Below are 72,089 nucleotides of genomic sequence, written 5' to 3'. Positions count from 1 at the left end.
TATGGATAGTCAACGTCTTTATTGCAATGAGTGCGACGTTTTGGTGTATGTACTGACACCGTTATCATCACTTGCTTGATAACGGTGTTAGTACCTACACCGGAATGGCGCACTCATTGCAATGAAGACGTTGACTATCCATAGAACTTGGGTTTCCTTCAGCAACCAAGCAAATTAACAAAATCTTCAAAATGAAGACGTAACACAATTAATATTTTCGTTTCTTAAGGTCTTCTGAAGAACATAAAGCAATTCCTCGCAGGAGAAAACAGTAATCAGAAAGAATCACCAAGCCACGACAGATCTACTCACAGACAGTACTTCGAATGAGTGGACATTTGATGATGATTAGTGTTCCATTTGTCCAGAATGTGAATTAAAAAAAAATAAGGTTTGGCAATATTATAAGATGTTAGCATCATCACAACATGATCAGTTGAAAGTTGGAAATAAAGCCATTCAGCCTTCTCCATTTGTCTATAATCGTGGCGTCCTACTCCAATCTGACCTCCCCGTGAAGAAACAGATTTCGGATGTATACAGAAACTATTACTTCCATCTCCATAATATTGGGCAGATCAGATCAGATCTCCTGACACAGGATGCTGCGGTTGCCCTGGTGAGAACACTGATTCTCTCACGACTTGATTATTGCAACAGCTTGTTGGTTGCAGCTTCAGAAGATTGCTCCATCTAAAAGCTTCAACGAATCCAGAACACAGCTGCCCGCAGAGTTACTCTCAAACCTAAACATTGCCGCATCACTCCCATTCTGATGTCTCTTCATTGGTTGGCTATTGGACTGCAATAATGCCTTATTGATTGTTAGCGCTATGAGTATACCTGGTGTGGGAGTTTGGCGCTATAATAAATGGATACATTGCTATATTTTACACTTTATTATCATTATTAGTATGTTGACTAATGCCTGATGAAACCAGGCCAGGGGTCACATGATTTATGACCATAGCAGGGTTTGCAATGTCAATCAATTCAGATGTTGCAGATAGCTGATTTCATTCATGACACGCGGGAAATATATGATGTTAACGAATATTACAGTTTGAATGCAGAGTAGGAAGTAAAGCCATCAATAACGGTTTGCTAATATTTGTCAAAATTAACATCAATGGTACCGTGATAAGGAGAGCAAGTACGATGATGAGAACAAAATACAGGCAAGTGTACTATTGTATTGAATGGAGAACAGCATTAGACAACGCATTTTAAGAAGTCAATGTTATGGTGTAAAACTGAACGGATATATAACATGTAGGGATGTTATTGATAAGCGGAACAGCTGATGCTTTAAAGAAATAACTTAAATAGCGGAGGAATGGTCAAGCTTGATACTAAAGGTTTTGTTTTCCACCGCAGGTATCCTGTGCATGCTAACTTCATTCCCATATTACAAGTATCTTGATCTCATTCGCCAACAAGCCTCCATTCTGTTCCTCTTTGAAGTGACATTTAGTTATAAACCAGCAGCTCATGCCTATCACGTTTCAGTTAACTACGATTATACTGAAGGGACCTTAAAGTTTACTCATGCTTATTGTTAATCTGTCCTCTTGATGAATATATTAAACAGCTGAGACATTACACGAACAGCTTAAATAGCGTATGAATGGGTAAAACGGGCAGTTTTCCGCCTCAAATATCCTCCCTTACACACAGTAAACTACAGTCATATCGAACTAGAAGGGACCTGAAAGTTTAATTCCCCGGAACCGTTGCTAGTTATTCTTACATAAAGTAACCTACCCAACCACATCATTAACCAGTGTGTATGTTTGCTCAATAAAACTAAAGTTTATCTGATCATAAAGAATTGTATGGATTTCGTCTTATTTCTATTCTTGAATTCCCAGAAAATTCTTTATGTTCGTCATCTAAAATGCGAATCAAGCAACGGGCGTTTTCCTTGTTAAGAAAGCACAGTAGAAACAAAGATACATTTTGCTTTAAGAAACGAAACATTCATGCACATGTTTGTCAGTCCATTTCGCGGTTTGAGAGATAAAACATGACAAGAGAGATTGAAGTATGTTCATTTGTAGCGACACTCAGTGTCTTAAATGGCGGTAAAAAGTTCAGATGTGAGTAACCGTTATTTCTGTCTACCTTTTACTTATTAATGTCTGAACTGAGCTGTCAATCGGTGAACCTGAAGTTATGTTATCAAACGCAATGGATATATTCAGGCGTAGGATGTCCAACCGAAAATGAAATTCAATATTATTTTTAGAAAATTATTACAAATATGTTATATTCCGTTGCATACTAACACGACTAAAGACACGGTGACAGACATGTACAAGACCCTACAGACGATTGTAGGACACCGTGACACACAACCAGTGCTGTGACATTTCCACTGTTTCTGTGCAACAAGTTTAAACATTACACTATCAGTTACATAAACCACAACCCGCTTAACAAAACAGTGCGTGACGTTTCCCCCCAACTCCTGTGCAGAACTGGTATAATGCGAAATGTAATCCACAATGTGAATCCTATCTTGCCACTGACGGCAATCCTGTCCCACTGCCTCTGATTGAATCTAGCATGTCCAGCACAATGAACACAATGTTGTGAATGGGATATCATGATCATCGATCTACCCGCTCTAATAGATTCTAATAACGACTCACAAAGGATAAATAGGGCATTCTGTTAGCGCTCTTAATAATTGTGGAACTCAGGTTTAACCGAATCGGGGTTATCAGTGTTATCAATACTTGTAGAAATGAGGTGTATCTTTCACTGTGTGTCTGTGTTGTTGATACTTGTAGAAATGCGGTGTATCTTTCATCGTGTGTGTGTTGTTTATACTTGTAGAACTTGGTCGACGATGGCTGTGTGTATATCTGTATTGCCTTGTTTGCCTTTGTGTTAGCGAAGATTGTAAGATATTATCATAGTTCTAAAATACGTATATGGCTGAAATATTGCCGATGTGACGTTAAATATTAACTCACTCACTCACTCTAAAATACGTCATATTTTCCTCAATCTTATATAAATAATTGTGACTTTATGAAATAGGACTAAACAGTACATTTTGTATTTTTATTCAAAACGAGAATACTAAGCGCTGTCTCAGTTAGTGTTGATCTTCGTTGTCCAAGTTGTAAGATAATTAGCATTATGTGTTAAGCTTTAAGACTATATGCATGGTCCGCCCAAGTCTATAATCTGTCAGTATCGATATACGCTCGTCTTCATTCCCAAGTTTTCTTGACAAACCTTATGTACTAACTGTTAAGACGACATGTCCGGAGAGAGAAGTAAACATTACTCTATGATAACACGCTCTCCGAGAAAACTGTTAGATAATTTTGGTCATTTCTGCACTCTCAAGTCTTTCAAAGCTACGAGGTGAACTTAAGATTTAGATAGTCAGCAGTGTAGATTAGAGGCATTTTTAAGTATTGTTTAAAGAAGTGACCATTGAACGCGCGACCATATCACGAACTCTGAGAGCATCGGTGGTATATATAACGGCCTTTATTCAGGGTATTTCACTTACGAAATGCACCGAATAAAGACAGGCCACTAATCGATGCTTCTCTTGGTTATTTGAAGGTAAGCCATGTTCAATTCATTCATTGTATGTTCTTAAATTATGTTCATATTTTCTCTGTTTTCTATTACGTTCCATACTGTTAGTTTATGCCAATATCATCATTTAAACTATGCAGTACTGAATAAGTACAACAAGGAATATCTGTATCATAGTTGTGTCAGACAATCTTACATCAAAATAGTTTACAGTATAATGTAGTAACGTTAAGACATAATGTAGGTTCAGTATATCACAATTACATATGATCGGGCTCGTTGAAGTAAAGCAATTCTTGCGCACGTGTTGTGTATTTTATTGCGTTTTGCAATGAAAGTGAATGTCAGTGAATGTATTTCTAAATAATTATTACATGTGTTTTACTCAAATGTTCCATGCTACCTTTCATCAACCAATGTTTAAACAATGTACATATTATGTGAGGTTACAATACGGTACACGCAAAACTACTGAGCGCACATAAACCTTGTTGTTTCATTCTGTTGCTCACATATTGTTACGTTCTCAGTACTGTAAAGCTTCAAGTGTGTATACTGTATGTATACTTATTCAATAACATGCCGTTCGGCATATGATCTTTAGTAATTCACGACAGATTAGATACTCAGATGTGGTCATATGATTCAACTAGCAGACTGAACATTTATATTTTTTGTTTATTCTTATTATTCTGCTTAGGTTGTATTCTGTTGGGATGTAGCAAACTATATAACGCCTATCATTTACGACTTCCATAGAAGATTATTTTAGCAATTGATAGCACATGTACCACGTGTCGTACAGAACAGTTACCTCATCATTCTCTACGCATATTTCTCAGCTGCGCTACGCCATGTGTATTATGTTTCTAATATAATATGAAGTGTCCTCACTTCCGTGTAATCTTAGCAATTGTGGTGTTTATTGTAAGGTATATTGTCAGTAAGGTTTATGTAATTATTAATTCACATGTTTTTCATAGTTTGTATTAATTGTCCAAGTTTGAAATAATGCTGATGTTTTATAGAATTGCACTCATGAAATGCACCGAATAAAGACTGGCCACTAATCGATGCTTCTCTTGGTTATTTGAAGGTGTTGCGGTCCAAAGCTAATTCCCCGACAACAAATTCTAGGTATTATAATTATCCTAGACCAAATATAAACCCTAAAGAGGTTACTATATGGTCAAGGTTATTATAATATGGTCGGCGATGGCTGTGTGTATATCTGTATTGCCTTGTTTGCCTTTGAGTTAGCGAAGATTGTAAGATATGGTCGGTGATGGCCGTGTGTATATCTGTATTGCCTTGTTTGCCTTTGTGTTAGCGAAGATTGTAAGATATGGTCGGCGATGGCTGTGTGTATATGTGCATTGCCTTGTTTGCCTTTGTGTTAGCGAAGATTGTTAGATATGGTCGGCGATGGCTGTGTGTATATCTGTTTTGCCTTGTTTGCATTTGTGTTAGCGAAGATTGTAAGATATGGTGGGCGATGGCTGTGTGTATATCTGTATTGCCTTGTTTGCATTTGTGTTAGTGAAGATTGTAAGATATGGTGGGCGATGGCTGTGTGTATATCTGTTTTGCCTTGTTTGCATTTGTGTTAGCGAAGATTGTAAGATATGGTCGGCGATGGCTGTGTGTATATCTGTTTTGCCTTGTTTGCATTTGTGTTAGCGAAGATTGTAAGATATGGTGGGCGATGGTTGTGTGTATATCTGTATTGCCTTGTTTGCATTTGTGTTAGTGAAGATTGTAAGATATGGTGGGCGATGGCTGTGTGTATATCTGTTTTGCCTTGTTTGCATTTGTGTTAGCCAAGATTGTAAGATATGGTCGGCGATGGCTGTGTGTATATCTGTTTTGCCTTGTTTGCATTTGTGTTAGCGAAGATTGTAAGATATGGTCGGCGATGGCTGTGTGTATATCTGTTTTGCCTTGTTTGCATTTGTGTTAGCCAAGATTGTAAGATATGGTCGGCGATGGCTGTGTGTATATCTGTTTTGCCTTGTTTGCATTTGTGTTAGCGAAGATTGTAAGATATGGTGGGCGATGGCTGTGTGTATATCTGTTTTGCCTTGTTTGCATTTGTGTTAGCCAAGATTGTAAGATATGGTGGGCGATGGCTGTGTGTATATCTGTTTTGCCTTGTTTGCATTTGTGTTAGCGAAGATTGTGAGATATGGTCGGCGATGGCTGTGTGTATATCTGTTTTGCCTTGTTTGCATTTGTGTTAGCGAAGATTGTAAGATATGGTGGGCGATGGCCGTGTGTATATCTGTATTGCCTTGTTTGCCTTTGTGTTAGCGAAGATTGTAAGATATGGTGGGCGATGGCTGTGTGTATATCTGTATTGCCTTGTTTGCCTTTGTGTTAGCCAAGATTGTAAGATATGGTCGGCGATGGCTGTGTGTATATCTGTTTTGCCTTGTTTGCATTTGTGTTAGCGAAGATTGTAAGATATGGTGGGCGATGGCTGTGTGTATATCTGTATTGCCTTGTTTGCCTTTGTGTTAGCCAAGATTGTAAGATATGGTCGGCGAATCTTCACAATGAAAGGTAACAATGTATATCACTGTCTCGCCCCAGGTCGTTCCGTAACTTTCAACTGACAGTCAGTTCTCTCTACAATGCTTCTTTTACTTGATGTCATGATAGAGTTTTCTGCGAAACTTATCACTTTGATATTCTTTCTTCACTATTCAACTACAGCTCCAGAAAACACGCGACCAAAACAACATGCCAATTTGCGAATAAACATTGAAGTGAATTTCTGCTTTGTTTCCTATGAAATGTTCGCTACTCGACTTCAGACCGCCTCCGTGCTGCTGTAGTGGTTAGAGCGTCCGCCCAGAGAGCGGAAGATCCCGGATTCGATCCCTGACCGTCATACCAAAAGACGTTAAAATTTTGTACTTGTTGGTCCCTGCCTGGCGCTCGGCATTATTGGGTACAACAAGGACTGGTCGGCTCGGAGTCAGTATAATGTGTCTGAGTAGGGTATTCATGCTTCACTGCGGCATGGTATCTCAGTGGGCTAGCACTATAAAACCAGCTTAAGTCTGGGCTAGTACAAGAAGCCGCAGATACACATACACACACATGAACGTCGTCATATGAGCGAAATATTCCCAAGCACGACGTTAAACCCAATTTCACCATACCTCACCTCACTACTCGACTTCAAATCATTATTACAGCCTGAACTATACCTTACAGCACTAAGTGACAAGATATTGCATTCGTTTAAAGTAAATCTACTGAGACCAAGGATGTACTAATGAAAACATTGCTGTATGCACAAGTTGTAATTTAGGAGTTCTAGAAGATGAGTGCCATATAATATTTGTATGTGGAAGGTATGCGGATCTCCGAACAAAATAATTACATAGTATCAATTACAAAAGTAGGTCTGTTCTGAATGCAAAAAATATCAAAGCCATAATTTCTCTCGCAATTTTAATGAAACATGTGCTTTCCTTATCTATGTCATCACAATCAATTGTAATTTGGACCACATGGCCAACATACCTAATACATGAATTAAATTGTTCACTACTGGGGAAACTATTCAACCGTTAACGTTATATAGAACGTTAAGACAACGTACAATTCGTTAGCATCAAAAACTTTAACCTTGGGGCGACGTAAAAATGCCGCATCACAATGGGAGTTCACAGAACAACCTTGTAACAACAAAATCATAACGTTGTGACAACGCCAATGGGAGTCCACATATTACCGTTATAGGTCAATGTATGTCCCCATGGCCCACAGTGTGGTGATCTACCTTCAGTCGTTGGCGACTTATAGTCTGTTTATATATTGCATTGTCTTCGTAGCTAAATAGTTTTAGGTTAGCATGCTAGTTTTAAACACCATCTGTGATACTCTTGCTATTTCACAGTCCTTTGTTGACTGGTTATTTGATTACTTATATGTCGTCACTATATGGCTGATATATTGCCGAGGTGACGTTAAATTATAACTCACTCACCTACCTACTCTTTCTGTAATATCTGTGTTGTACGTTTTGGATCATGAGTTGTATAAACCATATTCTACCATGACTTCAGTAAACACTGGATTGTGATTGGTTAATTAAAGTCATTCAGAGGTATATAATCACGTTATACAGGTCTCTGTTTTCCGTGCGCAATCATACATGGTTTACGGTAATGCACTATTTTTGTCTGCCCACTAACATGGCGGACACCAAACACCCTACCGATGCATCGATAAATTACGGCGATTTTACTGTCGGAAATTACACATATGTCTTTAAAGATGGATTTAGCGATGACGGGCTCGACTCACTACTTGCGTAAATCACAGCAATAGGTGTTTATACATACAAAAGTACTTCGAAAGCATGGAAACAAATATTCAGTCGAACAAGATCAAAACATCGTCTGCTTTCCGAATAAAAACTCAGCAAAAACAAATTTGTTTACGTTGATTCTGTTATGTCAGAATAGATCCAGCAATAGACTGCTACAAAATTTCCGTGTTAAATTTATTATCAGCTTTCGTCAACGATATCGCTACTGATCTTGATCCGGTAACGGAGGATGCATTAACATCGAACGCCGAAGAAATTTTAATGCCTTCCGTTTAATGCCACATAAATAAACAGTTGGGTTATCAATTCAAACAAAATGATATTTTGAAATTTGTACTGTTTCAAATTTAGCGGTAGTAAAACACAATTAGATCTACAGAATCTGCAAACCGTTCTGTTTAGCCCAACATATTTTTTTTCTAAATGTAAAATATCGTTGAAAAAGTTATTTAGCTTAGTCATGATCCCTCTTATCCATTACACTGCTTGATCTAAAGTAGTCTATTAAAGTATAATTAATTACCTTACCGTGTTTATGCCAGAGGCACACCCTCGTGTCCTGATCCATCCTTTCGGAAATATCACCACAAATCTGGCTCTTTGTCAACAGACTCGCGAACATGCCAGCGAATCCGATTCAATTTGAATTCACTACACTTTGAAGCCACTAGGTCACAAAACACTTTCCAAAATGTAGAAAATAATATCCGTAGAATCGAATTTGAGCACAAAGTACACACATGAGTGTGTAAGAGTCACCACAGCTGTCGCACGCAGACGTAGAGGTGCGTGAAATCGTCAAGTTGACAGGGCGCAAAATTCAACAGTATCTAAATTCGGTACAACACAGACTTCTCGTTACAGCAAAAGCGCCCCTACTCTTAAATTTTGTACCAGTACCAGTAATTAGATATCAAAGACTATCTCAGTCATACAATCAGGTTAACCTTGCGCAAACTGTCAGAGGCTCTCCTGTCGCATCTTTCCAAATTTGCACGTAAATGTAAACAATGACTTCGAGAAAAGGTCAAGGCCACGAGGTTGCTACCACTTTTCCGGCGGGGAAAGGGTCTACGGTGGAATTTTCAAATGTGAACCAAGCTTTTTAAACTTATTTGATATATGTTTTCCAACTTATCAGTTAATGATTGGTGATTGGTTCATTGAAAAAACAAAACGTGATTTGTTATTACTGAATCTGGAGTTTGTTAGTCATTGACGGTTTGCCACCAAACACCCCGTTTCGGGCGATGCCACTTGAGATTGGAATGCGAGGCCGCTTCACGTAATGACTCGTAACCAAAGAAAGAGCTCCACCTGAAACTGTTCATAAAATTGTCCTGGTAGAATGGAGATAAACCTACTGTGTTGGAAAATCAGAGGTATATAACGAAATTATAATAGCTCTAAATTGTTCATTTAAAACCTCACGCTACGCGTTCTGTTTTAAATTAAATTTAAAGCTATTATAATTCCGTTATATACCTCTGATTTTCCCACACAGTAGGTTTATCTCTAAACATCATCATCGTGCGACTTGTTAAAGTATGAGTGAGTGAGTGAGTTTAGTTTTACGCCGCACTTTACGCCCAGCTATATGGTGGAGATCTATAAATAATCGAGTCTGGACCAGACAATCCAGTGATTAAAAGCATGCGCATCGATCTACGCAATTAGGAACCGATGACATGTGTCAACCAAGTCAGTGAGCCTGACCACCCGATCCCGTTTGTCGCCTCTTACGACAAGTATGGGTTACTGAAGATCTATGTTTTAACCCGTATCCTCACGGGTCTATTAAAGTATGAAGACCACGTGCATAGATTGGATACGATGACGGTCATTAAGGATGCTGTAAAGTCCCTTTGTCTTCTCTTCCGAATGTGTTACTTGCAGTGTGTGTGCATATGTGAGTCTTTCTATCATCGTGCGTTTTAATTCGTTTCTATGCTACAGCATGAACACCACGTGCGCATATCGTATAGTATCTGGTATATTATCTGGTATATCATATGGTATATCATCTGGTATATTATCTGGTATATTATCGGGTATATCATCTGGTATATCATCTGGTATATCATCTGGTATATTATCTGGCATATCATCTGGTATATCATCTGGTATATTATCTGGTATATCATCTGGTATATTATCTGGTATATCATCTGGTATATCATCAGGTATATCATCTGGTATATCATCTGGCATATCATCTGGCATATCATCTGGTATATCATCTGGTATATCATATGGTATATCATCTGGTATATCATCTGGTATATAATCAGGTATATCATCTGGTATAGCATCTGGTATATCATCTGGTATATCATCAGGTATATCATCTGGTAATAATCTGGTATATCATCAGGTATATCATCTGGTATATCATCTGGTATATCATCTGGTATAGCATCTGGTATAGCATCTGGTATATCATCTGGTATATCATCTGGTATATCAACTGGTATATCATCTGGTATAGCATCTGGTATAGCATCTGGTATATCATCAGGTATATCGTCTGGTATATCATCTGGTATATCATCTGGTATATCATCTGGTTTATCATATGGTATATCATCTGGTATATCATCTGGTATATCATCTGGTATATCATCTGGTATATCATCTGGTATATCATCAGGTATATCACCTGGTATATCATCAGGTATAGCATCTGGTAAAGCATCTGGTATAGCATCTGGTATAGCATCTGGTATATCATCTGGTATATCATCTGGTATATCATCTGGTATGTCATTTGCTTTGCTCCTTTGTCTTCTCTCTCGCCAGTGTTACTAATAGTGTGTGTACAAAATAAACACTGCACCAGTGAATATTGAAAATGTGCCTATCTCTGAACGTTAACGTGAGCATTCCACACATTATATAGCCTTGATTAGAATTGGTTAGAATTGATCTTCAGCAAGCCACGTTGTGGTATGAGCCGGATACCGTGATCCGGTGGTAAGGTATGGTTGACACATGTCATCGTATCTATATTGCTTAGACCGATGTTTTTTGTGTCACATACTGGATTATTTGGTCCAAGCAAGATTATTAATAAACTGACATCAGGTAGCGTGACAAGTATTGAGATCAAGCAGCCAACACAACGCAGGCTTCATACGGCAGACATACTCTAACCTGTAACGTGCCATAATGACACGTCCTGATCTGTTGATAACGACAGCATTGGTATCCATCTACCCTCTCTATTACAGCAAAATACCTTTTACCCTCACCAAGTGCGACTCCTAAATAGTTAAGACCCTCTTACACAATACTGCACAGTATTATTGTAGCCCAGAGTCCTTCTCTGTGCCTGTCGACATGTATCTTGCAGTTGATGTAGACTTTCAACTGCATCTCATCTGTTCCTGGCCTACCGCTTGCCGTGCTCACTCAAACAAGACATTCATTTGACAAAAGAATCTCGGAACTCATAACAAGATCCTTCGTTTGTTCTTCTGTTACCACCAAGCCATGCAGAAAAAATATACATAGATAACTACTCCATTAGTTCACGAGCGACAGAAGACGTGAGTTGACGACATACAAACCCGACACTTGGGAATCAAATGTAAGTACCTTTTTCCTTTTGTGAAAAAAATCAGTGAGTGAGCGAGTTTAATAAGGAATGCGTTACTGAATTTATTAACGTTCTACTGTAGACTGATACAAGAATGAAATTACGCAGGCAACGAGCAACATTTGCTTCTGGACCACAAACATATAGAACATCTTGAGTCACTGGCGTTCATTTTAAGAAAAATAAATATTTCATGTCTCGATTAAACAAACGATAAATGGATTGATTTAGTGTCCCGGCAGAAACTGTGGGTTCTCTTGTGGACAGAGCTCAGTTCATAAATTAGTCGAAGTTAGCAATGTTTGGTGCGGTGAATGCTTGGATGGGTGACCATGTGTGGCAGCCTGACTCCTGAGAGTCTTGGATGGGTGACCATGTGTGGCAGCTTGACTCCTGAGAGTCTTGGACGGGTGACCATGTGTGGCAGCCTGACTCCTGAGAGTCTTGGATGGGTGACCGTGTGTGGCAGCTTGACTCCTGAGAGTCTTGGATGGGTGACCATGTGTGGCAGCTTGACTCCTGAGAGTCTTGGATGGGTGACCATGTGTGGCAGCTTGACTCCTGAGAGTCCTTGGATGGGTGACCGTGTGTGGCAGCTTGACTCCTGTCTAGGACTTCAGTCCAGCCCCACAACGAAGCTCATGTGATACATGTGGCCTCACCTAAGGCAAGTGAGTTTGTTCACAAGTGCCTCTGTTAACCAAGCAGATAATGGGAACCCGGTGAAATAAGTCCTTCTAGCGGCTAACAGACTGCTTTGGTTATCCGGGGTAATAATGATCAGATTGTCCGATGTGAGCGGGATATCTAGCCCGGAAATGCCGTTATATAAAAACAGAAATTCTCATTTTTCTGTCATATGTGTTCGTAGTCAGGTAAATGCTATTTAACTTTACCAACTGTGTGAAAAGACCACATACATCATACATATGAAACATTGGACCTACAGGCATTTTAGGACACATTCACTTTCCAGCATGCATACACTGTGGGTTCGGCTGGTGTACTGCAGAAGGGAAACATTGTACACGAGCCAGTATCACATTACAGTGATATGTTTGTCATGGTCAGTGTGTACTGTGGTATTGTTACCCACAGGCTTTAGCAGCCAAGCAAGGTTTTAAATATGGCCTAACGGGAAATTTTGAAATGTTTCAGCAATCCATGAGTTCAAAGGACATGTACAGACTCTCCGTGCATTCCACCGTGGAGGCTGTAGGTATGTACGAAATCCATCCGTGGAATATTTTTAACAGTAAAAGTAGTATTTGTTGTGATATAACTTGTAGTGGTAGTAATGTCAGTAGTTGTGGTAGTATTGCAGTGAGTGAGTGAGTTATGTACAGCAACCATGAACATCTCTAATAAATAAATGTTGACTAGAGATGGAGAATGAGTGAGTTAAAAGCAATATTTCAGCCATATCGTGACTAAAACAGTAAATACTTTGTAGTTTTATTTCATAAACTGTGTCGCCAAAGGACAGTAAAACAACTAGTATATCACAGTTAGAGATTTAAAACTATCATGCAACATAACATTGTATACTATTTAGGACATTACAACAAAACTATGGGCTATATGGCGCCAGCAACTGAAGGTAGAGCTGCATACTAGGGACCATCGGGACTGACAGTGCCTTTGTTACCTGCCTGGACTCTAGCTGGATTTACACCATCCCTTAGTCCACTCGCGATTGTAGTCAAATCTAGCCATAATTTAAAATTACAAAAATACTACGTTTGAAAAACAAACTGTAAGCATAAATTTACATTGAATGTTTTTGGACTGTCGTACCCTCACAGGAGGAGGTGGAGAGACCTACCTCCACGGTCATCCCTGATAATTACAAGTTGACTGCAGATGGAGAGACCTGCCTCCATAGTCATCCCTGATAATTACAAGTTGACTGGAGATGGAGAGACCTGCCTCCATGGTCATCCCTGATAATTACAAGTTGACTGGAGATGGAGAGACCCTCCTCCATGGTCATCCCTGATAAATACAAGTTGACTGGAGATGGAGAGACCTGCCTCCATAGTCATCCCTGATAATTACAAGTTGACTGGAGATGGAAAGACCTGCCTCCATGGTCATCCCTGATAATTACAAGTTGACTGGAGATGGAGAGGCCTGCCTCAATAGTCATCCCTGATAATTACAAGTTGACTGGAGATGGAGAGACCTTCCTCCATGGTCATCACTGATAATTACAAGTTGACTGAATATGCAGAGACCTGCCTCCATGGTCATCCCTGATAAATACAAGTCGACTGGAGATGGAGAGGCCTGCCTCCATGGTCATCCCTGATAATTACAAGTTGACTGGAGATGGAGAGACCTGCCTCCATGGTCATCCCTGATAAATACAAGTTGACTGGAGATGGAGAGACCTGCCTCCATGGTCATCCCTGATAATTACAAGTTGACTGGAGATGGAGAGACCTGCCTCCATTGTCATCCCTGATAAATACAAGTTGACTGGAGATTGACAGACCTGCCTCTATGGTCATCCCTGATGAATATAAATTGACTGGAGATGGAGAGACCTTCCTCCATGGTCATCCCTGATAAATGCAAGTTGACTGGAGATGGAGAGTCCAGCCTCTATGGTCATCCCTGATAAATACAAGTTGACTGGAGATGGAGAGACCTGCCTCCATGGTCATCCCTGATAATTACAAGTTGACTGGAGATGGAGAGACCTGCCTCCATAGTCATCCCTGATAAAAAAAAGTTGACTGGAGATGGAAGACCTACCTCCATGGTCTTCCCTGATAATTACAAGTTGACTGGAGATGAAGAGACCTTCCTCCATGGTCATCCCTGATAAATACAAGTTGACTGGAGAAGGAGAGACCTTCCTCGATGGTCATTCCTGATAAATACAAGTTGACTGGAAATGGAGAGGCCTTCCTCTATGGTCATCCCTGATAAATACAAGTTGACAGGAGATGGAGAGACCTTTCTCCATGGTCATCCCTGATAATTACAAGGTGACTGGAGATGGAGAGACCTGCCTCCATGTTCATCCCTGATAAATACAAGTTGACTGGAGATGGAGAGACCTTCCTCCATGGTCATCCCTGATAAATACAAGTTGACAGGAGATGGAGAAACCTTCCTCTATGGTCATCCCTGATAAATACAAGTTGACTGGAGATGGAGAGACCTTCCTCCATGGTCATCCCTGATAAATACAAGTTGACTGGAGATGCAGAGACCTGCCTCCATTGTCATCCCTGATAAATACAAGTTGACTGCAGATTGACAGACCTGCCTCTATGGTCATCCCTGATGAATACAAGTTGACTGGAGATGGGGAGACCTACCTCCATGGTCATCCCTGATAAATACAAGTTGACTGGAAATGGAGAAGCCTTCCTCTATGGTCATCCCTGATAAATACAAGTTGACTGGAGATGGATAGACCTGCCTCCATGGTCATCCCTGATAAATACAAGTTGACTGGAGATGGAGAGACCTTCCTCCATGGTCATCCCTGATAAATACAAGTTGACAGGAGATGGAGAAACCTTCCTCTATGGTCATCCCTGATAAATACAAGTTGACTGGAGATGGAGAGACCTTCCTCCATGGTCATCCCTAATCAATACAAGTTGACTGGAGATGCAGAGACCTGCCTCCATTGTCATCCCTGATAAATACAAGTTGACTGGAGATTGACAGACCTGCCTCTATGGTCATCCCTGATGAATACAAGTTGACTGGAGATGGAGAGACCTACCTCCATGGTCATCCCTGATAAATACAAGTTGACCGGAGATGGAGACACCTGCTTCCATAGTTATCCGTGATGAATACAAGTTGACTGGAGATGGAGAGACCTTCCTCCATGGTCATCCCTGATAAATGCAAGTTGACTGGAGATGGAGAGTCCAGCCTCTATGGTCATCCCTGATAAATACAAGTTGACTGGAGATTGAGAGACCTGCCTCCATGGTCATCCCTGATAAATACAAGTTGACTGGAGATGGAGAGGCCTGCCTCCATAATCATCCCTGATAAAAAAAAGTTGACTGGAGATGGAAGACCTACCTCCATGGTCATCCCTGATAAATACAAGTTGACTGGAGATGGAGAGACCTTCCACCATGGTCATCCCTGATTAATACAAGTTGACTGGAGATGCAGAGATCTTCCTGTAATTTGACAGATGAGAAGACAACCCTAACCGCATATTGATCTATATGCCCAGAACGCTGATCTTCTGTCGAGATCACCCCACTGGTTCGCTGATAGAACTTTTAAGACTGTTCCACAACTGTACTATCAGTTATTCACCATTCACTGCCTGACAGCTGATGCTATTATAATTCATCTAATATTTTCAACACAGTGTGTTTATCTCCATTCTACCATAACGTTTACAAACACATTTTCAAATGCGTTTGCACGACAACCAAAACATGATAACGAGATTCGAACATATATACGAATTGTCTAAATGACGACGCCGTCAAAAGATATCGAAATGAATCGCTGGAAAACACCTCTGCTTTTCTCTTTTTTAAGAGTGTATACAAATAACTTTTTTAATCTAGAGCACCATATTCCTGTTGAACTTCTCTCTTTCAACCAAACTGAAGCAACATATTTTCACACATAGAGTGTCAGTGTTCAGCAGCTACAAAGAGTACGTGTCACATTAACTCGGTCATAATTCTAATGTTTCTAGCACTGGGCGTTGAAAGTAGCGATTTGTCATCGTAGTAGACGCTATATCCTTGAAAATGGAGATAAAGCGTCGGTAATTTGAAATAATTACAACAGTCAAACGCCAAACGTTTCCCTCTCACGTAACATGGATGCTCTTAGGCATATTGCAGACAGAAATTGAAACATCATCGGAATGATCCGGTTTTCGAACCAAGGGACAAAACAAGGGGAGACCGTTGGCTACCAGATAAGTTCGTATATGTCGGTTCGAAAACTTAAAATTCGGTGTCAGAGTCCAACCTACTACCACAGGTTTGCATTTAGAGTATAAAAGCAAATGTAAATCTATTTTGAATCTTACCCCTTTCAGAAAGTAAACAGGTGTGTTTAAGCAGTCACTTGTCTGTGACGTGAAGCATGACTAGCGTTCGTTTCTTCATACATAATTTTCCTATTGGCTGTTGATGAAATGGACACACAGTGCATAAACCTCACTGCGCGGGGATTCTTCAATCAACGTCAGTTGTGTGAGGTGAATATAGCATTTCCTATACGTCCTTTATTGTTCTGTGTCTTATTGTACTATGTCCTATTATTCTATGTTCTATTGTACCATGTCCTATTTCCTATTGTCTAATGTCCTTTGTCCTATTGTTCTGTGTCCTATTGTTCTAAGTCCTATTGTTCTGTGTCCTGTTGTACCATACCCTATTGTTCTGTGTCCTATTGTACCATGTCCTATGTCCTATTGTTATGTGTCCTATTGTTCTGTCTCCTATTGTACTATGTCCTATTGTTCTATGTCCTACTGTTCTGTGTCCTATTGTACTATGTCCTTTTGTTCTGTGTCCTATTGTAATATGTCCTATTGTTCTATGTGTAAAGGCTGGATATTTTGTCCTAGTCTTTTGCACAAGTAACCCAATATCCTGCCCTTTACCAGTTATCTTATAGGGTTCTGGGGCTCAAGGCACTGGTGCCATGGTTTCCATAGCAACAGTTTTTTTAGCCAATCCCCAGGGGCTATGTTGTCACATGACAGGGGCAAGAGGGAGCGTGGGACCCCCAAGCCTGAAATCTTCCTCTTTCTGCCTGCACTGTCGAGGTGACAACAAGCCAACTTGTTTTAGGTAAGAACCCCAGTTTGCTTCCATATGGCAACTGGGTCTTCTGTACTAAATTCAATGCATAGTTTTGTTGTTAGCAGGATAAGTAATTATCTGCAGCTTTTAAATTAATGTATTATTTAATTTGATAAATCATAAATTAAAACAATTGTTGGGTCACTGTAATCAATTATTCTTGCTGTGCCAAACTGGCGAATGGTCACTCATCTGTGACTGTCCAAACGTGCACTCGATGGCAAGAATAAATGACATGTACTCATTGTAATATATTTTCATCTAAAAATTCATTTTAGTAAAGTGCTTTGTGTGTTTAGCATTAATTTGCTTATTTGACCTGCCAGTCAAAATTGTCTCTAGTTCATTGCTAAATTCAAAATTCCATTTATTTACAACTTGTTGCTGTTAACAACAGAACTCTTTTGCCATTTTAATCTAACTTAAAAAGTGGCTGTATCACTGTCCCGGTTTCCAAACCATGTGCTCAGATAGAGTATCACGGTATCAGCTGGAACCAATTAGTGGCGGTCATGCTTACTGACCAGTGCTGACCTCTCCACTGAGCAGCGCACAGCCTGGGCTGTCTTCGGATCTCCTCGGCATTCTCCGGCTCCCGTCCGGCTCCATTACAAAATGGCTGCACCGGATGTAAACAAAACTAGGGTCCGTCGTCTGCTTCATGGTTATCTTAACATAGCATTGACTACCGGTACCATGCAACTATATCAATCATATTTTAGTATGTTTCCCCACTTGATGTGAAAGTGAAGTCACAGTTTATTCAATAATAATATAATGTATTATATCATATGGCCAATAATATACCTACAAATTGTAGTAATATAAATCATGTAATATCCGTTTATTACATATTATCAATGTATTTTACTACAATTAGGTGTTCATTCTGGGTAGCCCCAAGTGGTGTACCTACTGGGTGTATTGACGTTCTGTTGGAGCTAGCCTCATATTGACTAGTATGATCATCCAACAGGCAGTCATACCCCATTTCCTTTAGCCACATGTGTCGTACAAGTCAGGTGTCCTGTCGTGGCTATTGTTTATATCAATCAAACCGGTTTTCATATATTCCAAATGTGTTGGGTATAAATATTGCCCCACTTTGTGTATATATATGTATTTTTATATTTCCCATTGGCCCTTAAAGTTAATGTGACTTTCACCTCACCTCGGGTGGGGCTCTATGTAAATCCTCTGATAGGAGGGGTGTGACGATTCTTTTGGGTTATGTAATTAAAGGTATTTATGTAAATACTCTTTGGGGTTGTGTGCTCATATATGCACATATACTTTTGTACCAATATTGTATTTATTTGTCCTTTAATAATATTGTTGCCCCTATTAAGTATTGTCGTCACATCCTACATATCAGTCGGATTATTGTTGATTTTCATTATTGTATCTTTAAAATGGCTCTTTCTGCCTGCACTGTCGAGGTGACAACAAGCCAACTTGTTTTTTTAGGTTTCACCTGGACTGTACAGTCGGAACTTGCACCTCTGTAAACCAAGACCCTTTTATTTCAATACATATTCTTTTTGTGTTGTGTCATCTTTGACTGGAGCACTTCGTGCAATAGACACACTTGCCCATCCCTTTTACCGTGAGACGTAATTGTTACGCAACCATAGCAATTACCCAAGTCTTACATATGTACTATTGCTCCATGTGCTATTTCTCTTTGTCCTATTGTTCTCTGTCCTTATGTCATCATGAAGAGTGATAGTCTGATGACGTTCTCACGTAACGGTGAGGTCAGGCCAGGTCACACGGGGGTCAAACTGACCATCAAATCAAAGATGCAATAATATATTATGTGACTCAATGTCCGTGTCAGTTGAAGACCTGCTTGTATAGCTTCATGCATAGTGGCCCACATACATATTAACGAGCAGAAAAAAATGCGTCAAAAACTTCATTCTGTAGACTCGATTCTATTATCGAAAAAGCCAAAATACATTGTTCCTAGCCGCAAATACCTTGCCTCGTTTGTATGGAATTATCTCCCTTAGGTTCAAGGATGGCTTGGTCACGTGACCTTTGCCATGGCGTTTAAAAACAACAGAAATCGTATTATGAAGAAGTATTACATCCGTAGCTAGACTTGTGAAACTGACGGGACTGCATCGGGCCTCTGTTTACCGAAATTTGAAGAAATTTGACGCAGGGTTAGGGACAGAACGACAGGCTGGATCTGGACGTCTTGGGTCGAATGACAGACGACGTATCTCGCGGCGGTGTACCCAACTGGTCTGCAAAGCAGCTTGCTGTGAAGGCGTCAAGTCAAGGAACCCCTAAGGTATCAGATTGGACAATCAGAAGATCTTTAAAGCAATATGAATATGTCAAGCGAGTGCCGAAGAAAGTTCCATTGATGACAACAACACGTATGGAGGAAAGGCTCGAGTGGTGCAGGGAAATGCAGGGTACAGACTTTTCAAATGTGATTTTTACGGACGAATCAAAGTTTCAGTCTTACACTATCACAAGAAAGAGGCGGTCAAAAGGTGGACGTAGCTGGAAAATCGTTCCGAAGTTCTCACCCAGTATCATGGTTTGGGGTGGTATAGGCAAACGCGGGGTAACGCCGCTGCTAACTAGTACAGGAAGGATGGATTCACGGAAGTAGTGTCAACTTATACAACAAGGCATAGTAGAATCCCATATAGGACAGAGTGGAATACCTTTCACACTTTTACAGGACAATGCACCTGTACACAAGTCAAGATACACCTGTAACTGGTTTGAAACGATTCACGTGACCTTACAGAAATTCACAGTGGCATCACCAAACCTGAACCCAGTTGAAAATGTGGGCAGATTATGAAGGACAAATTAGAAAAGTTGGAATCGAAGAGTGCCGTTGAGTGGTCTAATCTCACCAGTCACCTACCCCAAGACTACATAGACAATTTGATTGACAGCATTGGACGCCGTATTCAGCAGTGCATCGATAGAAATGGTGGACTAAAAGACTATTGACTTGCGTAAATGTAAACTTCAGTATCCAGAGTGGATGTATGAAAAATATAACTGAGGAGCTGCCGTCTAACATCGTTAATTGTGGCCTATGTGTTCACTGCGTAACCAGTGGCCATGGCATTACATCTACACGTATGACTTCAGCAAGCGGTCGTAAGAGGAAGCCATTAAGTCTCTTACACATATGTATCCGTGAAGTTCCAGGCTTATATTGATCTCCAGCAGCCAATGCTTGTCGTATAAGGCGACCCAGCAGCCCATGCTTGTCGTATGAGGCGACTAACTGGATCAGGTGGTAAGGCTCGCTGACTTGGTTGACACATGTCATCGTCTCAGTAAAGTGCGTAGATCGATGCTCATGATGTTGATTACTGGATTATGTGATCCAAACAAATATTTACAGACGTGTGTCGTATATATTGAATATTGCTGAGTGTGGCGTTAAAGAACAAGCAAACAACATCATCAAGTTACCTGTGAACTGGGAAAAAAATCAGTACAAAGGACACTATAGCGGTAGTCCGCTAGGTTTCCAAGCAACTCACGTGCAAAACACAATCTATAAAAGTTCCAACATTTATTCTTCATTTAAAATACAAAGTTGTCGCAAACCTTGTCCGTACACATTCTCTTCACAACTTTGTGAACACCATGGTTCCTCACATCGCATGAATGTCCATCGAAGAAGACATCGCAAAGTTCAACATGACATGTGCTTTCAGCCATGATCTGGTTTCGCAAGGGGGACCAAAACAAAAGGGAGGCAACCCTCTGCCAATGCCAACCCAAATACCACTAAAAACTTCTGACCTACACGATAACCGCTACACTCCCCCACAAATTAGCATAAACTAATTTTAATAGGAAACTATCTATAACTTGCAACTAATGATACACACATATAATTGCAATATCCTTAATTTCCATTCATGCCATCGCAATTTACATATTCATAGCAAGTTAACTCATCCTCGCAATTTAAATGTTACCAAGTAAATTAATTCTTAACACACATTCAAACTTTAAAGTAAACATAGATTTCACTAAAACATGACATTTCAATAAAACAAACGGTTTTGAATAAAATCTTATCCAACCTTAAAATGTTCAAAACATCATTTCAATTTCAGATATTTCACACTTCAATACTTGCAAAGTTCACAAACATATCCACTCAGATCAGTTCAAGAAGTTAGCTCAGTCAGCATAAACAGTTCAAATCATTCTTCATGTTCAAGGAGAAGTATCAGTTTCTGGACAGGCCGTTCCAGAAAGGTAGTGGAAGATTGCCGTCTTCCCTTTGAGTCTAATCCTTGATCTGCGATCTGAAGTTTTACTTTCCGAACATGTCCGTCCTTACTCGGAAAGGTCTCAACAACTCTACCAAGTTGCCACTGATTTCTTGGTACATTGTCATTCTTGAGGATCATAACATCGCCAACACGTACATCTCTGAAATGTTGGGTCCATTTCTGTCGTGTCTGCATGTTTTGAAGAAATTCCTTCTTCCATCTAGACCAAAACTCATTGGCATAGTACTGCACTTTACGCCACTGCTTGCACGCATACAAATCTGCCTTCTGAAAATGTCCGGGAGGGGGGGCAGTACAATCTGACTTTTCATAGTCAGCAAGTGATTTGCTGTCAGAGGCTCTAATGATGTTGGATCATTAAGAGTATCAGTTGATAGCGGCCGACTGTTCACAATCGCCATAGCCTCCAGCATCAATGTTCTCAGGGATTCATCATTCAGCTGGGCCTTCACTTGGTCCATTAGGGAATTGAGCACTGAACGCACTGAGCGTATCTGTCTTTCCCAGACACCACCCATGTGGCTGGCTCCAGGTACATTCATGTTGAATTTCACTAAGTCACAATTACATTTCAAAAAGGTAGTTTCTTAACATCTCAGTCTCAAAAGAGTCCTTTAGTTCATTCATGGCACCAACAAAGTTTGTGCCTCTATCACACCGCAATTCTCGCACTGGTCCCCTAACTGCCTGGAACCGCCTCAGAGCATTTATGAAAGAATCTGTGGAGAGTGATGAAGCAACTTCAACATGTATAGCACGACAGGCTAAACAAGTAAAGAGTATGCCATAGCGTTTCTGAGTCTTCCGACCTTCTTTCACCAGGAAGGGTCCGAAGCAGTCTACACCACAATATGTGAATGGTGGGGACGCATTCACTCGTTCAGATGGTAAATCTGCCATCCTTTGTTGCTGTACTTGACTTCGGAGTTTCCTACACTTCACACATTTGTATATGTAAGATGAAACTGCAGAGCTACAGCCTACAATCCAATAGCCACTTGATAGTATTTCATTTGTAGTCATCCCGCGTCCTTGATGACACGTTTTCTCATGGCAATGACGAATAATAAGGTTGCTAACATGTTGTCCCTTTGCAAGTATCACTGGATGTTTCTCATTGCAGGTGACAGAAGACTGCCTGATTCTACCTCCGACACGAATCACACCAGAGCTATCCAAGAATGGATCAAGGCGAGAGAGTGAGCTCGTCTTCTTCAGTTGTCTGAATGTGTATTGATTGTCTTTCACAGATCGCAAAAATTGAATCTCCTCTGCATAAGCACTATTTTGACAGTGTTTGACTATCTCATTTTCAGCTTCCAGCATGTCATTCACAGTAACACTAGTGCTTGATCCAATAATTTTGTCAGCTCCGCGGGTCTCGCTGTGTTTCAATTTCACATCTCGTCTCAACTTTCGCTTCAGTTTCAGGCACATTGCAACAACACGCTTCAACCTGAACCAATCAGAGAAGCGTGCAAATCGGTCAACCATGTCTAGCTTGGTTGATTCAGTTGTCATCGTCTTCATCACAACACCTTTAACACATTTCACTTCTGGATCATCTGCGTTTAACATCACACTGTTTGAATCTGTGTGCTGTTCAGGTAGTTGCTTGTTCCAGAGAAAGACTGGTCCCTTCAGCCAGTCGGACTTGTGTATCAAGTCATGAGGTGTGAGACCTCGAGAGCGTCATCTGCTGGGTTATTCTCAGTCTGGATGTATCTCCACTGAGCTGGCTCAGTCTTATCTCGGATCTGTGACACTCGATTAGCCACAAAGACGTGAAATCGCTTCGAGTCGTTGTTTATGTAGCCAATTACCACCTTGCTATCTGTCCAGAACACATGTTTCACATCTTCAAATTCAAGTTCTCTGGACAACAAAGTACTGATTCTGACTGATACCAGTGCTGCAGTGAGTTCTAAGCGAGGTATGGTGACCTGTTTTAGCGGAGAAACTCTAGATTTTCCCATCAGGAATGAGACATATATCTTTCCGCCACTATCAGTCAATCTGACGTAAGAACACTGACCATATCCCAGATTGCTGGCGTCTGAGAAATGGTGAAACTCCACTCTTTCAATCTCACTGAACTCCTGTGGTTTGAAACATCTATCCACGTTAAGACTTGTCAATTCTAAAATCTCAGTTCTCCACTTCTCCCATTGGGATCGCAGGGTTTCTGGGACTGGGTCATCCCAGTCAGCATTATCTCGGCACATTGTTTGTAGTATAGCCTTTCCAACCATGATGACTGGAGCTATAAAACCCAAGGGGTCATACACAGAACTGACCGTTGATAACACGCCTCTACGCGTCAGTGGAGAGTCCTGTAAAGTAACTCTGATTGACAGAGTATCAGTTTCTACGCACCAGTGAATTCCCAAAGGCTTCTCAACAATGTCCATGCCTTTGAGCAGTTCTGTCTCCTTGGAATTGGCACGATCCTGTGGACGGAGAGAGGTCATGACCTCTTTTGAGTTGGACACAAATTTGTGTAACCTGATGCCACCCTTCGCACAAAGTTCTTGGCTTTCACTGACAAGTTTGACAGCTTCCTGTACTGTCTTCACCGACTTCAACCCATCATCTACATAGAAGTTGTTTCTCAAAAACTCAGCAGCTTCGTGTCCAACTTCTTCCTCATAATCATTCGCACATTGTCGCAGACAATAGTTGGAACATCCCGGCGAGGAGGTAGCTCCGAACAAGTGCACCTTCATGCGATACTCAACAGGATTGGAATTAAAATCCCCTTTATCGAACCAAAGGAAACGAAGATAGTCTCTTTGATTCTCCTCAACGCGAAATTGAAAAAAACATCTGTTCAATATCACACATCACCGCAATCCGTTCTTGACGGAATCTGTGGAGGACTCCGATCAATGTGTTCGTCATATCTGGACCTTGCAAGAGGTGGTCGTTTAGGGATTCACCACGAAATCGTGCACTGCAATCAAACACGACTCGTATTTTGTTGGGTTTCCGTGGGTTGTACACCCCATGGTGTGGAATATACCAAACAGTTTTCTTGCTGTCATCTATCACAGGGGCTCGTTCAGCATGTCCGTTCTGGATGATCTTATCCATGAATGCTACGTAGTCTGTGTGGAATTGGACATCTTTTCTAAAACGTGATCTCAGCTGCTCCATGCGACGGGTAGCTTGAACTTTGTTGTTAGGCAACTTTGGTTGTGGGTGACGAAAAGGCAGGGGCATTTCATAATGACTGTCAGCGCATTGACGAATTCTGGTTCTTGCAATCTTTACGAATTTCGCATCATCGTAGGACAACACCTTGTCACTCTTCTCACATTCAATAAAATCTTGTTCAAGCAACTTGACAACTTGTGTTGTTCCTATAGTTTCCTTCACCGAAGTCTGCAAGGATATCACCACGTGGTTCAAAAGCTCAGACTTCTCTGCAGCATTGCATCTGGAAGACAGCTCTTCTGGTACCTTATACGTGAGCATACGGTGGCTCGTTCCAATAGGATCTTCATCAACAGCCTCTGGATCCATGACACCAACCACACTCCATCCTAGGTCTGTTCTCACAGCATACGGTCCACTTGCATCTGCAGGTATGACATCTCTGGGTGTGAGAGCTTTGGGACAGTTGTACCCAATCAGAATACCAACTTCACAGTCCTGTAACTCTAACAACTCACTTGACATGCTTGCGAGGTGCGTCCACTGAGCTACATTCTCGGGTGTAGGAATGTGACCACGATTCACAGGCATTATACCCCCTGGTATAGGAAATAGGTAAAGGTATCTTCAGTGAAGAGTTGTATCCTCTGACAGTAAGATTCCTGATCTTCTGACACTCAATTGTTTCGTTCTCTGCATGCATTGTAGATAACATCAGCTGAACCTTAGGTCCAGTAACACCAAGCCTCTCACAGGTATCCTTCAGAATGAACGTTGTATCAGACTGGGTGTCCAATAAAGCATAAGTCAATATCTCAGAATCTGGATTATCATCATGTGACAACCACACTGGTACGATCATCGCACACTTGTTATTCTGAGCAGTGTCCTTCATATGACTAACAGCTACTTTCCCGTTCACAGATTTCACTTGTGTTTCGCAATTCAAACTTCGCTGATCTGATTTCATCTCACATTTGTTGTCCACACGGTCACCATGAAACACTGTTGGGTGTTTCCGAGAACACACTTGACAAGTCAATCTGTCCTGGCAATCCTTTGAGCGATGACCCCATTTCAAACAACCGAAACAGATCCCACGTTGCATCGCAAATTGCTTCTTATCAGCAACAGATTTCTTGAGGAAAACATCGCAATGTTCAAGTTCATGATCTTTGTTGCACAGGAAGCAATATTTCTTCTTTACTTCTGTTGACATAGAGATAGCTGGTCTTCTCAGACTATGATTTGTCTGTGTGTCTCTAACCCTATCCTTCTGTGTAAAGGAATCCTTGATTTTGTCCTGCTTCATGACAAGGACACGTGTGACTGGTTCACATGCAACATTGGCTTCGTCAGTCACAAACTTCACAAACTCCGAAAATGGAGGATATACTTTCCTCGATCTAAAAATGACAACTATGCGACTCCATCTGTGAATCAAGTTGTCTGGCAATTTAGACACTAACATTCTATTCTCCTTCTCAAAGTCGAGGGCTCTCAAACTTGGAATAGTTCTTGTTGCAATCAAACACTGTTTCAGAAAGTCAGCGTACTTTCTCAATGCTGTTCCATTTTTCCAACTAATTTTCGGCCATGCATCTAGTTTATCCCTGAATGCATCTCCTAACACAACTTGATTTCCATATCTATCTTCAAGAAGCTGTTTAGCTTCATCGTAGGCTTCAGGGGTTCTCATAAGAAAATATCCTTCTAGGTCATCTCGCACACTGCCACCAACATATTTCTTCAAATAATAAAGTTTTTCTTGGGGCTGAATTTCACGGGTTTCTATCAAAGTTTCAAAGGCAGTTTTCCAAGAAGGAAAATAAATGGGATTTCCATAGAAAATACCAGGTTCAGGAACTGGTAATCTACTCAAACTAAACTTCTCTGCAAATGTCCTAGTCATATTAGCAATCTCACTTGCTGCAGCCATAACACAGTCTACATTTGAAATCTCAGACCTTCTGGGAACACAATCAGGTGTAAACTTGGGTGTGAATTCATCTGCACCAACATTCAGCTTCGTTGAAGAAAATGGCTGTGTCTGTCTTTGTGTTTCTCCTGTAGAAATTGGTGTGGAATAGATTCCTGGGTTTTGAGCACGATCTGCACCATCAAATGTTTTATCATGATCCTGGTTAGAATTCTGAATATCATCATTTGGTAATGTTTGAATATATTTCTTAACAAGTTCAGTCTTATTTTCTTCCTCAATATTTACTGATTTCTCTACAGCCTGTCCATTAACATTGGGAGAGATTTTATCTGGACTAGCTCCATAAAGAAATGTTTCACTCGATTCAAACTGTTCAAATACCTGTGACTTGGCATTTTCAATATCAAGTTTCTTCTTTAATTCAAGTTTCAAAAGTTCACTGCGCGTTTTCTCTTCCCTTTCAACATATTCTAACTGCACACGATATTCCGCTGCCTTCGCTTGAGCTGCCATTCGCGAGTCACGTGACTTTGCCGACTGTCCTGACAAACCACTTATCACTGAAACTTTATCACTCATCATGAATCGTAAAATGTTCTGCTATTCACGAGTTGCATTCAGAGGAGGTGTTCACTATAGCGGTAGTCCGCTAGGTTTCCAAGCAACTCACGTGCAAAACACAATCTATAAAAGTTCCAACATTTATTCTTCATTTAAAATACAAAGTTGTCGCAAACCTTGTCCGTACACATTCTCTTCACAACTTTGTGAACACCATGGTTCCTCACATCGCATGAATGTCCATCGAAGAAGACATCGCAAAGTTCAACATGACATGTGCTTTCAGCCATGATCTGGTTTCGCAAGGGGGACCAAAACAAAAGGGAGGCAACCCTCTGCCAATGCCAACCCAAATACCACTAAAAAACTTCTGACCTACACGATAACCGCTACAGACACATTACCTTTTCGTTCAGAGTTGCGTTGGGGTAGCCATGTGGTTAAAGCGTTGGCTCGTCCCGCCGAAGAACCGGGTTCGATTCCCCACATGGGTACAATGTGTGAAGCCTATTTCTGGTGTCCCCAGCCATGGTATTGATGGCATGTTGCTAAAGGCGTCGTAAAACTAAACTCACTCATTTTTCTTCCAGGTAAGGCTTTCCCGAAAGTTAAAATCAAGCTTCTTGTATTCATAGTGGGAACTGTTGGGTTTATCACCTTCGTGACTGCATACAGGACATTTCATCTTCAAATGCTAGGAACATTACACATACATAGTACGTGTCCAGATGTACTAAAGTATATGGTGGCAGGTTCCTGGGCAACACGGAATATCTCAAAGAAAGAGAAGACGAGATTGAAGCGTTTTTACTACAAGGCCTCTACGCTGTAAATGGAAGCAATAAATTCGAATTGACGGATAGAAGATGCGGGAACCTAGGCTACTATCCATGGAAGTCAAGAGACAAAATGGCCGACTGGACCCGAGCATTGTGTAACCCCAGGGGAAGTAACCCTTGTTGCTATAGCAATAAGTGTCAGATGAAAACGACTGAAGAATGTGTTTGTAAGAACTGCTATGACCTTCGACCACAGATACATGCTGAATATTCAGACTGGATTCCTGACAACCACAGGTAATATGATAAGATTAAATAATACATACCTCTGCTCTTTACGTTTTGTCAAATATGCATGTATCGATGTTGTAACCAAGATACCGTGCTCCGTCTGTTTTGAACATGACAACTATTTTTTAGTGTGTACGTCACATTCCCAGACGTTATGTATCCGTGACAATTTGGTTGGAGAATACCATAACATACTGCAATGTGATTCCACTATACCTTTGTACAGACTGATCTGTTATATTGAAAATATAATGTATATAATGTTAATATATAAAGTACACTGAAGAAATTTCACATACGGGTCGACATTCTTCAAGCAAGGTACGGATTAACCAGCCTCGCCTTTTGAAAGGCTACTCTTTGCTATCATGGTAGTATGTTTGTTCATTCGTTCACGCCATACTCGTCAACATTTCTGACATATGTCGGTGGTCTGGAAAAAATCTAGTCTGGAGCTGAAAATCTAGTGATGAGCATCGATCTAAGCACACGGGATACGATGACACGTGTCAACCAAGACAGCGAGTCTGACCACCAGATCCCGTTAGTTGCCTCTTACGACAACGAGGGTTGCTGAAACTCAGTTCTAACCCGGATCTTCAGGAGTAAAAAAAAATCAGGATTTTGCTGTTTTATTGTTTTGACTTTTTGTTGTCAGATGTCAAGTGGAAACCTTCACCTCAAAAGCTGCCTGTGACCTGCTCCGGGGAGGCACGTACCACTTCTATGGGGACTCCCTTGTCAGAATGGTGTTCCTAGCCCTCATCATTATACTAAAGGGAGATAATCAATATGGCGGACTTCGACCAGATGCTCCTGCACGTACGTAAACACTTTCCTTCAAGTGGTTAAATCGTGATAATAATTTCACGATTCAAAATTGAAATAAAAAAACGTCGTTGTTAAAGAACAAATAGTCTAGACTATTGTCAGTTCTGAGAGATTTCATTTATCTGAAAGACAAAAAAGCAACAAGTATGTATAATGTATGCATATATGCTGTGTATAATAATAATAATAAAACATAATAATAATACAATCTCTTGCCCCGTGAGCCAGTTCAACCAACAACTGGTGCCCGTCAGGAACCTTTGCATGAACAGAATGCTCAAGTGGCAGCAGACCCAAAAATTTCAATGGAGGTCCGTGTCTACCTCTTTCCTCTTGCTGATGGAAACTCTTCCGGCATAGAGCCAATTGGCCCCGAAATTTCAGACCCTCACTCTTCCTCTTCTTCAGTTGCAGATCTTTCCGAAAATCCTGTGTATATTTTGTTTCATTCTATTTATGATGAAATATCTGGCATACCTTTGGAGAATCGGAGGCCAATTAAACAAACAAATGAATCTTTTCCCCAAAATGAAATCAATATATTAAATGATATTATTTCTATGAAACTTTCATCGGACTGTTCATTACACGAAGTTAATTCTTGTGTCTATGCTGCCGCTCGAACCTTGGAGGAAATTCACACAGTTTCCAAAGAAAAAACATCTAATACTAAGAACAATACACCAAAGAATAACCGGATTCAAGTAAACGGAAACTAGAAAATACATTTCCTGGATAGAGCTGTGCCTGAAGTTAAGATCAACAGGGAGTCCAATGTCAAAACGGCAAAAGGCAATTTGGAGAAAATTAAAATTACAATACGAGACAACAAAAGAAAGGGTACTTCTTCAAATTGTCGATTCCCTTAAGGCCAAAATAAAGGTTTGGACTGAAAGAATGGGAAAAGAAAAATAAATTCATCAAACAAAATAAACTTTTTAGAAACAATGAAAAGCACTTCTACTGGCAACTGAAAACAAAGGGTGATGGTGGATGCCAATGAAAGGTTCTGGAAACAGTTGTGGTCTGTACCCGGCAACTGTAACCTTGAGGCACCATGGGTCCGTGATTATGACCATGCAATGCATGAGAAGGTAACTACATCGTTTGTCTGTTACATATCACCAGATTGCCTGAAAAGTGTTATAAAAAGTCCAAATCTAATACAGCTCCAGGGCCTGATGGCATTCGAAACCGGTATTGGAAACTGTTCCCCTGTGTCCAAGCACCATTACCACACTGTTTCAATTCTCTCGTGGACACAGGTGATGTTCCTCCATGGTTCTGCAAAGGTCGCACAATACTTCTCCCCAAGAAAGGAGACTTGACTGATCCCAAAAATTTCCACCCTATCACATATTTGAATACACAATACAAAATATTCACAGGGTGTTTGACAAACCTCGTGTCATCTTACTGCTCTTCCAATGATATCATTTACAGAGAGCAGAAGGGAGCAAGAAAGGGATGTTGGGGGTGCAAGGATCAACTTCTTGTATAGAAAATGGTTTTGGAAGAGGCTAAAGCATATCACCGCAACCTCTCCATGTGCTGGATTGACTACAAAAAAGCATACGACTCTCTTCCTCACGAATGGATTCTGAAGTCTCTTCATTGTATTGACCTCCTGAGCAACTTTAATGAGTTGCTGGTCGACTCAACTTGAGATGTACTCGCAAGGGCAGGTGCAGACTTCGGAATCTATTCCAATCAGAAGGGGGATTTTCCAGGGGGATTCTATAGTCCTTTGCTTTTTTTGTCTGTCTTTAAATCCTTTGAGCTTTCTGCTCAATAAAGAGGAGGGTTACCATCCCGGACCTCCTCAGCACAGATCCCCAACACCTCTTACTCATCTCCTTTCATGGATGACATCGAGCTCCTTGCCAAAGGAGATACCAATTTGAAAGAGCAGGTTCTCCTTGTCGAGTCCTTTTCTAATGATATTGGCATGACATTCATTTGAAACGTGGCAAGGTAGTTAATGACGGATCGGTCAAGTTACAAGGGGGAGGAGTTATTGAGCATCTTGTCGAAGATCAGGCCTACACCTATCTTGGAATGCAAGTTCGAGACAAGCTCCAGAATGCCCAAATTCAAGACAAACTTCTAGCCGAGTACAAATCTCACCTAAAGAAAATCTGGAGCTCTGAGCTAAATGCTCGAAACAAGGTCAAAGCCACCAATACTTTTGCTGTACCTGTCCTCTCCTATTCCTTTGTAGTAGTTGACTGGACGAAACAAGACATCCAGTGTCTGGACCGCCTGACCAGGAGGATCATGTCTGATAACAGAGCCCATCACCCTCGTTCCTCTCTTAACCGTTTATATATGCCAATCAATTCTGGTGATCGGGGTTTGATTAATGTGGAGGCTCTTCATGACAGAATTTTATTGTTTATTTTTGCACATATATATTTATCGGATGATCCTCTGGTGATGCATGTCAAGACTCATGATGAAAGCAAGGAATTCCACAGCTATTTTAAGTGTGCCAAGGTTGTTGGACAGAATCTGAAATTTGAGGTTGACTTTGCTGATGACAATGTACTGCTTGACGTTACAACGATGGGAGTAAACCAGTTGAAGTCCTTCACCAAGTCTGCCCAGAGTCGATCTTTTGTGTGGAGAAGCTTTCTGAGAAGCCATTGCATCGCGTGTACATGCAGTGTGTGGAACAGAATAGCAATCCCACCGACTCTTTCGCCTGGATGAAGTCGGCTGGTCTTAAATGTGAAACTGAGGGCTTCCTTTTTTGCTGCTCAGGACCAGTCACTTCTCACTCGTAATCGCCTAAAGAAAATATCAACATGAAATGTCGACTTTGCAATGAATTCACAGAGACTGTCCAACACCTTGTCAGTGGATGCCCTTCCTTGGCACAAACAGCATATCTTAAACGACATGATGGCATGGCTCGTTGCTTTTACTACCGTCTCCGACATGCCTGTGGCTTTGACTCCGAGGTCCATCCATGGTACGACCCTGAACATGTCCAGGGCGTCATGGAAAATGATACTTTCAAACTTCTCTGGAATAGGTCCATATACAGCCTGAGGAGATTTCCAGCCAACAAACCTGATCTTGTCCTTTTTGATAAAGCCAGTGAATTTATATATATCATTGAATTTTCTCTCCCTTTTGACACCAATGTGATTGGCAAAATTCAGGAAAAGCATACTAAGTATGCAGACTTCGCCTTTGAAATGTCTCGCTTGCATCCCAAGTACATTGTCGTCAGGCTCCCCATTGTTCTCGGTGTTCTAGGTTTGGTACCTCCTGGTCTCTTGGCTCAGATCAGGAGAGTGCCCGGGTTCTCCACCGGGAGCACAGCCCTTCTGACACTCTGGGTAATGCAGAAGGCTGCAGTGTTGGGGAGCCTTCATATTCACCGGAAAGTTCTTGGTGGGTTCGACTAGGCAGCGTTTCCTGGGAGAAGTCCCATTCGCTGTCTGGGCTGCGTGTAGAGGGGGCAAGGGCCCTGAGCTGATGATGAGCCTTACCAGCCTGAATGTGCCAGGATCACCCGAACCCTCTCTGCTGCATATTATCTTTAATCTGTAAAACATAATAATAATAATAATAATAAGGGTACTTATATTGCGCAATACTCCATACCACAATGGGGCATGCTCAAAGCGCGCACACATGTTTAAAAACAAACACATCAAAAAGTCTATAAACAGATAGTATAAACATATATTTTACTTACTTAGTCTAGCAACCTAAACATTTTGTACTTTCGGCCAAAATAATCACCTGCTTTATGTAAAATTAACTTTATGTTATGTTTAGAATAAAAGTAGAATTAAAGCCTGGCGGTTTAAAGTGTTGAGGTAAACATGGCCACTGTTTCTTTATAATCAATTCGGCGGACTTCTCGACCAGACGCACCTTAAATTGTTTGTTAATCAGTATCAGAGATTTTATATACTAACAAACAGAAAGTTCTTTTGTGACACGGTATTGTGGAATTACAACTTAATTGAATGTTTACACCTGTTTTGTTTTCAGATATTAAGAAGAAATGTTCTGGAATGTATGTCTTTCCAACACGCAACTGTCGGGAATTTCTTGACTACACCCCGACACTCTGCAATGGAACAGTAACTGTACTGTTCCGTCATTATCCACAGAGTTTGGACATTCCTAAAATGAAAAAGGACGCCAATCAGACTTTGGGAAAACCCAAGTCTATGATCTTCTTCGGTGCTGGTGTATGGGAACACTTTAATATGCCTGCAGTGAGGAAGTATGCCTTGGAGGTGATCTCCTTACGAGCGAACAACACCTGGCCAAAACTGTTATGGTCGGGTTTTCATTATTTTGGCCTCTTCCACAGACGGGTTGTACCAACATCAGACAATGAACACGCAGAAACCTTCAACATGTATATGAAGAACCTCGTGGAAGCGTCCAACGTCCCTGTGTTTGATACCTTCAATATGACGAAAGGAGTGAGGAGTGTGGATGGTGTGCACTATGGTCCTGGGGTCAACTTCGTTAAAGCTCGGATTTTCTTGCACTATATGCTGGAGCTAAAGCGCCAAGGAAAGTGGTAGAGACACGTGTTAGAATACCGCCCGACTCTTTTTGGAAGAACCTACATTTGTGAACTGGGTATCTGTATCACAAGGTTCCGATTTCCTTGAACTACAAACTGGAGCTATAACATCAAGGAAAGTGGTAAAGATGCGTTAAAATACTGTCCGACTCTCTTGGTATGAGGGACACACACTCGGTGCATACCTTGAGTGCAGGAAGAACCTACATTTGTGAACTGGTTGGCTGTATCTGTATCACAAAGATCGGATTTCTTGCACTACAAACTGGAGCGACAACGTCAGGGAAAGTGGTAAATGACATGCTAACTAAGAGTTGTAAGGGTCTACACAATATCGACTTGATACTGATCGATAGTTGGCTTATGAAATTCCTCAACTTACTATTCTCTTAGTTTTTAAAGAGTTTTCTCTACTAATTGTTTGTATGGCGTAAGACAAGTTTGTCAACTTTCACCCTATATATTTTCTTTTCTTATTCATGACATTGTTGATTTGCCAGCAGCAGATAACTAGAGAAATATTAATCTTGATTTTTTAAAATTATTCTTTCTTCCCTTTGCAGATGACATTGTAAGGTTTGATAATACTGTTTTAGGGTTGTAAAACAGATTAGATAAACTTTCTTGGTATTGAAAAGACTGGAAGCTTCAAATTAAATCAGCAAGACTAAAGTTATTGTTTTCCGAAAAGCAGGACCTCTTAAAAAGTGTGAACGTTTCTCTGTAAATGGTGTTTCTGTAGAAATTGTTCCTACTTATCAATATCTAGGTATCCATATTTCAAGCCACGATTCTTTTTATTGTCCTCAAAAACGTCTAGCTCATCAAGCATGGAAGGCTCTCAGTGTGTTAAAATTTCATTGAAGAATACTCTTCCCTTATCTGGTACCCTACATTATATTTGATGTTAAAGTTTTACCCATCAAGGTTTATGGTTGTGAAGTCTGGGGCTTTCATTCATCATGAAGGAACACTCCCAATGTTGTTGCAAGGGGTGAATTTGAACTTAACGCTACTCTGTTAAAGTTAATCAGTTCGTAATAGTCATAAAATATTGGTTAAGTCTTTTGTCTCAAGACAAAAGTGTAATATTGAAATATGTTTATAATTATCAATTCAAGTTGGCTTCCAAAGGCATCAACTGTTGGGCTCTACATGTAACGAATTTATTATTTAAATATGGATTTTGTCAAATTTGGCTTGATCAGGGGGTTAATGATGTTGATTATTTTCTAAGACGTTTTAGAGAGAGATGCATTCATATTGATACTCAAGAATGGTTACGTTCTATGAAAGTTTATTCTAAGCTAAAGTTTTATAAGACTATCAAGTTGAGGGTTAATTCTGAAGTGTATCTGTCACTGGTTAAGGTTAATGTTTTCCGTTTTGCTTTGAGTAAGTTTCGTTATTCAGACCATTCTTTAATGTTGGAATATAGGAGAAAAGTAAATATAAAACAACATGAGGGTTTCTGCCCTCTGTGTATTGTACTTACCATTGAATCAGAGTACCACTTTTGCATTGAATGTGCATTTCACTGTGATCTGAGCCTGCTTCACAATACTACATAAATAACCCATGTGAAACTAAATTTATTAGCTGCTCTAAAATGAACGATTGGTGCGCGACCAAGCGCCCAGATTTACTATTGTCTACAATACATTTTCTCTCCTTAAAATGAACTAAACTGAAAGCCATTAAAAATGCAATTTGACATTCCTACTTTCTTTACTCACACTAATTTCAACATATATAAACCTAACTGGCAGATATGTTTTAAGTGAACATCTGTGAATAATTTCATCTGAAAATGTCCAGTCAACAACAACATCAGTGACGCAACAACGACATCACACAAAGGAGGGGTCACTTGCAGTCAATATCGTGTGTGTCCACCGTGCGCTGCAAGACATGCTCGCAGTCTTTGGGGCATTGAAAGACACACATTTCCCAGGAACAGCTGTTGGATGGTCTGCAGCCTCTGATGGTCTGTGGTCTGATCATGACACCACCCCCTCCAAAACGATCATGTTCAAGGACACAGTTAGGCGCAAGTCTTTCTCCTTTACGTCGATAAATCTGTTGACGTCCATCTGCAAAGGATAAGTTAAACCTGGATTCATCTGAAAAAATGACATCTGGCCATGTCCTGTTGCCACGAATGGCCCCATTTGCTGCCCATCGCTGTCTGGCTAGTCTGTGGCGATGCAATAAGGTTGGACCACGGTACGGGTGACGGCACCAGATGTTGAAGGCAGCAAGGCGTCCTTACACCTTTTGGGCGCTGAAATGACGTTGACTTGTCCCAATTGTCCTCCTTGCCTAATCATCAACTGTTTGGAACCGATTTCGCAAGTGTGAAACTCGGATATTGCGGTTTTGTCGAGCTGTTATCACAGGTGGTGCACCAGGTCGCGGACGATCAGCAACACTTCCGGTAGTCCGAAAACGTTGTCTGAGTCGACTTACAGTGCCTGGCAATCATCACATCTGAAGCACCTTGGCTGACCATACCGATAACCTGAATCCTTTCGTCTTGTGTCAATTGTGGCATTTTCTCAAAGCGATTGAGTTCCAGAATTCCTTGTGCTTTTACAGGGCCTGGGTGCAGGTAATGCATGTGCACAACGTGTTTCATGAGTGTGGTTGTGTTTACGAGAAATGTCAAAGGTTCAGTTTCAGTATCAGAGTTCACGTGAGAGGAATGCTCCGGGACTCGAACTCGAAGTGGGCCAGAATAACAGCCTTTTATCCCTACATCCTCTGTATCGCAGGAAAAAAATCTTCAACAGAACTTTTGAAAGTTTCAGGACAACAAATACCAATTGCGTTTTTAATGGCTTTCAGTATATTAACGGAAGTTGAACATTCTGTTCTGAGAATACCCCGTGTTCCCCCACTCGTGGCAACGCATAACGCGTATGATACAACCAGGAGCCAATTTTATGTGACAGGCTGTTTCAAATAAACTCACTGGTGTGATATAGTTCCAAGTCTGAACAAGTTACCTTTTTGTGCACCCCGACTAGACAACGTCTCTCGCGTTTTCACACAGTTAAAAATTGTAAGCTTTGCTATTGGAAACTATTTTACAATTGAAGACAATACAATATATAAACAGGGTATAGATCTGAAGAACGGAAGGCACGTCAACATACCAAGGACATTGCAGCATCCGTCCTCCGACATTATGATTAGATGTACAAGGACATCAGATAGATTTTACGGGTGCTTTGTTGTGCAAGATACATACTTTCCTGAGAAGGCGTGAGTAGATGTATCAGAGTATCAGTAGAATCAAGGGTGTCGGCGTCCACCAGACTCAGGTTCTCCAGGCAAGCAAGACGAGCAATTCGTGACAACCTGCTGCAGGCGTCCACCAGACTCAGGTTCTCCAGGCAAGCAAGACGAGCAACCTGCTGCAGGCGTCCACCAGACTCAGGTTCTCCAGGCAAGCAAGACGAACAATTCGTGACAACCTACTGCAGGCGATTTTATTCATGCTACCATGTTTTAGTGATAGAAGTTACGGTTGTAAATATCATTACCATTTAGAGTAATTATGAAGAACACCTTGACCGTTTACGGAAAAGGCAGAGTTATATCTGTATTCAATGTTCACATTTGTGAGAAGGTTGGCATTTAGTATAACCAGGTAGGTCGACAAGCATTGTAAATAAAGGAGGCATATTGTGACATTCTATTCCAGTTGTTGGCCCGTGTTCTGTTTTTGCACTCAGCCAGCAGTTTGTCTCAAACTTCACTCTGTCCATGTTGCCTGTGGCAATCTCTTCATACTCCACTACAACCTGAAACACCACAATAACACTGAACTCAACCACAAGTAATATACCAAAGGGTAGAGTAATAGTAATAGTCCGCTTATATGGCGCTCATATCCAGACACATTACCTGCTCACGGCGCCACGTACATTACTATCCTCGGTCATAGGACACCATCGTACGATCTGATACCTCCATGGGGATCATACAGACACTAATCACTCACATTGCCAGCACATCCTCACGGGTACCCATTTTACAGCTGGGTGAACTGAGACAATGTGGATTTAAGTATATTGTCCAAGGATACTACGCAAATGTCCTTGGGACCTAAACCTAGTTGCCTCCACTGGGATCGAACCCGGGCCGTCAGCGCGATAGGCAGACGCCTTACAACTGCAGTATTGCGCCCCCAATAGAGCAGCACGTCTTGGTCAGTTTAAACGTTCATCTTCGGCGACTGTCGAGATGTCCTCTGCTTTAGTTGAAACCCATAGCCATCTTTATTGTTGTAATGTCTCAAACTCAGTTTTAGTCTGTGTAGCAAATATCTCAAATATGTGGTGCTCAAAGGCTTCCATTTCGCCCCTTCTGATGAACATAGTCCTTCCAGCGTATGGGTCAGACAATGTACCATAGCAAAATACTCACTTAGCCTCAGAGTAATTATTCGTCCTTACTGAATAACACTTTTCCGGAGGAAGAGCCATATAATGTACAGCATATCGTCTCGTTGTTATACAGCTAGGATAGTGCCGATGGGATGTTCAGTCTAAAATCATTCACACTTGCACATTCACAAACATTTTATAACTCACGTATGCAACGAACCAGTCATCCCTGTGGCATCGATAAGAAAATGCAAGTCCAATGTCCTTTAGTCCACAGACAGAATCGTCAACAAACTGAAAGAAAACATTTGTTGAAATGGGACAAAAAGCGTTTACGTTTACGTTTATTGAGTCCAAATAAATAAATACCGTTCTTATCATATTGATGTTCGTCAAATGCAGTGAGTGAGTGAGTTTAGTTTTACGCCACACTCAGCAACATTCCATCTATATGGCGGCCGTCTGTAAAAAATCGAATCTGGGCCTAACAATCCAATGATCAACAGCATGAGCATCGACCTTCGCAACTGGGATACGATGGCATATTTCAACCACGTCAGCGAGTCTAACTATCCGATACATTTGTTGCCTCTCACTACGAGCATTGGTTACCGGCGATCAATGCCAATTCGGATCTTCACTTGGCCTTGTCAAGTGCAGTCCCCATTAGCCAAAACTGACTATATTGAGCTTCAGTAAGGCGGAGTCCTTCAGCTTCTTTCCACTGGAGAACACTCAGCGAACATTAAGTGTGCAATGGCTTTATTCACCTACATTCTGTTTTAGAACAGCTAGAATACCTGGTGTGTGTGTGTTGGTATTCTTGAGCTATATTGTATTCGAGTACAGTCTTGTTTTATAAGTGAGTATGTTGTGGCGTTCTTCATGTGCATTCAACTGGAAAACAGTTAAATTACAGATAGCTTACCTTGCGTGTGCGTCGGCATCTTTCAGTATCTTTCCAGGTCGGAACCGACACCTTACCTTGCGTTTGCGTCGGCATCCTTCAGTATCTTTCAAGGTGGGAACAGATAGCTTACCTTGCGTGTGCGTCGGCATCCTTCAGCATCTTTCCAGGCGGGAACAGATAGCTTACCTTGCGCGTGCGTTGATATCCTTCAGTATCTTTCCAGGCGGGATCAGATAGCTTACCTTGCGTGTGCGTCGGCATCCTTCAGTATATTTCCAGGCGGGAACAGATAGCTTACCTTCCGTGTGCGTCGGCATCCTTCAGTATCTTTCCAGGCGGGATCAGATAGCTTACCTTGCGCGTGCGTCGGCATCCTTCAGCATCTTTCCAGGCGGGATCAGATAGCTTACCTTGCGTGTGCGTCGGCATCCTTCAGTATCTTTCCAGGCGGGAACAGATAGCTTACCTTGTGTGTGCGTCGGCATCCTTCAGCATCTTTCCAGGCGGGATCAGATAGCTTACCTTGCGTGTGCGCTGGCATCCGTCAGTATCTTTCCAGGTGGGAACTGTTAGCTCACCTTCCTTGTCTATCGAGACCCTCCACTCCATACGTGTTAACCTACCGTGAATGTACTACGGCGTCTCTTCCGTAGTGTGATGTCTATCCCATTCTTCAGTGCAACACTGACTCGTCCACACCGCCCAGTTATGCCTACAGTGAGGTCAGCTCTGGAACTGCTCCCAGTCTTGAAGATTAACTTGTAAGACGTTTTTTTCCCTGTGGTTTGGAAAGGGGTGAAACCACTGTTTATCTCCAGTCCTTCTGGCAGCCTCATCAATCAGCTTGGGATTCATAATCTATTGCCTCTAAAGATCAACGTGTATTTCTTCTATACGGGAGTTTTCCTCTCAATCTACTGTGTTTTTGTTCTGATATATTTTTCTTATTTCAAATTTTAATTTCCCACATTCATTATATTCTGGTCGTATACATTGTAGCTCTGACATCTGCGTTGGCAATTGGCAACACATGGCTTAAACTTTGAAAGAACAACAACCATTATCATTTTGAAATAGATGTATTGTTTAATGATTGTACAGCTATATTTTGGATCAGTAAATGTCGATCAGTCAGACCATAGGCAGTGAATTTTAAACAATATTAACAAGTACCGAACCCAATGTCTTCAGTTACATGTCTTCAGTTACATGATAATGACAATCGTCCATATTCTAGAGAATTCTATGTATTTTCACATGTACAAAATGTTGTGATTTGGATTCATGTTAACATGTTCATACATTGTTATGTTTCATTAAAAAAATCGAAGGAATTAAGTAACGCTATTCAAACGGCGCAATTGTTCAACAGAAAAAAAATATTTAGTCACGTCCTCAAAAGTTTATCAACCATTAATAATGTATCACTTGTTTCAAATAGTTATCGTTTCATAATTTAGTAGGTCTTCGAGGGCTTTTAAAAAAACAAACCCCCCCAAAACCCAACCCTCAAACTTCAATAAACATACATTTATGCAAATAGACAATGCAGATAACTCATCACGGTCATGTATTCGTTAACTTTTATAAAATTCTGAAATGAAGAGAAGAGCTTTAACCAAAATGTGATAGAGAAGAGATAATGAGACCTGTACAGCCTGTGAATGATTTTCGTATTTGCATTAATATGTAAATAAATTGTTGTATTTAATTAAATAAATCCAGGAATTAACCTGATGTTTTTATTCAAAGTGAGCAATTGTTCAACAATTGTTCAACAATTGTTTTACAAAATCATCAACTATTATCAATATATGACTAGTTTCAAATGTTATACTTCTATAATTTAGAAGATTTAAAAAGACACAAACCCCCCCCCCAAAAAAAACATACATATATGCAAATATACAATACATATACTGAGTCAAAAAAGAAACTTCACATTCTTTCTTCAGGGCACTATAAAAGAACAAGAGATGGTCAGATGGTTAAATTGTTATTATTTCATTGCTGAGATCTGTGTGATGTACTCGATACACTGACAGTGCCATAATCAGTTCCATTAGGCTACACCGCCGTTCCAAAACATGGGTATACAGAATGTCAAGTCACAAGAATAAAAATGCGAAAATTCTCAGTTCAGTATCGTGTATGGCCACCCCGCGCATTCACCACTGCCAAACACCGTCTCCTAATCGACTGCCTGATGCTTGTGAACACGTGGTTGGGGATTCTGCGCCATTGCTCTTGCAAGGCTGAGCCAAGTTCCTGCAAATTCTGAGGTTGGTTCCTAAGACCACGAAGCCTTCTCCCAAGTGCATCCCAAACGTGCTCTATTGGATTAAGTTCAGGGGACCTCGATGACCAGTCCATGACGTTGATTCCAGCGTTTTGAAGGAACTTTCGTGTCAACATCGCGGTATGAGGCCGAACATTATCATGCTGGAACTGTAGACCTGGGCCATGAGCCGCTATAAAGGAACGAGTTCAGGGGTGAGCACCTGGTCGCAGTAAGCAGCAGCTGTGAGGTTTCCATGGATGACCAGAAGTCGGGAACGGTTGTTCCCACAGAAATCACCCCACACCATGCAACTTCCGCCCCCGATTCTGTCGACTTCCTGTACACAGCATTGGGCATACCGTTTACGACGCCGTCTCCAGACTCTATGCCTGCCGTCCGCGAATCTGAGGGTAAACCTGAATTCATCGCTAAAGACGACTCGACTCCAGTCTCTCTGGGTCCATCGGAGGTGACGTTGGGCCCACAGCAGACGTTGACGTTGATGAAACGGCGTCAATATTGGCCCACGATATGGACGTGGAGAATAGATTGGCAGCCCGCAACCGATTTCGAATGGTCTCTGAGGACAGTCGACCTCTAAACATCTCAGCCCTGGTTCGTGTAGCCGGCAGAAATCTGTCACGTAGGTGACGTAGGACGATTGACTGTCGTCTGCTCGTGACGTCACACGTGGACGACCCGACCTTGGGCGATCAGGAGTGGTGCCAGTTTGTTGTAGACGACCTCGCAAGTCATACACAGTACGACGGCTGCATCCCATTGCTCTTGCGACGTCAATAACTGATCTTACCGCTTGCAACATGCCAACGGCACGTTAACGTTGCACATTTGACAATCGTGGCATTTCAAGTACCGTTAGAACTGTGGTTTAAAAGTGTGTTTTTTTCAATTCTTGAGGCCAATGCAAACACGTGCATATGAAGAAAACTTCGATGCGAAGATCACGTGATCGACTGCACGTGCAAAACCTGATTTGGCACTAACGTCATTTGCACGACGAAGGGATGGGTTTGAGTGGCTTTTGCTAACGTTTTTCTAGAGTCGAAAGATAGGGATCCCATTTCGGATACATAGATGTATCATCAGAGACAAATTCTTCATTATTTTTCAAATTACATTTTGTGAAGTTTCTTTTTTGACTCAGTATATATCTCATCACATGTATCTCCTTGTCAATTTGATACATATTTACACTTTATATAAATGTCAATTGTAAAAATACAGACTTTACAGATTTGAAAGCTGGTGAGAAACACATGTTCGTTTTTGAAATTCGTTATATATTGGTAACTTGTACAAATTGAAAAAAGAGAATGGCTCTGACACAAATGCGAAACGGGAGGTGTAATGAAACATCTCACTATGGCACAATTCCTCGTCGAGCAATAACACATGTATACAATGGGAAAACATTCCCTACTAGATTATCGACTGAGGTGAACTGCCCCTGAGAATCAGAAAGATCACCGTCATTATTATCACCCACGTTTATTACTTAACAGGTATATTGTTTCAGGCTTTTTTTCTGACTTGGATAGTACTGGATAGTACTTGGAATACTGGAGCACACAGTCCAGTGATCAACAGTATGGGCATCGGTCTACGCATTTGGGAAACCAAATGAGCGAGTTTGACGACCCGATTCTGATCTCGGCTCTTAAGACTAGCGCGGGTTGCTGAAGACCAACGCTAACCCAAGTCCTCACCGGTTGAAGATATAAATGGTTTCTGTTGGTATGCTTGATGCGGAAGACTTTTCTGCAGCTCAACTATCTGAACCTCCTGGTATATTGGTTTCAGAAATTATTGTTTGGTTAAAGCAATGTACAAACCTAAAAGGAAATAGTCCAGTGACGAGAAAGACCTTTCTGCACCTCAGCTAGGGGAACTTGAAGCCAAATGATTTCTGAGAGTTTGGTTAAAGCAATATAGAAAACACCAGCGGTGTTCATGTTCTAAACATTTTTCACAAATACTACAGCTTTCAGGAAACTGTGTATGTACATCTATCATGCTGTTGTGTTTCCGATATGCTCAAACAGCAACAGGCAATCCCCTTTCTTAAAAGAAAATATTCAATATTTATGTGTGGAAACATGGTTTTGTTAATTGTGATCAGTGGCTGTAATTTCTCGAAATATGCCGAACTATAAAGGGGATACTTGCTTGGGCATCTCTTCATGCATGTGTGTTGGTACACCACGTCTCCCGCTGTTCTGTCGTGTCTCCCATCGTCACAGACTTCAAGAGAATGTAAGGAGGAATTGAGTAGATAATTAAAACTGATTGACAGAATGTGTCACTGTGTAATATCAGCCGCCGAGTGTTTAATAAACTCACTGAACATCTGTAAGATGCGAGTTAATAGACAGACGGTTGGACTAGTTTGTTCATATCAGCCGCCGAGTGTTTAATAAACTCACTGAACACATGTAGGATGCGAGTTAATAGACAGATGGTTGGACTAGTTTGTTTATGATATCAGCTGCTGAGTGTTTAATAAACTCACTGAACACCTGTAAAATATGATTAAATAGACAGATGGATGGACTAGTTTTTTCATGATATCAGCCACCGAGAGCGTAATACACTCCCTGAACACCTGTAATTGCCAAGCAGACTATTTGGGTAAGATGAACTTTTGATATTGTCCACAGAACAGGTAGTGTCTAAGATGGCGTGTATGACGTTTGCCTGTATACCTGCTTTGTAGCGCTGATATCACCAATATTCATGCTATAAAATGACAGTTTGGACCATACAATCCGGTGATGGACATCACGAGCTTCTATATGGGCAGCTGTGATATGCATCAATTCGAATGACACAAATCATCTTGGCCACCAGATTGTAGATCGCAATTCTAACCTGGATCAGTCAAACAACCCCAGTGTGTGCAAGCATCAGAATAACAGAAAGTGAGTGAGTTAAAATGTAACGTTACCTCAGCAATATTTCAGCCATATAGTGACGAGAAATGTTGTACATACCTATCTGGCATGTATTTTTAAAAGTAGATAACTATTTTAGACAGTACAATGTACACATGGGCTATTGATCGCCAACAACTGAAGGTAGATCACCATACAAGGGACTTACAATGCCTTTGCTAACCTACATGGACCCTAGCAGGATTTACACCATCCCTTCAGCTGCTGGCGATTGTTGGCAAATGTAGCCACAATTAAAATGACAAAAATGCTAGTAAAAAGGTGGAAGACTAAATGTTTCGTCGAATGTTTTGTGACTTACGTATCAAATCACAGAATGAGTGTACGTCTCCAGGCACCATGCACAATACGCGTCTCAATAATCCGTGTCAGTATTCTGTAAATCTGACTACATTGTATTTACATGTAACAGGTCCATCTGGCCCCAAGCTCCGACCAGACCATCGTCTAAAGCTGCAAATCTGTATGTTTTTTTCTGACAATATGTTTTGATTGTTTTATTTCTATTGATGTGATTTGTTGTTTTATTTCTGTTTATTTGTTTTGTTGGAATATTACAAGTTTTATCTTGCCATTACTATGACACAGAATGTAGATCTGCCATCCCCTGCGATGTCCAACGGTTAGTGAGGAGAAAAGATTTTCACTGCTGACGACAGTTTGCAAAACAAAACCGATGACTAACTTTTCATCTGATTGCGCTGTCAAAATGAATTAGTTCAGGGTCGCACCCACTCAATCGCTCATAAAATAGAATATAAGGATGTGATGTACAGATTATTCTTATGACTCACCAGACGATGTCGTCCATATACAGTAAAATACAATATAACTTAACACGTACGCGCGCGCGCGCACACACACACACACAAACACACACGCACTCACTCTCTCACACATTGTCTCACACACACTCTCTCTCACGCACACACCTTCTCTCTCACACACTAAACATATACAATATATTTACAGTGAGCATCTACTTACGATCATCACTGTAACCACGGCATCGTTTGATGTGCCTGCTGTACACAAAATACAGACATTCCCCGTGTGTGCCACAGGTCACAGCACACGAAACCAGGTTATATTCCAGAAAGGAGTATAAGGGTTCCTTTGTCTCCTCGCTCTTGCCATCCTGTTTCTTGCATCTATAGGACGTTTGATAAACATTGCTATGAACGTAAACTGTCCAACACACCCACATGCACCAAATCTTCCCAGCACGGAGGAACTTCATCCTTCATATGAAGGAAACTACAAAGTGAGGAAATGGTTTGCAGAATCTTTTCGTGAAATGTATCTAGCTAAATGAAATTTAATACTCCCATATATTTCTGAAAAAGTGGTAGATTTGATAGAGTATCAAATGTCAGCCGATGAATGTCCATCGGCCAGTCAAATGGAGGCCTGGTACTAGTGATGTGTCTGTAAGCCCATAACGTTTCTAAAACCAAAACCTGAACACGAATACACCCCATAATTTGTGCATTCTGTTTGAGTGTGCTGTGGAATTATCAGTCAGTTGTCATAGCTTCATCAAAGCAACGGATAGACTGTTGGATAAAGTGTGCTATTAATAAATAAATAAACTTTGTAGTTTAGATGATATTGAGTATTGCCTTATTGGTACTACTACAAAAATGTTTTAAAGTTTCCTTTGTTAAATAATTGTACTGATTTTGTTCTTATTCATCTCTGGTTTACGATTATCGTCAATATATTTAGTTTTAAGAACAATTTTCATGCTGACCTTTATCAGCGTACGCATGTCGTTGACGGTCACTGAACATATTTCTAGAAAAAAGCACTTACTAAATAGAAGAAAAACGTTCATTAATGAATATTGAAAACAAATGTTGATTGGTCATGTTAATAGTTTGATTCAAATGGATGTGGACACGGAAATCCTATGGTCTTATTTTGGGGCTAACCTTTCCCATGGGATCATTGTGAGGTCAGCCACAGAAAACCAGGTCAAGACGTACTGCACGTCATGACGGAGAAGAAAAACAGATCGATATTAAGACACATACTTTCCTGATAAGGAATGGTTAGATGTACTATCGGAAGAAGCAAGCGTGTCGGCGTCCACCAGATTCTCCAGGCAGGCAGGAGGAATAATTTTAGGCGATTTTATTTATGTTACCATGCTTTACTGATAAAGTGCACCCATTACATCTAACTTCATTTAAGAGAGTACTTTCTTGTACAGCTCGACTTGCACGTGTGTTGGTACATCACGTCTCCAGCTGTTCCTCATCGTCGCAGACTTGAAGAAAAAAGTGTAAATATTGTTAATGTTTAAATAGCTAATAGAGCAGATACAACACATTCAGACAGAATAATAGATATGTTTCCAGCAGCATACCTGCAACAGGCTACTAAACAGATCAGTATCTCGCCTGGTGACGTGTACCTGCTCATACTATCAACCTCTAGTTGTGTGCTTGTTTACGTTCGTTGCTCATAATACAGACTGGCTTATCTACATGGTGCTCTGGCCGCCATGGAACCGACAATTGTCACATAGCATTACTTTCTGCGACATCAAAACAGCCACGAAAAGAGCATTGTCTGAGGCAGAAAGCCGAAAAAGGTACAAGTTTGGTAAAGGTTTATATGGATGCTATATAGGAGATAAACGTAGTGTTTTGAAACTTAAATTAGTGGTAGACAAAATAGATAGTCTTTACACTTATCTAATTTACTGACTATCGATTCGGTCTAAATGTGATCTAATTTCTTAACACACTTTTGTTTTTCTCCTACATAGCCGTCAAACACAGTGCCTTTAGAGCAGCTGGAGATGAACCCCCTAAGTGTATCTGCTGGACTGTGTGGACTTTAATACGCAAGAGATTCATATGATGAAGCAATACACCTGATGAGATGATTTCCCACGTTAGTGGACATCGCATTGTGAACTACCAGAGAGAGACGTGTCTCTATCATAAATTCTATACATGCATATGTAATAAATTGAATTTTTGAAATCTGTGCCATTATGTTTTCCGTTTGTAAATGATAGTGTAATGAAGAGATATGTAGTTTAAGAAACACTATTTGAAATTTGTACATGGAATGTTGTACATGTGGATATTTGGTCTCGGGTGGACAGGCTCGCTGACTTGGTTGACACATGTCATCTGTTCCCACGTACAATAATGAATATTGATAACAAATGAGGATTGGACAAGTTAATAGCTTGATTCAAATGGATGTGGACACGGAAATGCTATGGTCTTATTTTGGGGCTAACCTTTATCTTTGGATCATTGTGAATTCATCCTAAGAAAACCAGGTCAATACGTATCTCCCTACAGCACTTCATGGTGGTGATGATTAATTCTACAACATCAGAGAAGGAAAACAGATAGATTTTAAGATACATACTTTCCTAAGAAGGCGATTTTCTTCATGTTACCTTACTGTACTGATAGAGTGCACCCACAGCTTTTAACGTCAGTAAAGAGAATACTTTCTTGTACATGAATTCTGCACATGTGCATATTTGGTCTCGTCGCACAATAGCTGCAATAATACCCATGCGACGTAAAATGTCATCTCAACTCAGTCTCAACGCTTGTCTCCACTTTCTTTGTTCCGTGGAAGACACGGCATTATCCGGCTTGCCACGAGATGTGAATTGAGCTCGACTGTGAAAGGGATAGTATGTGTCTTTCGCATTTTTGTTTATGCATTTTAATATTCTGTCAAAAAAAGGCAATCAACTATTTATGCAATGCAATAATTTAATACATAATAGCTTGTCTTTTATAAGGCCAACAAAACACGACAGAAACCAGCCTATTGTTCGGTATACCGTGGTACCGTACCCCCTGTCAACACTATAGCGGAATGATATCACCTGCTTATTTTATTGCAAGTGAGATGAGGTGAGGTGAGTTGAGATGAGGTGAGGTGAGATGAGGTGAGGTGAGGTGAGGTGAGGTGAAATTGGGTTAAACGTCGTGCTTGAGAATATTTCGCTCATATGACGACGTGCATGCGTGTGTATGTGTATGTGCGGCTGCTTGTTCGACCCCAGACTTAAGCTGGTTTTATAGTGCAAGCCCACTGAGATGCCATGCCGCAGTGAAGCATGAATACCCCACTCAGACACATTATACTGAATCCGAGCCGACCAGTCCTTGTTGTACCCATTAATGCCGAGCGCCAGACAGGGACCAACAAGTACCTAATTTTAACGTCGTTTGGCATAACGCGGTCGGGGATCGAACCCACGACCTTCCCCTCTCCGGGCGGACGCTCTAACCACTACAGCACGGAGGCGGTCTTTATTGCAAGTAGTTGTTGACGTAGTTGTTGACGGTTACGCGAACGTTTGAAATTGATTTTGTACATGACATGAAGGGGTTGGGGGTTGGGTGTGCGGGGAGGAGGGTCACTTACTTTGTACACGCGTGTTTCTCTATAAAACCATCGTCACCCAAACCCCACCCCACCCCACCCCAAACCCAAGCATAAATTATGAATGGTCCTTTTGCTTCTTGTATCTCTTTCCACATGTTTAAATCTGGTACAAGTTTGAATGTAGCACACCATTGTCCCTGACTGAATATGAAATGATATATTACACAGACGCACTAGAACATTGTTACACAATGGCTATCACTGACACATACAATTTTCTATCCTTAAGGGTGTTGACATGTTTGGGTGGTTAAGCACTTCAGCTGCTACAACATATCCAACAGCTAATGGTTATATAGGTCGTTATTATCAACAAAACCATTACTATGTACAGTTATGTCTGAAGTATTTCTATTATAATGGCGGCCACATGTCTGAAGAGGCAAACACTCGTATGCTCCACCTAATTCTAGACTGGACCCATTAACCGAAGACTTGATGCCACACGCTACTCCTGTGATGTTGTTATTATCGTCAGCTGCTCTCAACCAGTAGTTTATCTCAAACTTCAATCTGTGTCTGTCACCTGTGTCCATCTCTTCATACTCCACCACAACCTGGAACCTCACAAAAATCCTAAAATCAACCACTACTAATACCGAGAAAAGAACTGTGGCGTTTAACCCTTGAATATCTTGACAAGTGACAACATTTCATTCTCTGCGGTTAAGCCTGCCCCATGTCCATACGGATTGAGGCGACTGACGGGATCAGTGATATATGTGTACACACATATGTCGTCATATCCCATTTGCGTCGACTCTATGATTATGCTGTTGATATCTGGTCCAGACTTGATTATTTACAGACCACCGCCATACATCTGGACTATTGCTGAGTGCAGCGTTAAACAAAAAAGTAAAAAACAACCCATACCGATTACAGCAATGTTTCCAACGGAATTTAAACCACGTTCCACAGATTTCAGAACCGTAGATGATTTATAAGACTATCAATCAGTACAACTCTCCACCTTGTCTCTGAGTGTCCTATCAATCAGCACAACTCTCCACCTTGTCTCTGGGTGTCCTATCCGTCAGCACAACTCTCGACCTTGTCTCTGAGTGTCCTATCAATCAGCACAACTCTCTACCTTGTCTCTGAGTGTCCTATCCGTCAGTACAACTCTCTACCTTGTCTCTGAGTGTCCTATCCATCAGCACAACTCTCTACCTTGTCTCTGAGTGTCCTATCAATCAGCACAACTCTCGACCTTGTCTCTGAGTGTCCTATCAATCAGCACAACTCTCCACCTTGTCTCTGAGTGTCCTATCAATCAGCACAACTCTCGACCTTGTCTCTGGGTGTCCTATCAATCAGCACAACTCTCGACCTTGTCTCTGGGTGTCCTATCAATCAGCACAACTCTCTACCTTGTCTCTGAGTGTCCTATCAATCAGCACAACTCTCTACCTTGTCTCTGAGTGTCCTATCCATCAGCACAACTGTCGACCTTGTCTCTGAGTGTCCTAACAATCAGCACAACTCTCGACCTTGTCTCTGAGTGTCCTATCCATCAGCACAACTCTCGACCTTGTGTCTGAGTGTCCTATCAATCAGCACAACTCTCGACCTTGTGTCTGAGTGTCCTATCCATCAGCACAACTCTCCACCTTGTCTCTGAGTGTCCTATCAATCAGCACAACTGTCGACCTTGTCTCTGAGTGTCCTATCAATCAGCACAACTGTCGACCTTGTCTCTGAGTGTCCTATCAATCAGCACAACTGTCGACCTTGTCTCTGAGTGTCCTATCCATCAGCACAACTCTCGACCTTGTCTCTGAGTGTCCTAACAATCAGCACAACTCTCCACCTTGTCTCTGAGTGTCCTATCCATCAGTACAACTCTCGACCTTGTCTCTGAGTGTCCTATCAATCAGCACAACTGTCGACCTTGTCTCTGAGTGTCCTATCAATCAGCACAACTGTCGACCTTGTCTCTGAGTGTCCTATCAATCAGCACAACTGTCGACCTTGTCTCTGAGTGTCCTATCAATCAGCACAACTGTCGACCTTGTCTCTGAGTGTCCTATCAATCAGCACAACTGTCGACCTTGTCTCTGAGTGTCCTATCCATCAGCACAACTCTCGACCTTGTCTCTGAGTGTCCTTATGACGGACAAGGACGTCCTGACGGTGGATACCAGTCTAATATGGCGTTGTCGACTGTGATGCACGTGTGTCAAAATCAGACACTTCTCTCACATACAACGACAGTCACAAACACAGTTCCCGTATGCGATGGCGTGTGGTTCAGTTGAAGTTAAGCAACGTTGAGTGCGGAGAGGTCTTTGATGGATGACCGTGTTTGGCAGCTTGACTCCTGAGATTCAAGGACTTCAGTTCTGCCCCACAATGAAGCACATGTGATGCCTGTGGTCTCACCTTAGACAAGTGAGTTTATTCAAAATTGCCTATGTTCACCAAGCAGAAAATGGGTGTCCGGTAAAATAAACAATAAAAACTATTAACGTTCTAGCGCCCAACAGGCAGCTTGGATTATCCGGGGTAATAATGATCAGATTGTCCGCTTTCAGGAGGATATATAGTCTAGAAAAACGGCGTTATAAATATTATTATTTATCACATTACTGTTAGTAGTATGTTCAATATATGACAAAAGCTATTCTTGTTCAGCGATTCACATACCCATAATAACAAGCCTAGTAACTCACGTCTTCAATGAACCAGTCATCCTTGTTGCAGGTATCCCAAAAAACTACACCTATTCCTTCCACTTCACAGACAGAATCTCTAGTAAACTGAAAAAAACCCAAAAAACATAAACACTCCTACAAATAAAATATAAAATATAATTTGTTTGATTGTGTTTTTCGTTTGTTTGTTTGTCTGTTGTTTCACGGCTCATTCAGCAATATTTCAATTATATGATGCCTGTCTGTAAATAATCGAGTCTGGACCAGACAATTTCGTGATCAACACCATGAGCATCTATCTACGAAATTGTGATACGATGATATGTGTCAACCATGTCAGCGAGCCTGATCACCCGATCTGGTTAGTTGCCTCTTACAAGCGTGAAGACCAATTCTAACCGGAACTTCGCGGGTCATATGGCAAAGTAAGTGTATAGGCGATTGTAATTAAAGGCCACGAATACTTTCACATACTTATAAAACATACGTGCTAATCACAGGATCTGTTGTCCGGTACATGTGAAACAAGAAGTGGCTAATGATGCAGCTCCACTTTCCTCGACCAAAAAAGAAGTCAAAATCACACTCTGTTTTAACATATAGCCTTTTTCGCCATCCTTCCACGAAAAAGGAAAACACTGCTTTAACACATAACCTTATTCGATAATGCTGTGGTAATGCTGGAACTGAAGGTAAATTAACAGTGACAGTGTCACGAACCATTTGATAGACTGGCCTCATGGCGAGTTGCCCATGTTGCCTTTTGATTGTTGCCAAGGCTGATATAATTCTTTTATTCAATATTGATTCTGGAGTTTTTTCTTAATATGTGCTTAGAACAATAAAACAACTATTGGACTACGGTGTACTCTATATTACAGACACATTCTGGCCAATTCACAAGTCAGCTTCCCTTATTATGGGGATGTGTATTTGTTAAGTAGAATGTCACATTGAATAACTTTTAGTTATTATCGGTCGCAAGAGTTTAAAACGCTGAGCGTGGATTTGAACTCACACCTCGAACTTAGGCTATGTATCTTCACCTGTTGAGAGTGGGTTTGGGAGTTACCTGCCCTTTGTCTGTTTGTTTCCGGGAGGATGCTGTAAGCTATGAGGGAATCCAGTCATTTCTAAATGCTAGTAGTGTGGCTTGGCTTTGCTAGAATTCTCTGGAACTGTGTGATAGGTATATAAGGGATGGTTGCTTATATGTATGTTGGACTACTACTTTTGGATTTACGGTCATCTGTCTGCTGACATCAACGTTTCAATACCACCTCTCAAGAGGTCTCGTGTGCATCGAACTTTCACAGCTGTCAGCAATCTTCAATCAGTGCATTTGTTTATTACTGGGAATATCAAGACGTTGGTGAGTTAACATTTTAGGTTTGTGACAAGATATTTTAGATTTGTGACCCAATAGTATCGTATTAGTAATCTGTGCTGTCGTTCATATAGGAAGATATCCAACCAGATCAGGGGAACAATATACAGTGTACATCTGATTCACCAGTCAGGCTGGGATCAGTGTACGATTGACTTTCTGTAATAAACGACAAGGGGTCAGATTTATGATGTTTGTGTCCAACAACGATTTGATGGAATTGAGCATTGTTCTCTTTTGTGATCATTGTCTGACTGTTGGATCACATGCTGTTCTGTTTTGTTTCTCTGGTGTGGGTCAGATTTTGCATATTTTGTATATATTTAGAAAATAATGACGATTAGATCATCCGGCTTGGTGCATGTATATATATTTACGGGTAGCTTGTTTGGCACAATACAATTCAATTGCATGTTGTTGTTTTTTAATCTAATACAAACGCATAATCACTTAATCATCCAATATCATAGGTAAGTGAAAGTGCGACGGTATTCCTCAGCACTATTCTGCCCGTGAACAATTGGTGTGCGTCAGCTCCGTTCATTGAGAAATAGGTTGCATTAGATGTGCTTAGTCGACCTTGAGGTACCTTGAAGTCGAGGAGAGATAACAAACCTTGAATGTACTTCGGTGTCCTCTCCATAGTCTGATATCCTTCCCATTCCTTATTCCTATAGTAAAATCTCCACATGACCGAAGAACCGATACGACCAGGTCAGCTTTGGAACCAGAATCTCTTTCCTTTCCGGTCTTGAAGGTTATCTTGTACGTTGCTGTTTTTTCTGTGTTTTGGAAAAGGATAAACCACCATTTATCTCTGGTCATTCAACCAGTTTCACCTGTCAGAATGGAATAATATCTGCCTTTCAAGACACACAGGAGCATCTAGGGCGCAGGAGAGTCTTGTTTGTTTTACAATTGACAGGCGTCTTCCATCGAGGAAAGGTGTGCTTGATAAACAAGAACGTGTTCCCAACCTAGCATTGACGGCATGCATCGCTATGCTATCTACATTTCCGCAGGATTTCACAGATGGGTACTGTTTCATCAAAGTGGCACATAAAACTGCAGAAAGGTGAATTTGCTTTGAGACAGCCTTCACGCCCAAGGCATAAATACATACTAAAACTTTTCAAACGTTCATGAAATTTTGCAGACACTCATGTACTTTTCGGGACCAACAAACCTGATGGAGTGAGTGAGTAAGTTAAAATTTTACATCGCATCGGCAATATTACAGCCATATAGCGATGAAAACAAGGTAATAATTTTAAAATATCTGTCGACAAAGGACAGTAAACCAACTAGAATATCACAGTATCAAGAATTTACAGTAACATCTATCTCTAAAAAGATTTCAAATTAGGACAATACAATATAAAAAATGGTCTGAGTATCGTCAACAACTGAACCGAAGGTAGGTCACCATGCTAGTGACCATGGGGACTTACAGTGCCTTTGCTACCTGCATGGATCCTAGCTGGATTTACACCATCCCTGGCAATTGTAGGAAATATTTAGCCAAAATTTAAAAGAACAAAAATACTACATTTTAAAAATCTGGTTGGAATATAACTTTAAAATTTTGGGACTTACGTACCCTATCAGGAGGACAATAATTTTACGATACTTTAACCCCCTTTGGAGATACAACCAATAACAATCGCAGGTGCTAATTTATACTGACATATTTAAAATACCATTTATCTATTTACGAAACATATTATTCAAAATGTATCTAATAATTCTATTTTCTTTACAAATTCAATTATTGAATGATAATTAACATTACAAAAAAGATCTTTAACTGTTTTGACATTGAAATATTTATCCCTTGTGATAGAAAACAACCAGATGGAACAAATAAAAAATAACTGTTTAGCGTTTATTATTTATGTCGGAAGTCCTTCTTATGACATTTCTTACTTATCACGCACTTTGTTTGAACAATTTTGAAATGTATATAATATGATGAGGTATATATAATTTCCCAACAATCAAAATGAAAATACATGTATATTAATAAGCAGGGGTATCTTAGTAGTATTAGCGTTCGCTCGTCACGGCGAGGACCCGCTTTCGATTCTCGATCTGTGAAGACTATTCCAGTGTCCACCGCCGTGGTATTGCTGGAATATTGCTAAAATCGGCATAGAACTATGCTCAGACACTACTAATGTGCACACTTACTTGGACATTTCTTGCTGCACACGTTTCGGTAAACCATGTATCTCGCTGTTCGGTTGTTGCCCTCATCGCCACAGACTTCAAGAGAACGCAGTGTAAATAGACAAGAAGGCAGACATGACACATGCAAACATGATAAAGAATGTGTCTCTACATGCTCAAATATCAAACGCAAATCGTTCATGTCATTACGTCATTCCGAACAGAAGTATTCATCTCTTTGAAATAAATTACTTTCTGAAAGGCAACTCCATTTTTTGATGTAGCAATTTTGAGAGAGAGAGAGAGAGAGGAGAGAGAGAGACACACAGAGAGAAGGCAGACAGAGAGAGAGAGACAGTGACATAGAGGGAGAGAGAGAGAAAGATGGGGAGAGAGAAGTCTACTTACTATCATCCTTGAAACCATTGCATCCTTTGCTACGTATGTTGTACATAAAATGCTGACACTGGTAGTCTCTCAAACAGGTCACAGCACATGAAGCAAGGGTATGTTCAAAAACAGAATATACTGGTTCCTTTCGCTCCTCGCTGTTCACATCCTGTTTGCTGCATCTAAAGGTCGTTTGATGAAAACTGCTTTGAACGTTAACTGTCCAAAATATGCACAGGCACCAAATATTCCAACCACACATGATCTCCATCTTCGACTAAATGGAAATACAAAGTCTTGTAAGTATCTTGATTTATGCAAATTCCTTTCAAGAGCCCAATGCTTTTGTCTCACGATACTAGAAATATCACTGGATAAATATATTTCATACACATACCTGTTTCTGAAAGAGTAAGTCAATTTAATAAAGCATTTATATTTTGGAATCATTTCAATGATACGGATCTGAGATGTCAAAATTTACAAGTATTAGAATGAATAAAATGTTTTGATTATTTTGTGCATTTTATAATTACTCCTGTACACCATGATGAATATGGGAGGTGTCCATTGTCAAATAAGGTTATTGGTAAGATCTCACGCTTGTGTCATTACAGCTTCCAAACCCAAGCAAATGACATGCTCTAACTTTTAGATATGCATTCTCGAGCTACATTGGATGAACTGTCGTTATCTAAATGTGGGTTCGGTCATGTTTGAATAAACACATTGTTGGAATTAAAGGGTGTTTTTGTATGAAGACATTTCTTCTCAAGAATGGAAACATACAGTTACTGAAAACTTGAGATATGAAACAACCTCGATTATGTGAACCGAATATGTTTAATTAATGTCATTTAATTCCATGATATATTGGATATACACTCTTCACAGCATAAGAAATGCAAAGGATATCTTGGTGTTGAGTTTGTTTCAGTTACGAAACATTCACTACAAATGCAAATAATTTATGTTGCACGGTGTTAGTTACATACTCCTCTCGTTAAGTTGTGTGTAGGGTTTTAATTTTTTTATGACACAACACACATATTCTAACTAGTATTTATGAAATACATGTAAATCAAATGTTGATACAAGTGTTGAACGTTTCTCTTTCAAGATTGTCTTCTAAGCACAGGTCTAAGACATATTCAAGCAAACCTAAATCTACTATACCACAAGCAAAACGTTGACGTTCACAAAAAATCATAAAGTTTAAAAACAAACGGGTGCATTAATGAATATTGAAAACAAATGTGAACTTGTCGTGTTTATGGCGGGACATAATTAGATGTGGACACGGCATTCCGATGACCTTTTTTTTTGACCAATTGTAGAGGTTAATACTAGGTCAGCACGTGTTTCCCTTCTGTGTTTCATAGCAAATCATAACCTGCGAGTGCACCTAGTGTTCGTGAACCGAATATGTTTAATTACATGATATATGGGAAATACACTCTTCATAACAACAGAAATGTAAATGAGATATTGTGTGTTGATTTTGTTTCCGTCACGAAAAATTCATTACAAATTAATATATATTTTATTTTGCGCGGTGTTAGTTACATACTCCTCTCGTTAAGTTGTGGATAGGATTTTAATGATTTTATGATATTACACCCATATTCTAGCTAGTAATTATAAAATAAATGTAAATCAATTGTTGATAAAATTGTTGAAAGTTTCTCGATCAAGATTGTCTTCTAAGTACAGGTCTAAGACATATTCAAGCCAAGCTAAATGTACTATACGACAATTCAAAACGTTGACGTTTACCAAAAATACATAACGTTTAAAAAGAGAGGGGTACATTAATGAACATTGAAAACACATGTGAGCTGATCGTGTTTATGGCGGGACATAATTAGTGGTGGACACGGAATTTCGATGACCTTATTCTGGGGCCAATTGTAGCGGTTAATACCAGGTCAGCACGTGTTTCCCTTCCGTGTTTCGTAGCAGTTCATAACCTCCGTGTGCATCGGGTGTTCGTATTTTCCAATAGTGAGTGAGTGAGTTACCCATTTTAAGTACAGAATTTAAATGAGATTCTTAAAATACACATTTCTTCACTGCATTTTTATCCACAAAGAGAAAAATGCCAATTTGCCTCAAACATTACACAATAACAGTGTATGACACAGATCAATTTCCCTCAAGTAGTTTACAATGAGATGCCAGCTAACGCGGGAAAACAGATATTTCAGGTGTATTGCTTCATAATGTGAGTCTTTCGCAGTTGAAAAGTCCACACAGTCTAGCAGAATAAGTTTGATGGTGAACACTTCATCACAAGACATATGTAGGAGGTCTATGTCCATACGTTTTGAGCAGATAGTCACGAGTAAACCGACTGTTGTTATTGTTGTGAAATATAAAGTAAATTTTCAGGTCACTCGATGACAGATACATCATATTCCACAAGACACATGATATATTCTACGCACAGTTTCTAAAGTATACATTTATTTATTGTTATTGTGTTTGACATTTTATAGCCACGACATCAATCACTTAGTATTTTCAAAGTAATATCAACTTATAATGTAGATATGACATTATGTCTGATCTTATATTAGGACTTGATTCTTGGATAAACATCGGTATACTTGAAACGCCGGTGAGCCAGTGAGTACTTCATTTCACATGGAGGTAACGCCAAGGTGCCTCGTCATGAGGGAGGTCCGAAGTCGAATCACACATAGAAACACAATTTGAAACCTATTTCTGGTGTCCCTCGCGCGTTATTTATGGAATATTGTAACAGCGGTGTAAAACCCGACTCAGTCACACATACTAGTACATGGTTAACTGTAAGTGCTCGTTACGTCGAATAAATGCATATTTAACATAGAGAGCTAGATTGGGTAGGGTGGATTCATTATTAGTTGTTAATAAACTGGTAAAAGCTATCAGTGGTGGTTCCTACAGATAACGTTCTGGGATATACATGTAACGTAAATCTTCATAAAGTGGACGGTCAAGGGTAAAATAAATACTTAATCTTCTACTGAAAAATTACATAAAGGACAAGATCTTCCAGATTTTGGTATGGTTAGTTTTCTGCCTTTATTTACCATTAAGTTCAACAAACCTATCCTATATTTGACAAATATATTTCTGTTACACTTAAAAGTAAGTTTACTTTAATACAGTTCAGGGCCCGGTTGTTCAAAACTCGGTAATCTTTTAACCAGCCGTTAAGTACATTTAACCGACTGTTACCTAGTAACAGAGGGTTATCTTGTTGTTCAAAACTCTGTTAACTTTTAACAGGCTGTTAACGTGACGTTAAGTTAACACACCTAAGGACCGCCGCTAACTTTTTAACAGTGTGGTTAACTCGCAAATGGCGTTCATGGATAACACTGCTTTCATGCTGCCAGTTCGGCAAAGAAAGGATAGGGTGTATCGTCGACTGGACTTCGATATTGGAAATTATTCTGACGAAGAGTTACATACGAAACTGTATCTATGCACATCATAGGAACTAAAATACATGTTGTACAAGTACATGTTGCCTACGTTTCATCTTTTAACACTTGTGGAAAGGTTTATATATGCTTTACTACACTAAATGTATGAATTTCTTCTGTAAATATTATTCAAACAAACACTTTCAAAGAATATAACACGTACACCCTATACCCACGTAAGATATGATATTGAACAAGGCTACATGTAGATAATTAAATTAGTTTCATGAAAAGATATCTGAACGATTACATTATGATACTGAAAGTGTAATCGGCGGGATATGGTGATTGTGTATACTCTTATTCTACCGACCTTCACCTCAGAGAAATTGCCAAATACACTCCCATTTTAAGATAGAGAAGAAGCCAGAAATGCCAGAAATGCCGTTGTTGTTCTGCGTGATTTTGCGTCAGTCATGGCGTCACGCAGCACAGAAACTTGACAGTTTCGTGTAAACACATCACATTCCTGTATTGTATCTATTTTTAATTTCCTATTCCTTGCTACTATGCTCTTTCCATGCAAATGGGTGTCTGAAAATTTGAGAAAATGCTACACAGTGTAAAGTCTAAAATTTTCTTTGTTTACATTTCAAACAGGTGTTGTCTTTCGAGCACAGCAGTTGTTTCCACCCTCAATATCTTTCGTTTCACTTTATCTAGACACTTGGTATAAGTGCCAAAAAGACCAGTTGTAAATAGATTCTAAAATGTATGAGGAATTCAGTAGGGCTAGGACGAAGAGGAAACAATGGAATCGAGTACCTGCATGTACGTTCCCGAATCGGAATCGAGTACCCGGAAATGTAAGAAATACATTCGGGTCAACTTTCTGAATATTCAATCACGATTTGACAGAGATTATTGTAGAAAACTTGAACAGTTGGTAATAAGACATTAAAACTGACCCCAAGCTATTTAATTTACGTCTGTTTAACCAATATAGAGAGTAACACCATTACTTACACTCCTCGTTATAACAACGAACGTTTTGTTCCTGCTGCTACTGTAACTTAACTACTCACTGCACATGCACAGATAAATTACAGTCATTAAAACTATGCTCCATTAATCGGACAATACCAATGATGTAAAAACCCGTGAATTTCCGGGTAAGAATATGGATCTTCAGTAACCAATGCTTGTCGTATGAGGCGACTAACGGGATCGGGTGGTCAGACTCGCTGACTTGGTTGACATATGTCATCGGTTCCCAACTGCGCACATCGATGCTGATGTTGTTGATCACTGGATTGTCTGGTCCAGACTCGATTATTTGCAGACCGCCGCCATATAACTGGAATATTGCTGAGTGCGGCGTAAAACTAAACTCACTCACTCACTCACTCGAAGTAATTGTGTGTTACGTCAAAAATGAAAAAGACAAGCTATTGTCTGCCTTTGTCATTACAGAGCTCTCTCCCTTTCCGGATACTCGATTCCTAGAAATAGGACTCGATTCCAGCTGTACCCGACCCGGATTTGAGTACCCGAGTACCCGTCCCAGCCTTAGAATGCAGTGATTCATGAATATGAAATACGAGTGATTTTGTAAACACTTTTGTAAACACTTTGTGCACTTGGGCGTTCGTGTGAGTGTATTTATGAAAACATCTGAACACGATTCCAGGCTTATCGGCAACGTTTCAGAATTATTAGTGATTTTATTAAAAACTGATATCATTGTTAATTAATATGCTATGTTTGAAAGTCTATACTCCAAGTAATTATCCGATTTTGTTTTGATATGTCCGTCTGGCATCCCTTCCCATAGATGGGTTTTAATTATATTTTTACTAATCATTTCAGCAATAGGCCTATTTTTTTTCAATCTTCGAATGTTTAATTGAAGCAAATCATCTTTTAATAATGCTGTATTAGTTGATGAAAACTTAGCATAAACATTTCTCTCGCAACTGATGTGTAGGAAAATAAACATAACATTATTATGTATCTATTTCTGTTGTGGGTGATATGCAGGCCTACTTCGTAGTCACTTTGATTAAATGTAATACAATGTATTTGAATATCGAAACCTTTTTGTCACAGCGAACACAACACTTTCTCTTGTCATATTACACGATAATATTTGGAATTTTTAACTTATTTTATAACAATATCTGAATGCTAATGTTATACACTGATAGGTTCATATAAGTAATACTATGGCACAATAGTATTTCTGTGCCGAATCGTTGCAGCGTTCTATAATACACTTATGAAATATAATACATTTTTTCCGTCCTTGAAGACATTGAAAAGAACTATATGTGCATTAACTGGAGGTTCACCTGATTAATGAGCATCGAGGAAATTATGTTTATATACTACAGCGTTCTATAATGCACTTATGAAATATAATATATGTTTTCCGACCGTGAAGTCATTAACAAGAATTATGCATTTTCTGCAGTCACTTGTGAATTGAACTAAATGAAGGTTCATCTGATTAATGAGTATCGAGGAAATTATGTTCATCTATAAATTAGACGCAGCTCCATGTTTTTCAAAACATCTTTCCGGAATATGCGTCTGTGAAGGCATTCAGATAATGACGATATTGCACAGTATTATTCATGAGATTCTTGTCAAAAGTAAGGTCGGATAATAGATCGATTTTATTCAGCAGTGTTGGCCCTGGGGCCTATAGTACGATTACAGTTTGATTAATTGCACGTGGTGCTAGTAACATATTAAGTTTCTATTGGTATTGAATGCATATTTCAGATAAAAGCTATGGTATTAATTACACAACATCTATATTGTTTGATGTAACTCTGTGTGTAATATTTATACATTTTCTATCCACGGACAACATGCTTCTAATATTAATATTATTTTCATGGATTCATCATATTTTATCTATAGCTGTGCTATAGTTTTTCATTAAAATGTCTTTTCTGTTGCTGGAATTGAAGTAAGTCCCACACAGAGCTGGGACCATATGTCTTTGAAATATAAATTATGCAAACGGCTGGAACCTTGTGTTCCAATACAAAATGTTCGTAGCGCTACGACATTCGCATGCCTATGATAAACTATAGAGTTGGCCTCAACCATTGACTGGATTACATTCTTTTCGTCAGCAGAGAAATTTCGACTTCTCTTTTTCCTTGGGGTGCAGGCGACAGTTTGCGTTTCCATTTTTGGTAAACCGGAAGTAAACAGAAAACGGAGCTATGGTATATATGGAAGCTAACCAGTGACGTTAACCACTCTGTTAAACTTTGACGGCGACGTTAGCTAACGGCATGACTAACCATGTTTTGAACAACGCATATTTAATGTTCGGTTACCTAACGGCCGGTTAAGGATTTAGGAATTAACCGGCGGTTAAGATAACCGAGTATTGAACAACCGAGCCCAGGTTGTAATAGAGTTTTAAATGCTCTATATAATGAGTTACGAGAGCTGCTTTCTGTCCACGTAGGACCAAGTCATAGACCCAAGTTTTGAAGCCATTTCACCTTAGATGCAACAGCCCCACACCTTCTGAATATAACTATGTTAGTTTTGTCTAAATTTACGGAGAGTTTGAAGTTTGCAGAAAAACTTTCAAGAATATTTAGCTCTTTTGCAAACCAATAATAGTTTCAGATATCAAAATGACATAGTCTGCAAATAGAAGCATAAACAGTTCTATCACAACTGAGAACATCTGTACACCATGTTTACCCTTTTGCATAACATCATAATAAAATTCGTTTGTGAAAAATGAGAACCAAAACGGACTCATAATGCATCCTTGTCGTAGTCCCATTGGACAGTCAAAATAATCTGTTACACCAGAAGCACATCGTACACAAGATTTTACATGTGAATCCATTGCTTTTAACAGTACACATTGTCCCGCCTAAACCGCCATTACTTAAGCGTCGTGTTTTAGTGATAGATGTTACAAGACAGCTGTAAGTACCATCGTGTTTTAGTGATAGATGTTACAAGACAGCTGTAGGTAGCATTACCATGGTGGTTGGATGGTTCCATAATGAACAAGAAGAAAAAAACACTGAAAGAATCATGTCTGTTTTCAATGTTCACATCTTTGAAAAGGTTTGCATTTAGTAGCTGCCCCTCCATTAACGGCCGGAGGTCCCTTAGTACATACTCTGCCAGTTATCTGATGATCTACACTTGCACTCAGCCAGTAGTTTGTCTCAAACTTCAGTCTTTGTCTGTCGCCTGTGGTTATCTCTTCATACTCCACTCCAACCTGAAAGTCCGCAATGACACTGAAATCAACAACTAATAATACACAGACCAATAAAGTCTTACTCAGTTTTTACAACAGCTTAAAAGACACTGACGCACATCAATAATTCATTCTCGGTTACTGTTGAGGGAACGTCTGCATAAAATACTTGTACTTATTCCGAGAATTCCTTCTCTGCTGTCATTAAAAGGAAACTTCGCACCATATTCATACGATTGAAGCAATGTCTATATCTCTTTCACAAATATCGCAACACCAAAGTTTGTATAATCATCAATTTAACCAGCGACCTTGTCGTTATAGAGTTCAGGGTTGAGAACAATACCGACGCGATGGTCACTTTAAACACATGCACACTTACATTTTCTCAAACTTTGTGACTCACGTTTGCAACAAGCCAGTCATCCTTGTGGCAGGCATCAACAAATGCAAGACCAATTCTGTCAACACCGCACACGGAATCGCCAACAAACTGAAACAGATCGTATGTTCAAATAAGGGAGAGTAGTTACTTTGTTTCAGTGTGGCAAGGGACTTCAAACAGAGGACACAAAATTAGATGTGTTTCTTATCTGTTGCACGACAAAAACGAAAGAGCACTGCTGTTAACACCTGATAACAAACACCGAGCGAGTTTAAAACTATGCTATGTTGTTGTCATGATCACACTGTGATCAAAATGTCACCAAACAACCTACTATGTTCACAGAAGCAGACTACTAGATGAGTGTGTGTCAGTTGTGTCGACGATGGATCTTGATGCCACCCTCTTGATGGCCTGGTTCATTACAGCTCACCGCCATACAGCTGTAATATTGCGTGACAGGCGAGCTTACCTTGAAACTGTGGTGGATCAGCTAATTCCCATTCGAGAATGTTTCACTTATCGGGGGGGGGAGCATGTCGGGGAAAATAGCTTACCCTGAATGTACTTCGGCGACCTCTCTGTAGTCTGACCTGTTTCCCATTCTTCATGTCAGTAGAAGTTTGTCCACACGGCCCGGATATGCCTACCGTCAAGTCAGACTTGGAACCAGAATTTCGTTCATTCCCGGTCTGGAAGGTTAACTTGTACGTTGCTCTCTTCTCTGTGATATGAAAAAGTTAGAACCACCTTTTATCTCTGGTTTCTTGGGCAGTCTCTATGGTCAGTATAAGAATAGTATTCTCATGCCTTTTCAGAAAACAAGTTAAGTTGTCTTGCACAGGAGCATCTCCTTAAATCTTGAGAGTTTCCATTGCCAGAATCATTTTGTTGTTGTAAAATTTACAAGTTAAATATAGCCTTACGTCCAAGTTTAACCACCGATACTGAATGTCTTGAAATTCTTACTGTTCACCCATTGATGTCAGTTGACAAATATCCACCCTCACTCGAAAGGCATATTTGCTTGACAAACAAGTACTATCGTTCCTGAAGCCCAACACACATATCAACATGCAAATACCAATCTTGGCACTTGTGTAGACAAATCTATCAGGTGCTGGGCTGGTGTGTCCTAGCTGTTTGACATGCTGAACTCAGACAAATAATCCTTGAACTTATAATCATTTACTTGGTATATGTGAAATCGGTGATATGTAATTTGAGTTCTCAAATTGTGCTTTGTCTATATACCGTATCTCCACAACAGCTAAAATATATAAAAAAGTAGAAACCTACTTGAGCATCTCTTCTTGCACGTGAGATGATATGTCACATTCCCAGCTGTTTCGTCGTTTGGCGCATCGTCACAGACTTCGAGAGAAAATTGAGTATTAACTGACATATGGCAGCAATGACCCATGTGCTCTGTATGCTAGATAATGAGTAAGTGGGTTAACATTTTAGGAATACTGGAATGAAAGTGTCATAAGAAGCATGCAACTGTTCAAAGAGACAGGTACATATCTACTTACTACGATCCTTGTAACCATTACATCCTTTGGTATATCTGCTGTACACAAAATGTTGACAGTTCTTGTCTCTCAGACAGGTTGCAGCACATGAAAGGAGGTTATTTGCAAGAACAGAGTATAATGGTTCTGTTTGGTCTCCGCTGTTGACCCCCTGTTTTCTGCATTTAAAGGACTCGTGATAAACACTGCACCGAACGTTAACTGTCAACACGATGAACATACACCAGACTTCCCCAACACACGGAACCTTCATCCTTGACTAAATGGAAAATACAAAATCCGAGAATGTATCTTGATTCGTGGAAAAATGCATTAAGAGCTTTAATGTCTATTTCTCACGAAAAATGGGACGAAATACATTTGATAGGTACTCAAACATATTTTATTAAAAGACAAGAAGGATATCTCACCAAAAAATGTCGTTTCGGGTTTTCAGAACCATTTCCTTTCCGGCAATCCGATGGCGATAAATGGAAATTATTGGCCAGTATAAAGACAACTGAAATGTCCGTTTTTAGAAAATATGAACTTCTGAAATAATGGACACCTTGATTGGTTGGAGATAAAAAAAATCGAAATCATATCAAATACAAATATCTAGGATTTATTTTGATTTGTAAAATATGTATGTGTACATCTGTACAAGCCAGTTATGTTAAAGGAAAAATACATTTGTCGAGCATTTAAGACCCACCGGTGTTATTTGTTGTAACTATGAAACGTTTTACGTGCAACAAAACCCCAATAACTATGTGAGGCTCTGACATTAGAGTCTGTGAAAACGTTGGGGTATCACAAGGAAATAATATTCCAAATATGTGTCTGTCATCCCACAGCAGTGCGCAGTCCGTCAATTGGGTAGAAAATGCTATAACGTCTCTTGTGTATTCAGTGTGTTCTCTCTTGACTTTCACACCATGTCCGCCTTTTCTTTATGATAGCACGTTGTTCTCTACATTCCCTGCCTCAACCTCAAGAGCCATCAGAGTTGTGTCAGTAATTAGCGACGATGAAACATAACAACTATTAGTGGTTCTGCTGTTCTCAGGTAAGTCAGTGATGTGAATTGAAAACTTGTTTTTCTGCCCATGACTTAATGCAGAAAGAACTCTAAGATTCCATCGCGAGTATAAACAACCTTTAGTTTAAGTGTACATCTGTGTACGTGTTTTTTTGTCTTTCTGTCCTTCTTCCTTATTGAAGCAAATGAACTACAATGGTGTTTGAAGTTTTATAACTATGTAGTTGCAATTTCAGTTGTTATATATTTAGATCTAATGTTTAGACCATAACATAAACGTCAATTACAGAAGTTTGCTTTGGTCCAGTCGGAGGTGATTATCAATAGTGTACACAATGTAAATACCAGGTTGGTTATGTTCGGTTGAACGAATGGTAGACGCTGGTCAGATTCAGCCTTCTTGTGACACGTATTATAACACCAGACTATGAGTTAATATTATTGTTGTTAAAGCCTCAAAACCTCGTAATGGTCGTATGAGAAACTGCTCTCCCCTTGCTTGGGCCAAAAGAGGAGACGGGGAGGTGATCCACAGGACCAGATTAGTCGAACTTCTGGTCAGGTGGAGTTTCTAAGCTCATATTATATACCTGCTGGTTTTTGGGAAGACCCCCCTTTGACATGGTTCAATGAAAAGGGCACTGACTCTGAACACTTGTGTTGTATAGGGGCTGGAATAGACGGAAATGACGTCATCATCGAACACCTGGCTGACCTCATTTCACAGGAGTGTCAATGACCTTGTACTGAGCTGACCTTGGGATAAACCACTTTCCCAGGGGTATTTTTAGACTCGAGTGAGCAATATAAGATAAAAGCAGCTAGTAGACAGGTTCTTTGCCATTAAGACTCGGACCACCATGCAGTCAACAAAGTGTCCCGTGTGATATCAGACTTTTTCCAGGACAGACAATATGTTGAGACACAGAAGACAGAAACATCAACAACTCTCTCCTCTTCCTTCTCCTCCTCCTCCACAACCATCACCACAAGCATCACCACCACCTCATGGACCTCCTCTTTCATTAATGCCGACTTGGCAACATCATCATCATCAGCAGCAACTGCAGCAGCAGCAGCAGCAGCAGCAGCAACCAGTGCAACCACATTCATCAGATAGTACTACCCAGTCATTGGAAGAATGGAGGCTGCAACATCCATTCACCATGATCGTCTCAGGGCCAACCTCCTGTGGGAAAACCTATGTAGTGAAACAGCTTCTTGAAAGGATGAACATTAAACCTTATCCTGAACGTATTATTTGGTTCTACAAACGATGGAAGCCCTTGTACAACACCATTCAAACCCATGTTTATCCCTATGTGGAATTTCATAAAGGCATTCCTTCTGATCTCGAAAAGGATGCGTTTCTGGACCCCAATGTGGTGAATGTGGTGATCCTGGACGACTTAATGTCGACAACGAGCAAAGATCCACGCATTACAGATCTGTTTACTGAAGGAAGTCATCATCGTTATCTCTCAGTGATAGCCTTGAACAAGAATTTGTATTTCAGTAAGGATCCCACACAACGAAGAAACTGTCATTATCTGCTTTTCTTCAACAACCCTACCGATCAACAACCCATCATGACTTTGGCGAGGCAAATGTATCCAGGTAACACAGACCGTTTCATGGAGCCGTTTCAAAGGGCTATCCAGAAACCTTATGGCTACTTGTTGGTTGATCTAAAACCCCAAACACCTCCCCATTTGCGACTTTGCCCCAATGCGTTCAGCTTAAAAGGAGACATCCAAGCTGGGACCATTCAGTCCGAGCTAGACTTTCGACGTGAGCAGACGTGTGAAGAAAACATCCCAACCATGCCATCTTGTGATGACTGTTGACTCATGTTTCAAGACGTGCATGATTTGCAAAAACACAGAAGAAACTGGTGTCCTGTAAAGTCCATAGTGGGTCCACCGGGAATGCCCCAAGTTAAAAGGAAGTGGGAGGAAGACGACAACTTCTCTCTTGTGAAGGCACCACATAAACTGTCAGATTGTGACTATTGTGGTCAAGTGTTTAGCAATAACCATAACTTACAAAGACATTTACACGATAAACAATGTCCTGAAATGGAAAGTGATGATGATGATGATGAATCATTAAACGATGTCACACAAAACAACAGGAAAAAAAGATGGCTGATCTCGGAGAGCAAGGTATAAGACAAATGTATTCACGTACACGTGAGCTGAATAAAGACTTTTTGGATGAGAAACGACAGCTGTACACGAAAAGAGGTTTAAACAAAGACATGATTCAAGTCAAACTGAACAAATCTATGTGGAGCACGTTTAAAGAGACGTAAGCCCGGTTTATTACTTATCTGTACCATATGCAGTATGGTCCAAAGACACAGGGAATACTGAAACAAGTAGGAGACACAAATAATCTGTATCATGACGTGTTTTCCAATCTGTACCAATATAAGTCTTGGGTCGAAGGCTTGACCGAAGATGATAATGCAGACATAACATCTGATGAAGAGAGTGAAGGCCATGACGATTAGGAAGGGTAATAAGACAACAGATGTAAAGTAGACTTCTGGGAGTGCTCCTGTCCCGTAGTTGTACTCGTTTGAAACGGAGCTAATAAAAAAATGAAATCAGTTTATCTTGTGTTTTGTCATGTATACCTCGTTGGGAGCCGTATTAACTTGGTGCGCCTAGTGTCAGCAAGATGCTCCCCGGGGAGTTGAGAATGGTAATATGGCTGTGACTGACATCCAAGGAACCATCCCTTTGAGCATGCATGCGGTATGGACTATAGTGCTATATAAATACCCATATAAAGATAATATACACCAGTGCGTAATTGTCATTTATGATTACTCTTTCCTGCTAACACTATACAATTACACCCCATTCCTGATGGAATTTTAGAAAGTTGCATTCCTTAATATGATGTACAAACCCCATGACGAGAACGCACGTTTCAAAGCTGACACGCCCTAGCTAGTGTTCATTCTAACGAGCATGTAGCATTCTATTTATGGATGTTTTGACACTCGCGAGAAAGGTTGTCAGGCTATAACTGTGGACAGAAACCTCCCTCCCTCTGCCACAGCAGTGAACAAATGTGTTATAAAACCCGTGAAATGAACCCCTATAATTTCTTTTACACATATGTGTGCACATGTTAGACTAGACTAATGTTTAGTCTCTGAATGTATTATCTTGATAGTAACAAACAAACCGATTTAAACTGACAAGGAGCCCAAGGCAGACCTGGGGGAAATCTAGACTTCATTTAGAGCCTTAGCACTGCAGGGAGAGCTAGGCTGTAGGCAAAATAATATGGTTCAGAGACCGTGAGACAGGCTAATGTTAGACCCACGATTTTGAGTATAACTTGAGGAGGTATCATATTACACCTCGGCTGAGTGAGACGAGGGAAGTGTGTGGAGGCTGCGAGTGTTAATTCACCATGCCTCAACGGCGCGCGCTCTGAGATAACAGATTTTCTCCACAGGTCACAGAAGGTTATTGAGTATGGACAATATAAACATTTTGTAATAGGACAAAATGATAACTTCAACTGACTGTCAGAGGGTTTGTTTTATAGGTAAGATTGAAACCGGATGAAACTAGTTTGCGGTCAGTAGTCCAGTGAGTCCGATAGTTGTTCTGATTGGTCCAAACTAATGGCGTGATGTCATGGTGTGATGCTATGATGTGTTTCCCACGGGGCGCGCGGTCATTGACCCCTCAGTCAGCGTGAGTCACACCGGAGTGAGTTTGCTGTATGCTGATTGGTCCATACTGATGGCGTGATGTCATCGTGTGATGCTATGATGTGACGCTGGATCAAACGGTCATTGGCCCCTCAGTCAGGGTGAGTCACACCGGAGTGAGTTTGCTGTATGCTAATTGGTCCAAAATAGAGGCGTGATGTCATGGTGTGATGCTATGATGTGACCCCATGGTCATTGACACACCTTTGAATAGAGGTCAGCCAGGTGTTCGATGATTACGTCATTTTCGTCTATTCCAGCCCCTATACAACACACCTGTTTGGACATTCAACCTGGATTCTGAAACAAAGTTACACACTCACTGAACAAGGAACGCACCCTTATATAATGCCTTAATAATGGCTGCTCAGTTATTTATATCCAGCTGCCATGCATGTGCTTGCTGAAGCCGCACAGGAGAAGCTGTGGTGTTTATTGACATTGAGACGACATTTCCCCCTCCATCCCACAAGCATGGACGGATTCCTAAGCTGATACAGTTTTACTACTGCCGTGATTGATCTTGTTTGATACGAACGGCTATTACACGTGCGACTTAACCCACGTACCTGTGAACTATGTATAGCTTTCACGGCAGCCGCTGTATGGCCGACACGACTTGACTTCCAATGTGAACTATATATAGCTATCACGGCAGTCGCTGTATGGCCGACACGACTTGACTTCCAATGTGAACTATATATAGCTATCACGGCAGTCGCTGCATGGCCGACACGACTTGACTTCCAATGTGCACTATATATAGCTATCACGGCAGTCGCTGTATGGCCGACACGACTTGACTTCAAATGTGCACTATATATAGCTTTCACGGCAGTTGCTGTATGGCCGACACGACTTGACTTCCAATGTGAACTATATATAGCTATCACGGCAGTCGCTGTGTGGCCGACACGACTTGACTTCCAATGTAAACTATATATAGCTATCACGGCAGTCGCTGTATGGCCGACACGACTTGACTTCCAATGTAAACTATATATAGCTATCACGGCAGTCGCTGTATGGCCGACACGACTTGACTTCCAATGTGAACTATATATAGCTATCACGGCAGTCGCTGTATGGCCGACACGACTTGACTTCAAATGTGCACTATATATAGCTTTCACGGCAGTCGCTGTATGGCCGACACGACTTGACTTCCAATGTGAACTATATATAGCTATCACGGCAGTCGCTGTATGGCCGACACGACTTGACTTCAAATGTGCACTATATATAGCTATCACGGCAGTCGCTGTATGGCCGACACGACTTGACTTCCAATGTGAACTATATATAGCTATCACGGCAGTCGCTGTATGGCCGACACGACTTGACTTCAAATGTGCACTATATATAGCTTTCACGGCAGTCGCTGTATGGCCGACACGACTTGACTTCCAATGTGAACTATATATAGCTATCACGGCAGTCGCTGTATGGCCGACACGACTTGACTTCAAATGTGCACTATATATAGCTATCACGGCAGTCGCTGTATGGCCGACACGACTTGACTTCCAATGTGAACTATATATAGCTATCACGGCAGTCGCTGTATGGCCGACACGACTTGACTTCCAATGTGCACTATATATAGCTATCACGGCAGTCGCTGTATGGCCGACACGACTTGACTTCCAATGTGAACTATATATAGCTATCACGGCAGTCGCTGTATGGCCGACACGACTTGACTTCAAATGTGCACTATATATAGCTTTCACGGCAGTCACTGTATGGCCGACACGGCTTAATTTCAAATGTGAACTATATATAGCTTTCACGGCAGTCGCTGTATGGCCGACACGGCTTGACTTCCAATGTGAACTATGTATAGCTATCACGGCAGTCGCTGTATGGCCGACACGACTTGACTTCCAATGTGAACTATATATAGCTATCACGGCAGTCGCTGTATGGCCGACACGACTTGACTTCAAATGTTCACTATATATAGCTTTCACGGCAGTCGCTGTATGGCCGACACGACTTGACTTCCAATGTGAACTATATACAGCTATCACGGCAGTCGCTGTATGGCCGACACGACTTGACTTCCAATGTAAACTATATATAGCTATCACGGCAGTCGCTGTATGGCCGACACGACTTGACTTCAAATGTGCACTATATATAGCTATCACGGCAGTCGCTGTATGGCCGACACGACTTGACTTCAAATGTGCACTATATATAGCTTTCACGGCAGTTGCTGTATGGCCGACACGACTTGACTTCCAATGTAAACTATATATAGCTTTCACGGCAGTCGCTGTATGGCCGACACGACTTGACTTCAAATGTGCACTATATATAGCTATCACGGCAGTCGCTGTATGGCCGACACGACTTGACTTCCAATGTGAACTATATATAGCTATCACGGC

General features: G+C 40.6%; 3 protein-coding genes and 1 long non-coding RNA gene across 5 annotated transcripts in view; 3 read left to right on the top strand and 1 right to left on the bottom strand.

The window, feature by feature from the left end:
- The window catches only part of LOC124266680, a 13,638-nt gene extending 12,750 nt beyond the window's left edge, over window positions 1-888 (top strand). For both annotated transcript variants that reach the window (XM_046701481.1, XM_046701480.1), the window contains one exon: window positions 230-888. The gene's annotated coding sequence lies outside the window, so the exon portion shown is untranslated. The remainder of the gene's footprint in view (window positions 1-229) is intronic.
- Window positions 889-22,834: 21,946 nt separating this feature from the next.
- Window positions 22,835-37,715, top strand: LOC124266683. Its single transcript, XR_006895813.1, has 3 exons — window positions 22,835-22,844; window positions 35,518-35,521; window positions 37,612-37,715. It is a non-coding gene; the product is annotated as an uncharacterized LOC124266683 (long non-coding RNA).
- LOC124266681 lies at window positions 28,072-37,451 on the top strand. Its single transcript, XM_046701482.1, has 5 exons — window positions 28,072-28,362; window positions 29,015-29,178; window positions 33,199-33,760; window positions 33,887-33,916; window positions 37,289-37,451. The coding sequence occupies exons 1-3, from the start codon at window positions 28,196-28,198 to the stop codon at window positions 33,744-33,746; spliced, it is 879 nt and encodes a 292-aa protein (XP_046557438.1). The 5' UTR covers window positions 28,072-28,195; the 3' UTR covers window positions 33,747-33,760; window positions 33,887-33,916; window positions 37,289-37,451.
- On the bottom strand, window positions 37,226-43,616 carry LOC124266682. Its single transcript, XM_046701483.1, has 4 exons — window positions 43,521-43,616; window positions 39,676-39,830; window positions 38,350-38,436; window positions 37,226-37,557 (listed from the first exon to the last, which is right to left on the bottom strand). The coding sequence occupies exons 1-4, from the start codon at window positions 43,534-43,536 to the stop codon at window positions 37,360-37,362; spliced, it is 456 nt and encodes a 151-aa protein (XP_046557439.1). The 5' UTR covers window positions 43,537-43,616; the 3' UTR covers window positions 37,226-37,359.
- Window positions 43,617-72,089: the final 28,473 nt, after the last annotated feature.

Source organism: Haliotis rubra, unplaced genomic scaffold, assembly GCF_003918875.1.
Source record: "Haliotis rubra isolate DU_JTF1 unplaced genomic scaffold, ASM391887v1 Scf1270, whole genome shotgun sequence".
Taxonomy (NCBI): Eukaryota; Metazoa; Mollusca; class Gastropoda; order Lepetellida; family Haliotidae; genus Haliotis; species Haliotis rubra.
The sequence above is the reverse complement of the archived record's forward strand: the minus strand, read 5'-3'. Positions and strand labels throughout refer to the sequence as shown.

Excerpts from the sequence above, each read along its gene's own strand:
- LOC124266681 (XM_046701482.1), top strand. The coding sequence starts at position 28,196 with ATGGCCGACTGGACCCGAGCATTGTGTAACCCCAGGGGAAGTAACCCT. Across the intron at positions 28,363-29,014 it reads TGGATTCCTGACAACCACAG|ATGTCAAGTGGAAACCTTCA; the intron begins GTAATATGATAA and ends TTTTGTTGTCAG. Across the intron at positions 29,179-33,198 it reads TCGACCAGATGCTCCTGCAC|ATATTAAGAAGAAATGTTCT; the intron begins GTACGTAAACAC and ends TTTTGTTTTCAG.
- LOC124266682 (XM_046701483.1), bottom strand. Across the intron at positions 38,437-39,675 it reads GACGCCGTAGTACATTCACG|TTTGTTGACGATTCTGTCTG; the intron begins GTAGGTTAACAC and ends GTTTTCTTTCAG. Across the intron at positions 37,558-38,349 it reads ATGACTGGTTCGTTGCATAC|GTTGTAGTGGAGTATGAAGA; the intron begins GTGAGTTATAAA and ends GTGGTGTTTCAG.